The sequence below is a fragment of the Muntiacus reevesi genome, chromosome 16, assembly GCF_963930625.1.
Source record: "Muntiacus reevesi chromosome 16, mMunRee1.1, whole genome shotgun sequence".
NCBI lineage: Eukaryota > Metazoa > Chordata > Mammalia > Artiodactyla > Cervidae > Muntiacus > Muntiacus reevesi.
In genome coordinates, this window is record NC_089264.1 from 4,737,548 (window position 1) to 4,809,636 (window position 72,089).

Genomic DNA, 72,089 nt, shown 5'->3' on the forward strand with positions numbered 1-72,089 from the left:
TGGCTCCTCCATCCATGGGATTCTCCAGGCAAGAACACTGGAGTGGGTTGCCATTTGCTTCTCCAGAGGAGCCTCCCAGCCCAGGAATCAAACCTGGGTCTCCTGCATTGCAGGCAGATTCTTTGCCAACTAGTGGGTGGTAAGAACTAAAGTTTCAGTCCAGGAGGAAATATAAGGATGGAGAGAAGTCACAGCTTTGAAGAGAGTGGGAAAGTGGAATTAAAGATAACAGTATCAATTTTCACTTTTTCTCCATGAAAGAAAGACCTCTGCTTTCCTTTATTCTATCTGCCAAGGTTAGTGGGAGAGTTCTAGTCATAATTCACCAGTGATTCAGGATGCTAAGCTGCCATGACAGTTCTATTCTTCATCATCTGGCCCATCTAGGCTGAAGCAGAGGAGATTGTTGACTTTAAAAATAAAACAGCCTGCTATTCTACCAGCAAAGTGTGTTTATTCAGGGAAAGTAGAGGAACTGCATTTTGGGATAGGCAGGCTATGGCAAAACCACAGGCAAAGAGGAAGGTTACTTTATATAGGAAAGGAGGAAGTTGGGAGGAAATGCTTCCAACAGAAGTCCGTTGGAAGAAAGTGAGAGTTCAAGGTGGTGACAGTCCCTCACTGGCTGGGGCTGCTGCTGATCAAGGAGCAAATTTTCCCTCCTCTTGTTGGAGTTGCAGGTCTCTTCCCACTTGCCCTCTTCGAATGGCAATGATGGGTAGTGCCTGGGAGATCCCCTTTCGAGACCCCATCTTAAATGAGGTTTCCTTTCATTCGTTTTCACAGGGCCAACTGAACAGCAGAGTGCTATTAGTATTAAAACTTGTTTTGACTCCCCAGATCTATTTTTTCTGTAACTCCTTCCAATCTGGCTTTCCCCTCGGCTTCCCAACAAAATAGCTCGTGTCACGGACACCAAAATGAACTTTCGAGAATCCAGTGGGAAACGTTGAGGCAGTTCACTTGTCAGGTCCTCTCTCCTCCTGGATACATTCTCTTCACTTGCCTTCCAGGGCACCACACACTCTAATCCTCTCCTCCTTGCGCCAAGTAGTGCTTCCTTCCAGTTTTTTCCCTGACTCCTCCTCTTTCTCATTCTTTCCACACAGGGCTCAGTCTCTGGACTTTTTTTCTTCTACACTCACTATGTTGGTAATATTTCATCTAGTCCCAGGGCTTTAAGTACTTTCTATAAACGAATGCTTCCTTAATTAATATATCTGACCTGGACATCTCTCCTTAACTCCCAGCTAATATATACAACCACCTATTAATAGAAATAGTCTCAAAATCAGATTATGTTGCTCCCCTCTTCAAAACTATTCAGTGTCTTTCAGTGTCTTCCAGAGTAAAAGCTAACAACTTTTCAAAGGCCAAGAAGTCCTACACAATCTGCTCCTCATACCTGTCTGACCTCCTCTCTCCCTCCAGCCCACACCCTCCCAAGACGTTTGCTCTTGCCGTTCCATCTTCTTGGAGAACTCCACTCCTGAGAGCCACGTGCTCACCTCCCTCACCTCCTCTGTGTCTTGGCTTGAATACCACATTGTCAGTGGATCATTTATCACCATCTGACATATTCTATGTGTTACTTGCCTGTTCTGTCTCTCCAGTTAATGCTCTGTCTCTCCAATTAATTTTGTGTTCCACCAAGGCATCTAATTTTGTTCTGTTATCTTCTGGTCCCCACCTAGAACAAGGTCTGGCACAGAGTAGGTGCCGATGGAGACTAGTTGAATGAATGAATGAATGACAAAAATAGATTGCTATTTCTATTGCATGACCTTCCTCCTTCCTCCAAAGGGAAAAATTCAATTAATAATGTTACTCTGTGTAGGCAGTTTTAAAGACACATTTTCTCCCCACTCATTTGTATGCATCATGGTTTTATCATGTATGTTTAAAGACATTTAAGTGCTTAAAATAAATGAAGCTGATAAGGAAGAAATTCGATGAGAGCTAAGTTTCCAGGAGACTAAATTTAAGCAAAAATTTAAATGTACAATGATTATAAAAGATTTGGGGGAAAAATCACATTGAGGGGATATAAAACGAAAGCAAGTATTTAAAGAATTAAACAAATAGATACAGATATGTTTTTAAAAATTGAGGTCAGATGACAATTTTTTATTCCTATTGTTGATCTGCTATCAAATCTTTAGATTATGGATAAAACAGTAATTGGAGCCAAAATAGGTTTTGCTTAAATCAAGAAAAGCTCTACATCATCCACATAATGCCAATTGGAAGAGCCCTGAAACCATTACATTCAACAGCCTCTGACCAACTTTAACAAAGGGTGATGATATGTCTAAGACACCATTTTCCTGCTAAAGCATTAATGATATCTATGCCAAGGCATTGAGTGAAGGAAAAGTTCAATGTTAAATGGGGAAATTCCACTGAAGTATCACTTTAATCACTGGAGACAAGAAATTTCCTTTGTTAAATTAAAATCAGGTTAGGGAATAGCTACCTAGAAATGAATTAAATTTGAGATTTTTTCAAATAGATTTTTGTAAAATATATTCTAGAGCCTTTTTTTCTTTCACAAAGGGAATATTTAAGATTATCCTCAAGGGACTGGTTTTCGATAATATGAGCTTAATGCCAGGAATCCAAGAGACTGAGATGGCGGAACACAGGTTTAAATTTGATAATAATGAGGAGGAACACTGAGGGGAAGATGACAGATAAACCAAAGGATAAATCTGTAAATGTCTGGCTTCCTTTCTACTGCCAAATCCATTGCATAATATTTGTTTCTACCAACCCGAGGCATCCAAGAACTAAAAATATCCACGGAATCCGTGAGGCAGGGCCCTTCTTCCCCTGCTTACCTCCTTTCTCCCAACCTTGGCCTACACTCCTGGCATCTTCTCCTATCTCACTGGAATCAACTTCCAAAAGCACTCTTAGTTAAATAGATGCAAGCATGTTATGCATACACAAGCCCTTCCTTCACACGCACATGCATACACACACAGACACATCTTATCCTGTGCGTATACATTTTATACTACAATATATGATGCTTCTATAGACAACAGTACCAATAAACTAGTTTATAGACCTTAGGACCAACACTAAAGAATGAAACTTTATTTAAAATTTTTTGCAAAATTTTATGTATTCATTTATTTTTGACTGTGCTGGATCTTCGTTGCTGTGCAGGCTTTTCTCGAGTTGCTGTGAGCAAGCTTCTTATTGTGTTGACTTCTCCCATTGCAGAGCAGGGGCTTTAGGGCATGCAGACTTAGTAGTTAGCACATGGCCTAGCTGCTCCATGGCATTTGGGATTGTCCTGGATCAGGGACAGAACCCATGTGTCCTGCATTGGCATGTAGATTCTTTACCGCTGAGTCACCAAGGAAGCTGAAAAATGAAATATTAAATCCACATCTATTACCATTTTGTCAGTTATACCTCAATAAAGCTGTGAAAAGTAAAATACTTAATTTCAGATTGAAAAATAAACATTTAATAGGATTGTTAATTATATGTAATTCACTGATGTCAAATCATTGAAGAAATGTTATATGTGAAGATACAAAGACAAGTGATAGGCTATAATTTGCTTGAGAATATTATTTGTTGAAGTTATTTGAAGCTTCCCTGGTGGCTCAGATAGTAAAGAATCTGCCTACAATGCAGGGGACCCAGGTTTGATCCCTGGGTCCTGAGGATCCCCTGGAGAAGGAAATGGCAACCCATTCCAGTGTTCTTGCCTGGAGAACTTCATGGACAGAGGCTATAGTCCATTGGGTCACAAAGTGACTAACACTTTCTATATTTTCCTTATTATTCTAGTTGATGGGATTTCACCCCCACCCCCCACCCCTGCTTTTTCCTTTGAATGTATCCCTTGTCTCCTGGAGATTGTAGACATGGATGTTTTATTCAGTCTACAGCCCACGTGGTCACAAAGAGTCGGACACCACTGAGCGAGAAAACAACAACAAATGTGTAAATATAGTAGGAACAGTCCCTGGAATTCTCCAGGCCAGAATACTGGAGTGGGTAGCCTTTTCCTTCTCCAGGGGATCTTCCCAACCCAGGGATCGAACCCAAGTCTCCCACTTTGTAGGCTCTTTACCAGCTGAGCTGTCAGGGAACTTTTTAGCAAATAGTTTGTGAGAGAAAGGAGAGAATCCCACGAGAATGCTTATTTCTCTAAGGCAAAGGATAAGTTCTAACCACAGCACAATTTGAAGTTCCCTCTGTCCCTGGCCCTGGGCTATAAGAACTATACCCCAGTGAACATCCTCACCCTTCAGAGAGAATGCAGACAGATTATTTTCACATCTAACGACCAGGCTCTTTTCTCATTTCAGGTTTCTGTAAAATCCCCTTTATTTTAATTGCCCACATTAAAGGGCTAGAGGCTTCCCAGATGAAGCAATGGTAAAGAATTCATCTTCTGATATAAGAGACACAAGATGCAAGTTTGATCCCGGGTTCCTGAAGATCGCCTAGAGGAGGAAATGGCAACCCACTCCAGTACTGTTGCCTGAAAAATTCAGAGTCAGACACAGCGCGCGCACGCATGCACACATACAAGTTAGGAAAGCAGTCATAAAAAAAAAGTTTCCCACAAAATCATCATTCATTCTTAATTTTTTCATCAAGTCTCCTAAGTTCTAGCACTCTCTTTGATACATGAATTAGTTAATACACAGCCGAAGTGGACTGTGTATGTTAATTTTTGTCAACTAAATGTCTTTTTATTTTTTTAAAAACTCTTTGTAAACTCCTTTGAGTCTTTCACACACAGTGGCCATTTTTGAAAGACCTTTTCTAAAAAGAAAACTACTTTTTAGAGGAAGCTAAATGAAATAGCCATCAAAATTCTCTGTGCCCCTGCAAAGGGTTGAATTCAGTGACCTAAGTACTTCATCCAGAAAGTGTCGCTATGATGTGGATGAAATGAAATGAAAGTAATCTTTATATGAGAAAAAAATCTAGTCCCCTAGAAATCTTATAAATGCTTACTAGTTCAGTCTTTATGAGTCATGAGCCACGATTAGTGAAGTATTCCTCCTCAGTTTTCAGTAACCATGAAGGTAGTTTTTATAAAAGTAGTTTTTACTCTACCCGTAGTGATAGCTAGAAAAGATAAACTCCTACACGAAGCAGTGGTGGGGGCAGCGTGGGAGGAGGTTCCGATCTCTGTGGGAAGCTGTGGGTGGTTGGGGACTCCTCAAAGTCCAAGAGGGTACCCTTCTCATCTATTTTAGCAGTTCCCAGTTGAATTCAGTTGCTTGACTGGTCTGTTCTGTCTCTGCGTGTCCCTCGAATTCAACACAGACGTTCACGAAACAGCTAACGGTTCTCACTAAAGCACTTGGTTTGTATCAACCTGCATCAGCAAGTGGAATAAATTATTAAGAGCTCATTCACACACACTTTATCATCCAAGCCACGTGTTCCTGTAAATTTCTTATTGAGTTGTTCCATTGAAAAATAAAGAAATAAAGATGCTGTGTCATTCAACATATTAAACTCAGCATTTCATCTGAGATTCTCCAAGGTCTTGGGTCATAGCATTCACATTGTTTGTTTTTTTGTTTGTTTGTTTGTTTTTTGCCAAGAACATAATGTCTATCTTTTGCATCGTCCTATTTAAGATTGTGGCTCAAATTTACCTTGGTAGAGAATGCACTCTTCCACAGAAATGCTTATCGAGCAGGAATTGATATGCTGAATGTTAATTTTTACATCTTAAAATAGGAAATTCTCCAAGGTCTTGGGTCAAAATTTAAAAGAAGTAATTTTTAAATCTTGATTTAAAATGTAAGTTAGGTTTTATTCTATCAAAAACCAATCTTAAAAAAAAAAAAAAACCAATCTTAAACTTTTGTATTATGTGCTTTATGTAAATGTATTTATATGTGTAAATTTCTATGGCTTTACATGTATTCTGCTATTCTGCATATGTAAACACACACACAGAGAGAAAGAGAAAGGTAAATGAAATAAAAAATAAAACAGAAGCCAAATTAGAACATTACAGTCTCACAACTTTTCTGTCATTTTTGCAATCCTACCACTCCCAGAAAAGGTCACTGGTAGGCATGGAGAACCGAGAAGATGGAGATGACTGCATGCACCCACAGTTTCCGCAGAGCTTTGAAATGATGGTGAGGCCATGCCCCTCGGGCATTCAAGGAGCCATCTTGCTCCTCATTAATACAGAGCATTTCAACTGGATACACGCTTACTTCCTCGATGTGTCACCACAACCTGAGGAGGTAAGGAGGTGCTCCCTATTTGTCCACAATTATGGCACAAATCTCTTTGGCCTAATTTCCAGAAATTAGCTCCAATTACCAGTCCAGTTATATCTGAGAGTCCTAGGGAATGATGTCACATGCCCTCCACAATGAGAACCTCGGGTTTTCAGACTCCGACAGAGTTGACCTGCAGCGTGACTCTTCTGGTGCGCCCTCCTCAGCCTTGGAAGGGTGCTCTTCTCCCTAACTTTGAGCACACAACTAAGACCAAGATGTGATTTTTGCAAGAATTTCCCGAAGAATTAAAGATAACAGACACATAACTCCACAAATATTTCACACCTGCCACTAGAGACCTCAGAGATGCCTTTATAACTCTGAGGTGCCTGCCCTTGAGGGCAGTGTAACCCCTGACTTACAGGAAGCTTCAAACACTGGGCACTCCAGGCTCCAGCCCTGATGAAGGGAGGTGCTCTCTCTGGTACAGGCTGGCTGACAGAATGCTTGGTGTGTTCTGATTACTTTTTATGCTCCATTTTCAATCCTCACAGCAACCATGTGATAATGACAATAATGATAACCACTACCATAACAATCCACTTTATCACGGAGGAAAATCAGGTCCAAAGGGGTTAAAAGTCATCTTGCTCAAGATTACAAAGCCAGGATTTGAAATCCGGAAGTGTCTAACTCCCTCACTTCAGGAATCTAGAGGCAACTACAATTCTGGCAGTGTTCAGAGATCTAACCTCAAACATGACTTATTGAAATTTTGACAGACTATTGGGTAAAGGGGATGAGGGGGGCACTTGGCCACGAGGAGGGAGCCAGGAGAGGGGGAGAGGAACACCCTGCATTCTGGATGGGCTAGGAGGAAGCAGTGACTCTGAAATAGCACCTACTATTTCAGCCCTCCACTCTTTGCAGTGTTAAAGTATGCACTCTGAATCCAGAGGAAAAGACGTTCCTCCAGCCCCACAACTGAGCCCCACCTGCCTCACCTGGTGACAAAAATCACAACCTATGCTAATATTCCACTCCCAATGTCATGAGTATCAGGGAGGAAAGAGAGAGATGACGGGTTATTTCTGTCCTCCTTAAGAAAGCTTCCTTCTTGTTCAAAAGAACAGAAAGATACCTATAGGTAAGCATCAGCTAAGCCATGATCCATCTTCTGTCTTGGACTATGAAGGTGAATATATGTGTACATCAGAAGTTACAGTGCTATTATAAACAGCAACCTAGATGTCCACCGGCAGATGAATGGATAAGAAAGCTGTGGTACATATACACAATGGAATATTACTCAGCCATTAAAAAATACATTTGAATCAGTTCTAATGAGATGGATAAAACTGGAGCCTGTTATACAGAGTGAAGTAAGCCAGAAAGAAAAACACCAATACAGTATACTAATGCATATATATGAAATTTGGAAAGATGCTAATGATGACCCTATATGCGAGACAGCATAAGAGACACAGATGTATAGAACAGTCTTTTGGACTCCATGGGAGAGGGCGACGGTGGGATGATTTGAGAGAATTGCATTGAAACGTGTATATTATCATATGTGAAACAGATCGCTAGTCCAGGTTTGATGCATGAGACAGGGCGCCCAGGGCCAGTGCACTGGGATGACCCAGAGGGATGGGATGGGGGGGGAGATTGGAGGGAGGGTCAGGATGGGGAACACATGTATACCCATGGCTGATTCATGTCAATGTATGGCAAAAAGCACTACAATATTGTAAAGTAATTAGCTTCCAATTAAAATTAAAAGAAAAAAATTAAAAAAAAAAAAAGAAGTTACAGTGCTATCTCGCAGAGACATGGAAAGTGATGTGGATGCTATAGAGCCAAAAACCAGATCCTGGGGACCCAAAGGCAAAGGCTGAGGATATAGTGTGTTAACTCCACAAGAGGATGTTCACCCCTGGAGAGAACAGAGGCCAGAGGTGAACAAGAAACAGTAGATATAGGCCTGGTGGACAGTCGGGAGTCAAGCAATAAGATCAATGCAAAATATTCATCAGTGAAAGCAAGAACGCACATTCCTTCTCATAGATATGAGTAGCAATTTGTAGTTACACCCATTTGGCATAGTTAAACTCACTGGAGATGGTATTCATTGTATTGTCATACACAGCATATGACTACTCTGAAAATACAGCCTTTTTAATGGTTCATTGCTTCAGTTCCTCTGCTCTCTCAAATTACTTGATGCAACAGCTTTCAAGCCACAGCACTGTTACCTTCAAGATTTTGCAAGCACTGAGTATCAACTATAGTAACAACAATTACTGTAGAATTTAAGGAGTGTGTGCTCAAGCTAAAATCTGAGCTGAGAAAGTAGAATATTTCATGAGATTTTATTGCAGAAATCTATCCTAACAACATAATATTTACTGTCTTCAAGATGATTAAAATAGGAACAAAATAGCACACTTCTTCCCCAGACAGGCTATATAGATGGTTACTAACGATATACAGATATTCCTGAACAACATATTTTAGCTCTACCCTCTAAGTATAACTAAACTTGACTACAAATCCAAATTCTCAGACTAACAGTCGAAGAGCATCTTTCAAACAGCTAGGCAACAATCCTGCCTAAAGAAAAGTGTCCATGTCCTAACCCTAGAATCTACCCTCCCTAAAATGACCTTCCCCTGGAAGTTGTTTTAATAAACTTTCCAGACTCTGACTCAATACAATTTAGTGCTTCTGTTCAATTAGCCACATGCATTATCTTGAGTCATCCTTTCACTGGTCAAGATTACTAAAAAATGGCAAATGAATGAAATCATACTGAGAGAATTTCTCCAAGTCAGCGATAGACTGTGATTCTCATTTCATATATGTATGTATGCTTTCTGTGCATGCATGCTCAGTCATGTCCAGCTCTTTGAGACCCCATGGACTTTGTAACCCACCATGCTCCTCTATCCATGGGATTTCTGAGGCAAGAATACTGCAGTGGTTTGCCATTTTCTTCTCCAGGAGGTCTTCCTGACCAAGGGATGGAACCAGCATCTCTTGCATCTCCTGCCTTGACAGGCAGACTCTTTGGGGGGACGCATATATATGTTATATATAATTGTTAGAAAATATATATACATATATAACACATAAATATAATTTCTAAAAAGTACATATATATGATTTCTAATAATTAAACAGTTATTTCATTGATCCCTTCCACATATTTTCAACTCTATTTAACTGCTTCATTTATGTTTACCTTTATTCTTCATCAGTTTTGGCCAACTTAGTTTTGCCATGTACTTATAACCATCAAATAAAGAGTCAGAAAAAGAATTCAGTCCAGGATAAGACCTTTAATCTCCAGCACTTCTGTTCCATGACTATGATGAGGTGGACCCAAAGAAAGGACCTGGGAATTGGATGATTTCACTTGAGGCTTTGACCTTTTCCACCTTCCGCTGCTCATGCCCAGCAAGCTTAAATCTTCACCTTAGTCTCCCCCTGGGGCTTTCCTAACAGTGGGCAGGAACATTCGTTTAGCTCTGCACAACTTTCCACTCACAGATACAGACCCATTTGAGGAAGGAAAGAACCAAGTAAGAAAGTTTAGCGTCTCATCTCAATGAGGTTTGGATCGCAATAGTTTTTCTTACTCTTGGCCTTCATGGCTGATTCCAACCTGTGATAACGGACTCTGACCCAGTTCCCTATCTGAATACTTTGGCTTGTTTATCCCTTGGTTCTTGTTCCTGAATTTCTCCAGTAACTTAATATCCTGCTTCATTGTGTTGACTGGGTTTTTTCCTGTACTAATTGGCAAGTCAGACCTCCCAGGCTACCACGGAAACCCCCAACTCCCCCAGCTCACCTGTACAGCACTCCAGTAGTACCAGTACTACATGGTGGTATTAATACTGTCTAGCAATGCTAGCAGCTAAAGGTGAATCTACACTGAGTCATTTCCATTAAAGTTCTGGCAATTACTATAACCACTGCTTTCTAATTTCAACTTGTTTGGGAGATACTTACCCATTTGAAGACATTATGCATTTTTTAATGCATTTTTTTTTGCATTTTTATTTAAAAGTGAAGTTGTTCAGTCGAGTTCGACTCTTTGTGACCCCATGGACTGTAGCCTACCAGGCTCCTCCGTCCATGGAATTTTCCAGGCAAGAATACTGGAGTGGGTTACCATTTCCTTCTCCAGGGCATCTTCCCGACCCAGGGACAGAACTCAGGTCTCTGGCGTTGCAGCCAGACACTTTACCATCTGAGCCACCTTAAAAAGCTATCTTCTATTTGCAAATTCTGTTTGCTCATAGCCTCACCTCCCCCTTTTTTCCCCAATCAAGTTCTTAGTCTGAGTATGCTCTTGAGGGACAAGCGTGGCCATATGTCCAGCAGAGAGTCTAACCAGCCCCCACGTGAAGGTGTGGATGAGATTCCCACTCCCAGGCTCCTTCCACACATCATCTCCAAATGTGGAGATATGGTGGTTTTTTGGAAAGATTTTAAAGAGGTTCTCTGTAAGAAAAGCCGTCAGAGTGAGGAAGGAGCCCAGCTTTTCCAGGAAGCCTGGTCCACAGCTGTCTCTGGGAGCAGGCAAGGATGGGGGGCAGGCTGCTGGGCCTGGGGCGCCGCTGAGCAGGCCCGGCAGGTCCACAGTCACCCCCCACACTCATGAAGGGTGATTTTTTGAGAGACAGGAAGTGAGGAGCGTGCGTGGGCAGGACCTTCGACAGAATTTTGAGGAGTGGTTTCAGAATGAGGCAAGAGGGGCTCCAGCTCAGCTTGAGGGATTAGAGAGCGAAGGATAGGGGACGGTTTGTGCTATTTTGTTTATTTTTCTCAGAAGTGGGGCTGTGAGTTGTGAGTTGGATAACGTTTCATGTTTCTCAAAAGACAAAAGTAAAACCAGAATTAAATTTTCATGTTAGTGTTCATTCTTTAGTACCTCGTAGGCCAGTCTATCACTTAGTTTTTGCTGTGAAGCAAGTTACTCTAAAACTTAGTGATGGAATAAAATGGCTAATTGTTTAACTCACATTTCTGTGCATTGTCCTGGGCTCAGACAGGCAATTTTTGTGTCAGTGGGACTCGTGTATGTTGGTGGTCAGCAGCCAGTCGGGGAAGGCAGTCAGGCTTCGGGGGGCTGCTGGTCTCAATGACGCAGGAGATGGGGCATCTAGGATACATGTCCCTCCTCTTGTTAGGAGAAACTGAAAAGTCACCTTTCTTCTCCCAACAGTAGGGTAGAGTCTATTTCTCTGCACCCTCCATCTGGACTGTGTAGCTTGCTTTGCTGATTTAACAGATACGAAGCAAGTTGTATCATTTCTAAGCCTGTTTGCTCTCCGTTTTGTAGAACTTTGATTACAAGTCACACAAGTCACAGGGGGACCTAGTTCCCACCGGGCTCCTCTGCCCTTGGGATTCTCCAGGCAAGAATGCTGGAGTGGGTTGCCATTTTCTCCTCCAGGGTTATTCCCAACCCAGGGATTGAACCCACGTCTCCTGCATCTCCTGCATTGGCAAGCAAATTCTTTACCACTGAGTCACCTGGGAAGCCAATGAAATACTAATGAGATGATATTGAAATCGGAATTGCAATAAGCAGATAAATGCACAGTTCAAAATTGGCTCCGTCAGATAGAGAATAAAATTTACGTGATATTGTGTTGCTTCAATAACTTAAGGAAAACTCAATATTTCTCTTATGAAATTGTCGAGCTGTCATCACTTTTCACCCAACATCCATGAAGTTCTGTTTCCTGAGAAGTGACATACGCCTATGTGGGTATGCTTCTTGATTTGATGATTGCAGACCTGTTGCTCTGTTTCACTAATCGATCCCAGATTCTTTATGGAGGTGGCTATTACCATGTGACTTGTAATCAAGCAAGGTTTGAATTATGGGCATAAGGTATTTCACCATAAACCGGAGAAATTCAGAGAGTATGTATCTCTAAGAGCCTAAGGAGAAGACTGAGTCTTGTTAGACTTTATCAGTGACACAAGACAGTATGGATGTCTCAGAGAATGAGAAAAACCGAGAGCTGAGAGATTGCTGTGGTGGCTCATGATCCGAGACATGAACACCGTGTAGAATGACCTCAACTCCCAGAAACAAGTGATTCAGAGTACAGTGACTAGGATTCTCATGGCTTCAACTTCCCATTAAAATTGGAGGGGATTCACGATAGAAAAAACAGGACAGTGTCCTGAGATGGCTGAGGTGCACATCAAAGGAAAGATTTCAGACAGCCCAGGCTCTTGCATCTTCCCATACATGTGTGTGTGCTTAGTTGTTCAGGCTCCTCTCCCCATGGGATTTCCCAGGCAAGAATACTGGGGGTGGGGAGGGGTTGTCATTTTCTTCTCCAGGTTATCTTCTTGAACCAGGAATTGAACCAGGTTTTCCTGTATCTAGGGTGGATTCTTTACCACTGAGCCATCAGGGAAGCCAACAGGGGGCTAGTTACTGAAAAGAATAAATGAGATAACGTGTTGTTTTTCAGACTTTCAGTTCAGTTCAGTTGCTCAGTCATGTCTGACTCTTTGCAAACCCATGGACTGCAGCACACCAGGCCTCCCTGTCCATCACCAACTCCCAGAACTTGCTCAAACTCAGGTTCAACGAGTCAATGACGACATCCAACCATCTCATCCTCTGTCATCGGCTTCTCCTCCTGCCTTCAGTCTTTCCCAGCATCAGAATCTTTTCCAGTGAGTCAGTTCTTCATATCAGGTGGCCAAAGTATTGGAGTTTCTGCTTCAGCATCAATCCTTCCAATAAATATTCAGAACTGATTTCCTTTAAGATGGACTGGTTGGATCTCCTTGCTGTCCAAGGGACTCTCGAGAGTCTTGTCCAACACCACAGTTCTAAAGCATCAATTCTTTGATGCTCAGCTTTTTTTATAGTCCAACTCTCACTCACATCCATACATGACTACTGGAAAAACCATAGTTTTGCTGAGACAGACCTTTGTTGGCAAAGTAATGTCTCTGCTTTTTAATATGCTGTCTATTTTTCATCCAAGGAGCAAGCATCTTTTAATTTTATGGATGCAGTCACCATCTGCAGTGATTTTTGGAGCCTAAACAAATAAAGTCTCTCACTGTTCCCATTGTTTCCCCATCTGTTTACCATGAAATGATGGGACTGGATACCATAATCTTCATTTTCTGAATGTTGACTTTTAAGCCAACTTTTTCACTCTCGTCTTTCACTTTCATCATCTCAGATTTTACCATTCATTAATAAGATTCCCTCTCATCCCTACCCGGATATCTTGTTAAAATGCAGATTTTAATTTAGTAAGTTTGGAATGGAGTCTGAGATTTTGCCTTTCTTACAAGCTTTTTGATGGTCCAAAGACCTCACGTTAAATGTTTGTAAAGTATGTGGGACGTAACTGATGATCTGAAATTACTACTAGTCATTATCCCAATTATCCTCATCGAACTCATAACTGTAAACTGCTTCCATTTATATTTAATTATCATACAACACAACAAAGATAAGTTATCAAATTATCCGAGATAATTTTTCTAATAAACTTGTCTTAATCTCAGTAATGTTCTCTGTCTCTATGTGTTTATTTTCATATTACATGGCTCATTATGCACAATTTTAAAAACCAGAGAGAATGACCATGAAAATATCTTTAATTTATAATTTTGTTAATTATCTATGTCCATTTTAGTATATAAAGAAGAAAATATAATTCATTGAACTGCAGAAAGTTCAATTCTTACTTTACCCAATCAAAAAATATTATTGTCAATAGTAATACTGGTTGATTTCATTCAATAACAAAATATTATGCTCAATAATGACACCAACTGTTACATGTACCAAGAAGAAAAAAATTGGAGAACATGGCCTATATTATCTAAAAACGCAGTTATATTTGGAAATCACAGCCTTGTATCAGGAGTTACCTCTCCATTTTTTTCTTTCTTTAATGTAGTTTTATACTCTTAAACTTTGCATAAGTCATATGTTTGACATTTGTAATTTAAAAATTAAAGGAAAAATTATTATTTTGGGCCCTTGTTTACTCTTGACTTTCTCAAATTAGCGTCTTTGTAAAACAGAGAAAATATCTTTCAAAGTGAAGTGCTTTCCTTTACTGTTAAACATTTTTACAGAACAATGAAGGATATGTTAAGTTTTTCCCAAGGCCTAGTTACTTCTTGGCAGTAGGTTATGCATTCCAGTATATAGCTTTTTAATTGTGCTGGGGGTTCAACTCTTCTGTCTTTGATACTTTGGTTTAAGAGCTGAAAGAGTTAATATAATTCCATGAGTAGAATCAACTCAGAGAAGACACATTGCACAACAATAGGAGGGTTAAATTTTTGTAATTTTTTTCCTCAACTATACAAAAGAATTTAAGAAGCATAAAATGGAAGTGTAAAAAATGTATTGTTTACTATTTAGGGTGATATCAAATTATAGTGTCTTTGACCTGAGTGGAATTTTCAGGCATCATCTGGTTCAATCTCATTTTTAGGTAAAGGAACTGAGATCTCCAGGGGTTAAATGAGTGCAATTTGTAGTGAGGTTGTTAGGATGAATGCCACAGAATAATGCATTGACTTAAATTAAACTTCTGTCTATAAACAGATCTTAACATTTCGTTCTTTTGTGTACAAATTTATTTCCAATACAAGATTCAAAATTAGTTTGTGAGTTTCAAAGTACTGAAGGTAAAGTCTTACATTTGTTATATAACCTTCTGAGTCCTATGGGATGAAACACTTATGGTCCCTCCCAAACTTTAGCAAAGTAAATGACTTTTCCTTGAAATATCTGTTTTAGGAACTGTTTCTACAACTTTAAAAGTTCCTGTCTATTCCCAAGTGTGTGAACCCCATGACACTACAGATTTGGAGTTAAGATCTGAAGATCACATGAAAACAATTGGCTTTAAATGAGGGTCATAGAAGAAATCAGAGCTTATGATCAGAAATTATTTTTCTGTTTTAGATTTTCAATTAAAAACAAGAAACTGCTATAAGAAAAATGTCTCTTCAATAGGATATGTAGTCCTTCCAATACCCAAACTCAACTTTTGCACAGATGGAGAATGTATATTCACTGTTGGTCTTATAAAATCTGGTCCAAAATGCCAGACTGCTAAGTGAATGCTCTTTGGGTGGTAATTCCTGTTAAGATAGGAATGATCAAAGCAAGTTTAATGTTGAAAACAGGTATGATTCCTGAATTTGGATGAGAAATTTTATTCATCAGTATCAAAAACAGAAGGGATACAGTTTTGCTGAGGGTGAAAATCTAAGGGGTTGAGTGTCAATGAGTTCCCTTGAGATGTCTCTGCACTGTCAACACCTGGGGTTGCTCTTTAAAGATCATCACATCTTTAGGCCTGGCATAGAGCAATAAGGAGACTTAGGTTCCAAACAGCTGCATTTCTGATTTATCTAGATCCATGATTCATATCCATTCTTTCTTTCTCTTTAGAAATGAGATTTATGTCTCTTCTCCCACCCAATTGTTTGCCTGATATATCTTCTTTTTGGCAGATTTTTTTTTTTTAAGTTGAATCTCATCCTTATGAAAAAGTAGATCTGTGATATTTTAATGATTTACATTATTTGCTGTTCGACCCTTTGTTATCTATACTGGAGTTTTTTTGGGTTTTTTAACAGCATGCAAACACACACACACACCCATGCACATGGTAATGCGGAAGAACTCAGTGAAAATATATGGAACTACTCAGTTTCTTAAAATGATAGTTTTATTGGGAAAAAAAGAATGTACAAAACCCAAATTTTACCACTATACCATGAGTATAACTGTTCCTAGAGGTTTATGGACAAGTATTCAATTTTACCAAGTGATGACAAAAATTGTTTGTTTCTGTGTCAGTTTTTACCCAAGTGAAATTTTATCAAATAGAGAAGTCAGCTCTAATCCTGGTTGTTATGGGAATTTGAGAGGAAAAAAATGCCATCTTGTACGAAGTAGAAAGCTGTAGGGAGAGAACAAATCAGCAAAGATGGCATGTTCAGGCTCTCTCCCCACCCCCGCCCACGTCTTGTAAATAATTGTGTAACAGCTGAGATCGCTTATAGCACTATGGTTAGGAGCTGCCTTGGGTGATATTGACATATGAGCTCCACCCATAAAATGGCGGGAGTTACTGCTGCCTCACGGCTGCGTCCCTTCGAGCAGCCATGAGAGGAAAGAATATGGCGTGTTTACTGCTGGGGCTGCGGCGTCAGCCAGGAGGGAATACTGCTGTGGCTGCTGCGCCAGTCAGGAGAGAGGTTGTGTTGCGGCTGTTGCCAAGTGAGAAGAAACGAGTCTGCTGGTCCTACAGCTCCTCTAGTCTCCTTCCAGCCTCTTAGCTCACGCCTTGCCTACCCGGGGCTCCGTGAACAGTGCGAAGAGTGTAAACAGTGAGACAGTTGGCATCGGGAAAAGAATGAACAGAGATACAAAAGCCCAAATTAATACTAATGTTTATTCGTCATAAACTACGCTAGGAGTCAGTAGAGCAGAAGTCATGATACTACTCTTTTGGTTTGACAGCCATCCAGCTGAGGCTCCTGGCACAACCGTCCCCATCCTGTAAGTAATATCGCAGGTGACGTCCTGAAGCTGTAATGGAAATACACTTTCTGGTTTGAATCTCTAAGGGAAACGATGACCAGAGTTTGGCAAGAGGCCATGGCCTCCCTCCTGAAGGACTCTGGAGGACTATCAAAAGTCTCCAACCTGCAGAAAGCTCTCACCCAACAGACAGAATCTAGTTTGAACAACTCCCACGGACACTGTATTTTAATGGGACAAACATTGCTGGGTTGGTTTTACCACATTTCTTAAAAACCTTATGACAAAGAAGCCTTCAGAAGTGTTTCTCAACGGTGGTACCTTCATGAATTGTCTCCATTCAATCGCCAATCTTACGATTAAGAATCTGAGAAATTAAGAAGTTGAGAGGAAAAGGAACCCGAGTAAGTGGTAGAGAGGGAAAGAAGTCTGGAATCACGCCAGAGAGCAAGCATGTGGAAACACTTTGTCTTCCTGAGGACGCCTGTGGACGGCTGCACAGGAGGCGCAGCTGAGGTCCATGGGAGCCTGAGTATTGAGTGACACATGCAGCTCATCTTTAAAGACAGATTGGCCTTGCCCTTTCTCAAACCTAAAGCTGGGAAACTTCCTTTCCTTAGCCTCTTTAATACTCTTCATATTACTTTTGGACAAAGGATGAAATATTGAATGTGACTTTTCTTTTCCCAAACTCAATTCTCAATGACCTTGTCTTTCTTAACCAAGTCTCATCATTATCTCCATTTCTCCCCTTTTCCCTCAGACACTTGTGCCCGCAAACCATGTGAAATTAATTTTGGATCAATCACTTTTGGTACTAGTCTAGCTCATTTCCTTATTTTTCCCCGAAGGTAAATCTCTAAACAAAATGCTCTTTTGTGAACAATAAAAATCATTTGGTCGGCAGATCGCCAGCTTTTGCTTGCAGTTGTTGTTAACTGACTTAGATGTGTACCAGAAGCAATACAGTGCTTTATGAACCAGTAATACCTTTACTTCAGGACCGGATTCTAGGGAGCATCCAGCTTCCCTTTTACAGTCAGAGTGGTGGGAGGTCAAGGTAAGAAGATCTGTCCTTGTGTTTTAGAGATTCTCCCTTCTCCAACATTTTCATGAAGTAAATGAAAATGATGTCTACTCCATCTTCCATTGACTAGCACCACCACCGCCATTGTCTATCTCATAGTTTTGTGTGTTTTTTTTTTAATTTAAAAAAAAATTTATTTAGTTTTGGCACTCAGGCACAGTTGCAGCTTATGTGCTTAGTTGCCCTGAGGCATGTGGAATCTTCCTACACTAGAGATCAAATCCATGTCCCCTGCATTGGCAGGAAGATTCTTAAACACGAGACCACCAGGGAAGTCCTCTAGACCATAGATTTAATTGGAAATAATCTTGCTTAATCTTCAATAAATTCTGAAAGAAACTGCTATGCTCTGTCCAGATACTTTAATTTATAGAATCATCCCAAGGTTTGTCCTGAGACTCATTCCGGGAACACTTCAAAGTTTTAATAGCAGCAATTGTGTATGCATTTGTATAGCACTCTGTAGTTTTAAATTTCAGAAAATGAAAATATCAGTTAGACCTAAAACTTCCAGTCTATAAGAATAACTTGACTTTCCACCTTATTGCTGTCAGCTGATAAATGTCTCCTTACTGTTTTGGTATTACACTAATTTGGCATGCTCTTGTGAAATACTAAGTAATTATTTTTCTCACATGGAAAGAAACTGACTGGGAAAATGTAATTTTGGGTTAATTCAAAAGATCTCTTAGAAGACATGTTATAAAGAATTTAGGAGATCTTAACAATGTTGGTATTTTCATAACAAATATGTTTACTTTAGTAACTCAGATTAAAGACAGATTGCCTACTTCTTAGTTTCTGTTTAGATTTTTTTTAAGTTGATGGTATATGCAATCTACATTGCATTATAGATTTTTTTCTTCTGAAATTTTTTTAAAATACAGGGGAAAAGAGCAAAAAAAAAAAAAACAATGAACACTCATGATTTTGCCACTCAAAATTGATATTTTTACCATTTTTGTCATAAAATAAAAGTCAAAGTCCTCTTTGGAATTCATTGACTTTCTAAAGTGTGTTTGTAGAAGTGAAATTGTAGAAATGGGATCTTCTCATAATGTCAGTCTCTTTTTCTGAAGTATAATACCTGTTGTGATAAAAGCTGAAATATACCAACAGTCAAACTCTGATACAATCTGACTTCTCAAGTGTGTTGCCTACATGCTATTGGCTGTTACTTACTCTCACCATGACTACCAGATAAATTAATACATCAACATAATCAAATGATATAAATAACCACAAATGATGCCTGTTGGGTATTTTATCCACAATGATTTCATTTCTGAACTCATACAAATTTTTTATTACTTTGGAGAGATTAGCCACTGCTAATAATAATATAAACTATTTTCTTGTTTGATGAGAAAAAATATGCATAATTCCTATCCTGTAATGCCAGTGAAGCAACATAGAGGCCATAAATACAATTTCCCCTCTAAGAAAACACTCAGCAACTCCTTTTTTTAAAAAGGGAGTGGGTTTATTTCTAAATTACTTTAAAGAATGAGTATTTAAATGTTAACCTGGGTGCTAGCTGTCTCAGGGAAAGAAATAGGAAGATGAAACAGAGGAACATTCCTAGAAATGAGTGTGTGACCTATGTGGTCCTTACAGTAAATTATACTAATTCTGCATTGGTGTTTATGTGTTGTGGCCCTATTAAGCTGATATAACTTTTCCATTAAGTGGGCAGGTGGATTTCCTGTAGTACCCCAGTGCCTGAAGAGGTGTATTGTTTTCTTGTGTTTCCATTACAACATACCGACTCAGAGGGAATCCTCTGTGGTATTTTCACATAGGTTGTGAATCTTTTATCTGTAGGTTGTGTTTGTATCTGAGAGGTGAATATTAATAGCCTCTTGGCAGCAGAGTGACTTTCTTAAAACAGGGGTTTCCCTGTGTATGGGTGGATTAACCTTTCAAAATATATGTTTCTACTTAAACCACTTGGTTACTGTTTGATTCAAAGGCTGTCATAAAGACACCCTCTCCACGTCTCTGTTAGACCTTGTAGTACACTCACCTAGACCTGAGAGGAACTTTCAGTATAGAACAAGGTAAGTAACGTAGCCTCCTGCCTTTACTTTCATTTCGCTTACTTATCCAAGTTTGCTGTAACTTAATTTCTTTTTAAAATGCCCAGAGCTTTCATGTTAAAATGATTGATTGATTTTTGAGTTTGGTAATATTAGCAGTTAAGATCTGGTTTCGTGTATTCCAGTGGGAAGTGAGATAGAATTTATAAAATGTAACATTGTGTGATGTTCTCCTTTAAAATTTTTACAGCTTTCACCCGTTAGTCCTTCGGTGCCTGTCAGATAAGAGAAGCTTCTGAAATGACACATTTAACTAAGTGATGGTATCCTATTTACTATTTCTAACAAATCTTTAAATAATAACTAAATTTAGGCACTCATGGTTAGTTTTACTACGTTTGTCCTCTTAGGTGATATTGCAGGGTTCAGCAATCTTGAGTATGCTGTAATCAGTGCAAGGATCCAGGCAGTGTATGTCACTGTGGTGGATAGCCTTCATTATACGTTTCATGTATGATTCATGTAGCATCATGTTGATGGAAAGCATAAAAAGTTCTAAATATAAAGTTATTGGGTTGATTTATTTAGTCAAATTTTCCAAAGGAGATTGGAAAACAGACTTTCATAGGTATAATTTTAATGTCAGCAATCAGATTGACATCCCAGGAACATTCATTCTAAAAGCTAACAGTGAACAAATGTACTCAAGATGACTACGACAGAGTGATGATTTTTTCACTGATCTAGCAGTGTCTGGTTTAGTCACAGAATTTTTTACTGTGAAATACTACAGGACTTCATTCTTGGGAATCTCAGGCAATGCCCTGTTGCAGAAACTTGGAAAGACCTTTTTTAAATGGCAAAGCATCCAAGGACTTGCTCTCACAGCCAAAGGCCTGCACAGGATCTTAACATTATGAGTGACAAGCAAGTATTTGTAAAATGAATCAGTGTTAACACAGGCTATTTTCAGAAATATTCTCCTCAAATTTTGGAATCTGCTTTTTCTTTTAAATAAGAATTGTAATACATTTTAAAAATCCAGAAAATGAAGAGAAACAAATCCTCTCATTTTCTCCTTTCTTTTTCACTTTCTTTACATCTCTCTCTGATTCTTCCCATCTTTTGATCTCTCTCTCCTCTCTGCCGGTTTCCCTCACTCTTCACTAAGTTTACATTGTAATTAGTACATCATTGGCTTCCCGTATAATTTGTCCGTTGAAATTTTTAGCCACTGAATAATTTCCCAATTTTAATGAGACAAATGAGGCATGAATAGGAAAGAAATAGTATTTCTTAAACATAGGAAATTTAGTATTAAACTCAGTTCCTCCTGCTAAAGGAACCCAAAACACAGATGTCAGAGGGACCTGAGGATCATTGAAGAGACAGGCACCATCCTAGATGCCTCATGAGCAAGGTCCTGACTCCTCGACCACCTTCTTCCACTGGGGTTAAGTGTCTTTACCTACATAGTGAGAGTGTAGGGGGAGGAGGGGATGAAGATGCTTACTAAGTTCTTTGTCAACTGAATACTTCCTGCCAAGGATAAAGCCTGAGGCCTTATTTTAACTGTTAGCTTTTAAAAATTGCTTTTTAGTGTTTTACTCTTAAGTGCTTTAGCTATCAATTTGTAAACATTGCCTCCTCATTAACATTAGATAATGAAGAAATCTCAGAGGAAAACCTGTTAGTCAGTTGTTCTGCCATCTGTTTGGAGTTGCGACAGTTTAGGTATTTCAAATATTGTTTTCATGAAGGAAGAAGGATTTAAAATAAAAGAAAACATATTTTACACACATATGTCCTCAAGTCTTTAAGCAAGAGGAGAGAATTTTAAAAATGTCTTTCTACTGAAATTGCCCAGAGAATGAGTAAAAAATCAGTTTTATTTGAAAACACTGCCAACATGAAGCATTTCCAGGTTTTAAAATAAAAACAGCATATGAGTGAAAATTATTCTAGTGACTGCAAAGCACAGTTCCAACAAATGGATCCCTTGATTGATCTAAGAATGTAAAAAACCTTGGGGGACAGATAAAGAGTCACAGTGGGGCAGTTAGTCCACAGTTAGTAGATTATTATGGTATGTAATCAAAGTTAATTGTTCTATGCTTTTGCTAATCTGACGCAGTAAATTCTGCAAGAAGAGAGATATTAAGTGGAGTAATTCATAAAATACATTTGAAAGTAAATTACTTTTTTCACAGTTTTAAAATATATCTTAAATTACAAAGATGGTGAAATGTTTCCTTTTAATGTGAATAAATATTGATAAATAGTTATGTCCAGATGACAGATTGGATGCTTACAAGATTTATCAATAGATTCTCAGTAGTTTGCCATATTCGCTGTTTTTTCCTTCAGTTTTAAGGAATACATTATCACTTTTTAACCAACTCTTTACTAGGAGAAAAGGGTTCAAAAGTATTCTGGGAAGAAAGCTTACTTTTTTTTTAACTACAAAAGGCAAACAACTGTAGTTATTAAAACATGCAAAAAACTGTTCAGTCTAAACTATTGGAAAATATGCTCCCCTTTTGAATTTTTCTTGTAGAGAGGAACATAAAATATTGGAAGAATATTAAAAAAATCAAATTTGATTTATAATTGAAAAATGTGAGTAGGAAGATTCTTAATCTCAAAATGTTTCATGTAGACAAACTTAATCCTACTTAAATGTGTGTTAAAAATAGCATAGCTTTCTAATTAGAGATTATTCTGTTGCATATTTAAAAATGAGAAAGAATATCAAAAAATAAAACCATTAACATTAACATTAGATAAGGCTATAACAGAGACTGTATATTACTCTGAAAGGATCTTGAATTTCATAGTGAAAATGAAAGGATAGATTCTCTATTTGAAATCCTGTGTCCAGGGGTCAGGTTTCATCTCAGCTTCTTATTAAATAAGAAAGTATTTATTAAAATCTCAGTACTGAGCTTAGTGATTATTAATTTTTATTATACATGCATTTTTGTTAAACAGTAATTTATTTTCATTTGAGTCATATTGAGATAGCCTAGTTCTTTATATATACATTTGTTAATCTGGTGATAATTACCTGGACTTTAAAATTCCAAGGTAATTTATATGTAGTCATGGATATTTAGATTTATCACAATTCCTTGATGTTAATAATAGTGATAATAATAACATGTTATTATTATTCTTTTTAAAGTATAGTCACTGATATGACTTCTATTGCTAAAAATTTGATGCATATTGCCATAAAACAATACATCTTTAATCTCCCAGTTTCAAGATTGTCAACAAAAAAATCAGCCTTCATAAATAGTATTGCTTTAGAATCACTTTCTCTACCAGTTTTCTAGTGAGTTTTGAATGTTAAAGCATATTTAAATTCTACAATATTTATTTAGAACTTACTATTCACCAGACAAGTCAGGGCAAATCTTGTAGTGGAGGCAAACTGGCAATGCTTTCAAGAGTAACCTCTTGCCTAACCTTTATGTTTTTCCACTTGAAGATAGGAAGTATTACTGTTACTTCACAGATGAGGATACTGGGGCTCAGAGTTTAATTTGCCAAGAGTCACAAAGTTTGTTGAGTGTTAGAGATAGACTGGAACTCACATCTTTTGACACTTACTTAATCCAATATTTTTTGTAATAGGCTCAGATGGTAAAGAATATACGTGTTAAGAAAGGTGAATTTATAAATTAGGGGATCTCAATGAAGTTCAACAGAAATCCAAAGTTTGAGAATAATTCCTCCAACAGAACTGGATAAAGACCCAGAGTAAGCACATGTTTGTCTTGCTGTAGAATGAATGGTCATTCTGTGGACAACACATTCCTCTCTGTGGGGTAAGAATTGACCATTAGTCACATTTCAGCAAGCCTTTAAGAATTATGTGTCACAAGTGATATTGTAATACATGTCATTCTAGGATGACCAACTTCACAGCTCTAAGTGTTGGAAAAGCTTTTAGCCATTATGCTATCCAATCTCTTCAAATTTGAGGGACCAACTTATGTAGGGATGAGCGAGTTTAGTGACAGCCTTGGTGACAGAATCTTGGTCTCTTGACTTCTGATTCAAGAACTTTTCCAATTTCAGTCTGCAAATGTTAGTTTTTCATATAGAAGTAGTGTAGGTACCCTGAAGTGCTTAAACAGTAGAGAATCTGTGGTTGTGAAGAATTTTACTTTACTGCCATAAAACAAAAAAGGCTTCTTAGAAGGAAATAGATGATAAAAGTCCCCTGATTTGGCACCTTTCTCAGAAATATGAAGTGGAAAAAAAAACAACACAGCCCTTCTTTTAAGTTGCTTTTTTTTTTTTTTTTGGTTTAGCCAAACAATGGGTACCCCAAAATCTCTTTCTTATTTTTAATTTCCCTCATTACTGTAAATGAGAGTAATGTGTAATTTTCCTCTCTTCCAATTTCTTCCATATCTACCATCAAAGGGCCTTAAATACTTGTTTAGATACGGGAATCTTTCTTACCGGAGAAAACAAATGAATGAAAACCTAGAACAAATGCTTATTTTTTTTGAATGGCATTATTGTATTCTTTAAAAGCCTTAAGCATATGTCTTACTTAGCATAGAAATTTTGTGAAATATTTCAGTGAAATCTTAGCTGTTTGCTTATAAATTTAGGTTGGTTTTTTAAACACCTGATATGCTTTATAGTCCCTTTTCCAGGTTAAGGGAATTCCTTTTCCTTTTTCAATATAAAATTGTTTTAATAGCTCTGGGGATAAAACTTCTTGAACAGAAAAAGTTTTCAAGAGAGAGTTAGACTAAACTAAGGTTGTACTCTTGCCTGGAGAACCTCTTGGACAGAGGAGCCTGGTGGGCTACAGTCCATGGAATTGCAGAGTCAGACATGACTGAGTGACTCACACACACACACTCACACACAAGATATTATTAGGAAATCTTGTTCAAGATTTTGTATTAAAAATGTTACAGTTCCATGTACAACTAATTGCTGGCATAATTAATATTCTTCATTCAGTAGTGTGGTGCATTTAACATATTACTGACACTGTACCAGACACTGGGAATTCAGGGTATGCAAAACAGATGAAAAAATACAGAATTTATAGCCTAGTGGAGAAGAATGGCCTTAAATAGGTACTCGCTCACATACCAAAACAGTGAAATTGAAATTATGATAAATGCTCCAAAGGAGAGATGCATACAGCTGTAAGAATCATGTTAAAGGAGTTTGTGCAGTAGAAGTCAGGATAGATTTACTTGGAGGGGAAGAGTCATCTAAAAGGAAGCAACAGCAGCTTCAAAGTTTATAGCAGAAGGGAGAACGGCACCATCAAGGAACTGACGAAAAGTCTAGTGGGTGATAAGAAAACTGGTTGGAAGGTGCTTCTGGGTCAATAGGGGAGAGGGGAGCATTTTCAGATATCATAATGACTGGGTGCCAGTGATGTCAAACATCTTGCAAACCTGGGAGATTTGCCCCACAAGAAAGAACCATCTCTTCCTATATCCACTAGTGACCAGTTTGAGACAAACAGAGTCTTCTAGTGACAATAGGGACTTTGGTCACTGTAGTGGAAAGCCATGAAGGTGGTTTATTTTAGGGGTGGAGAGAAGGGAGATGACAAGCTCAAATATGTGTTTTGGAAAGATCACTAGGTCTACAACTGAGAGAGCAGACTGAAGGGAGCCGAAACTTGGATGAAGCAAACTAGTTAGGATGCACCTTTAGTGGTGCAGGTGAAATATTATCAGTGATTTGCAAACATTGGTAAGAAGCTATAAAATACTTGAAATAATTTCTTACCAGCCAATGTAATAGAATAGTAAGCATAAAGAGAAGTTTATTTGGCCCCTTTTCCCCCAGTTTTTTCTTGAGTTTTGTACAAGTCACTTAATTCTCTTTTAAAGAGAACCAAACACAGAAGACTGGCTTCCCAGTTGCCGCCGTGGTAAAGAGTCTACCTGTCAATGCAGGGTTCAGTCCTGGGCTGGGGAGATGCCCTGGAGAAGGAGATGGCGACCCACTCTAGGATTCTTGCCTGGGAGATCCCAAGGACGGAGGAGACTGGAGGGCTATCATCCCTGGGGTCACAGAGCTGAACACGCCTGGGTGGCTGAGTGCACACACAGAAGAGCAGCGCCCGTGTCTCCTTCCCACGGAGGCCGACCCAGCAGTGTTTCTGGTCGCCGTCCCCAGTGCTGGCAGCACGTATTTGGCAGTGATCATCACAGAATTTTAGAATTCAAGGGACATTAGAGGTAATCCAGTTGGGCCCTGATTCTGCAGAAGAAGGCTGAAATCTAGACAAAGTAATTAAAATGCTTAAAATTTTACATCTAGTTAACTTAGGAATTGGGGACAGAAAAAAATAATAAAAAATTCCTTCAAATTCTGCTTTCTAATCTAATGTTTTTCATATGTTTCTTTCTTACTAATAATTGCAAGGATCTCAAAAAGTATGCATGATTATCTGCATATTGGGAACAAATAAACTGATGCTTTGAAAATTATAAATGGCTATGAAAAGTAGACCTAACAGTTGCTGAAATTCAACAGAAATATTTTCTAAGAGCATTGTTTTTTGTTTGTTCACTTTGCTTTTGTGTGTGTGTGTGTGTGTGTGTGTGTGTGTGTTTTAATGAATTTTAAAGCCTTTAGGCAGGACATTCATTTGCTTGTTCTCCACAGGCCCTTCCGCCACCTAACGTCACCAATTTATCTTAGCTTCCTAACCCTGCAGGCATTTTCCCACTCCTGACTGAAGCCATTGCTCTTTTTCCGGATTCTGCTTAGCCAGCTCGGCATGGACTCACTACGCTGTCTGTTCTCTCTAAAATGTAGACTGGCACTCAAGGCATACTGCCTGCTCAAAGCTAAGGACATTCACTTATTTCTGCCTCTAAAAGTTGAGTGGCACATTTACCAAGAGTGGTCTTATTTGTTCCCTCAAGCAATGTGTGACCAGTTCTTTTTTGTAATTACATAATTTAAATAAAATTTGTATAAATTGATGATTCATGAGTACAAAAAAAGATAAAAGAATTGTTCAGAGCAAACTAATTTGAGTACCTTGGAAACATCCAATGAAGGTAACTTGCCAAATTTAAATTAAATGTGGGTGAGGCAAATTTAAAAGATTGGAAAAAGATCATAAAGATCTAAAAGCACCCTATTTTCAGATAGCATTGAAATAGCTTACAAGTCTAGTTCCCCTGTAAAGAAACTAAAACTAGAATTCACGGAGGGTTTGTTGTGGGCCTGAATGTCCATGTGGAATACCATCAGTAGACCCCTTCTGAGAAAAGGCTTGGCAACTCATGCACACTTGTGTATCTTAAGTGACAATAAATGAATATGATATTAATGTATTATTCTTCATGAGTCTCAGTTTTAACCAAATTTTTGATCTACTGAGTACCTGTAAGTCTCTTAGGTGATGATAAGAAAGCATTTATGTATATTAGACTAAACTATAGCATTTCTTTTAAAATCAGTATAACTGATTTAATATATGTAAGTATGAGTGTACATATGTATATGTATGTTTTTCAGCATACTGTCATAAAATATTATTTATCAGATATAGATATAAGGATAATAATTTTCATGATGGTTTAGCACTTGCCTAGGACATTTCATCCTAAATGTATTGAATCTAGTTAACATTTAATTTTGAATTTAGTTAAGGTGGCCTCTGGAATGAAACAGATTTTCTGGTTAAGTATTATGAGTTCTAAATTGTATACCCCAGAGGGCAGAGTGTTTTATGTTGATAAAAATCACTTGTCAACTTCAGATTCTGTTTTAAGTAAAACTTTCATGCCTTTAATTGCACATTTATTTTGACACATTTCAATGCTATAGCACAGTCTTGATCAACAAAACAAGCTTATACAATGGTAGAAGAATTCTTTGGCAATTTTTTAATGTGATATTTTCAAGGTCTGTAAAACCCATTTCTGCATAGTTGACTATGACTAGTAATGCTCACACCCTAGTCCTTGAACCTGACTTTAAAAAAGCCAAGTGTATTAAAAGCTGTCACCACAAATGGCAAAACATTCATAAAATTTGGTTTACTTCCAAAAGTAAGTTTATCCTCTAAAGTTGGGTTATTTTGGAACTGTGAATTCTGTAAACTTCTGCTTAAACAATCAAACAGTTTATGATCTTCACTGAGGTACTGAAATCCATCCAAGAATTCAAGACATCTTTTGGTTTACTTAAACAGAAAGCAGCAGCTGTTTCTTGAGCAGTAAGAAACTCCTCGAAAAGAGGAAAAACTGGTAGAGGAAGAGAAGAGGAAGAAGAAATTAACCAGATGATGTAAACAAATGTTTTTGGTTTTAGCCGAGGGGATGCTGTCAGCCAGTTAGGCTCTAACTTCCATGGTCTTTAATTGTAAATCTTTTGGTTTCCAGAAATTATTTGTGCCTTATACTAATTTTCCCCCTGGAAAACAAAAGTATAAAACAACTTTAAGTAAAAATTTAAGTTCTTTTGTTTTCAAATTTCTTTCATGCAAATGGTAAAAATAAATACAAATAATCCACCAAAAACATCTCATCAACTGCTGTTGGCCATAGTAAAACCTATTATCCTTAAACTTTTACTTGTCAATATCGGTTATTTTTTATTTTCACATCTCTGTCACATTTTCACATTTCACACATCTTTTATACAATTAGGTATCCTTAATTCTACCATTAAAATATTTGATCCTCACTGTGATATAAGTACCAGGTAGGATCCTGGGGATATGAAAATAAGAAACACCTAGATTTGGGCCTCTAAGATTTAGCATCCTTTTTTCTCAACAGGATGATGAATTCTTTGAAAGCAAACACCTATTTACTTGGAATCTTAGAAAAGAGAATCTTAGAGTCAAAATGAACCTTAGAAGATATCATCTATACCAATCCCCATACCCAAAGTCTCCCAATATGAGATCCTTCTACCCACCATGAGTCAAGATGGTGAAATGATCACAATTATTTGCCTCCTTCCTCCTAAGACTCCGTTATAATGACACCCATACAAGTATAGTGCGCTAGCTACACAGCAGGCACTACTGTATAAATATTACATGTATCAACATATTTTAGCCTCATTACAACCCTAGTGAGGCAGATACTATTATTATCCCCACCTTACCTAAGAGGAAACAGAGACATACAAAAGTGGTAACGTCTCGGTCAACTAGTCATCAGAGGGGAAAGGATTGCACTTGGGCAATCTCGTTTCCGAGTGTGTTCTTCACTATGCTATAGTCTGTTTCTGTAGATGCAAAAAAAAAAAAGTTTGTAAAATTTTAAAAGTTAAAAAAAGTTTACAAACTATTATTTTTCTCCCTGTGTATTTAAACTACTGATATTACTTAGTTTTACTGTCTTCACCTTATTTACCTAACTTTAAAAGGCCAAAATAATTTAGGCCTTTTTCAAAAATTTCCAAAAGAATGTGCCATGTATTCTAGAAGTAATTTCAGAAGAGCAGTCTTAGTATTTAATGCATAGTAGCTTTGTTGGCAGGGAGCAGTCATATTATGGTTACACTTCTCATCAAGAATGATAGTGTACAAAGGTTCTGTGTCTCATGGACCACATACATCAACATATCTGGGAGAAACCCTGGGTTCTCAGATGTCCCTGCAGGGTAGAGACAAATGTCACAGGTATGAAAGAAAGGAAAGATCTGTTCATTTCTACCTGAAAGTTAACAGAAATAAGAGTATAGCAAGCAGATATCATAATCAGCAACATAAACTTGACTGGCTTGTATTTTAAGTACTTCAGGACAAGCTATCTGAGAAATTCACCTTGAATGGACCAAGACCAAGGTTAAGAGGTATCCTATCTTTTCTTTATCTTTTCACTATTTGAAAGGTACAATTCTCTTTAATGAAAGCTCACCATGCTCTATGTCTGATTTAGTTATCCCAATTAGGATCTGCCTCAAATGTTGAACATGTTTAGCAAAGCAAAAAGTTTGAGTTACACATTTTACAAGAATGAATGAACCTCCGTTGAGCTGCAGTAGGATGAGGTATGCTGCTCTAGAATGGGGAGTTCTGAAGACAGTGTCTCCTAGTTCTATGTAACAGATGCCTTGTTCCTGCCTGTTCTCATGTCTCCACATTAGCCAGTTCAAATCCAGGAAGTCCATGCCCTCCCTTCCAGGCTGATTTTGTGAAAAATTAAAGGAGCAAGAACGTCAGTAGAATTCCTTATCTTATGGTGTAACGCCACCGTAACTTGTAATTAGTGAAGTGCAGAGAGGCACACTCATGTTTGCTAAGTCTTGTGAGACTTTCTCAAGTGGTTCATTTTCTCTACAACTGAAAAAAAGGGAGGCACTGATACTGAAAAAGACCCTGTTTCTTCAGGGTTGACTTGGTTAATTTGTTTCCACTCGAAAGAGAATCCGTTTAATTGCTGAGTGTCTTTCTCTGATTGTCTGTTTTTGTTCCAATAGAAGAATACCCCCCATGGGAGAAATGGATAAATTATTGGAAATTATTATTATTCCCATAATTGACTTTTCTGATTATCACTCTTTGATATTTTGACTTCCTGGGTAGAAGCATAAGAAGTGTAAAATTCCAGCCTGTGATAAGGCTCTTTAGAAAAAAATACAGTGGTCAGTAAATCACACATTTGAGACTATCTGTTTCATCTGTTTCTAGTACCTTGGAAGTATTATCTGTGAGTTTTAAACTATAACATTTTAAGTCTGGAAATTGCCTCTCTACAGGCTGTTTTGGGGTTTTCTTTTTTTACTATCAGAGTTCAAATAATACAATGTCCTTGCCTAAGAAATGTTTTTTAACGAGGTTTCATATATATATATATATATATATATGTCTTTTTAAATATTTTAACATTAACACTAGATCTCACATATCTCAAACTTAAATAACATGTGGCTTATACCTGTGTAATGTTCAGTTGTGGGACAACAATAGAAATTCGTGGACTAGGGGTTGAATGGTTTAACATCTAATCCTAGGTCAGTCATTAATTAGCCAGATTATTTGTCCTCGTTGAGCTACTCTTTCCTCTGTAAAAAATGATGGTGTCATAATTCTCAGTATTCTCCAATGTCTCAAATTCTATGATTCTCTAATACGTGGACTCCATGTGCCATTTCAGCTCTGCTGGGAAATTAACATTTTTTAAAAAGTAATTTTAGAAATAATGAAACCATCAAGGATGTTTTTTAAATCTTAGTTCAATTGTAATTTATTAATGAATTAACTTTTAAAAACCTCCTCTTCCAGAAATTACAGAGTGCACCTTTTTTTTTCTAACTTAGCTTTTATTTATTTATTTATTTTATTTTTTGCCAGTCACGCTTTATCAGGCAGCGTATCACTTCCTTGCCTTTTCAAGCATTTGCAGAATTGTATGGCATTTCCAGAATGCCACATGAGGAAACAGGGCAATTTCACAATTTTATATAGATAAAAGATAGCTGTACTATCCTACAGCAGTCCTGAAAGGCATTTGCTTTCATCTAGTAACTGGCTACCATGGTGGTAATGGATGACTTTTAAACAGCTGTCATGAGCTGAAAACAAAACAAAATTCAAAGCCACCCTCCCACACTATGTAAAGACAGCTTGCCAATACCTAAAACAAATCCTTCTTGGAGCATTTTAACAAACAAGCTTTTTTTTGGTTGTTGTTACACTTAAATAGAAACTCATAAAACTCAAACAAAGGGGCTTCATGTTTCCCACAGACCTAAACTGCCTAACTTTTCTAATGGGATCACAGCAATTAGTGGTTTCCAGATGCATTTCAAATGTGTTAAGTGCCTGCAGGAACTGGCTTTTAAAACATACACAAATCTTCCAATGCTTCAGTCTCAAGAAACTACTTTAATCCCCACAAGGGACTATGATGTCTGTATAATGTTTGGCCAGTTTGGTGCTTAAGTTACAATTAATATTAAATAAGAAAAAAAAAAAGTGGAAAATGGAAAAAACTTTGTGCCTTACATGCATCTCTAAATTTCCTACTTCTTTTTTAACAATCACATTACTAATTCTTTGTACCCTGAAAATCATGGAAATAATCACTAACTCCTATGGGAGAAAAAGTTGGAATGAATGTGGTTCTGAGAAGAAAGCTCTTGGTGTCATTGGGTCATTAGGCAATCCTGGAAAACTCATTCGTAGACTGTGGCTAATTGAAGTACAAACATGTCAGTCTGACAACATTAACAGTTTATGACTTGTGCATTGGAATGTTCAGCTTTCTTCATTTGCTCCTGGACAATTTCTCCCTGTCATGAGATTCTTCCTTAACTGGGAGACTGGGTCCTTATGTTTACACCCAGTGTTTTACCTCTGATGGAAACTAGACAGAAGGCAAGTTCAGTCTGTCTTCTCATAACTGGCAGTGCTGAAAACAAGACATGAGAATAAAAACGTGGCTTTTGGGAAATATGCATTTAATAGGTGGTGTCTCCTCCATCGACGGATATATTTATCTTCCCTTGAGATACGGGCAAGTCTCAAGTCCTTCATTTTTTTTTCTTTTAGATTCCATGTGGACCACTCTTAAATAAAAACGAGAAACACGAAGAGAAACTGGTCATGTTTACCAATCAGTCAGAAGATTCTGAAAGGTAATTGCAGATACTTTATTTAAAGAATGTATGCCTCTAATAGAAATATTCTAGTTGGAGCACTTCAGCTTTCAGACTAAAGGTTTGAGTCTACTAAGAGTAGATGAGAACTTGTCTGGTGTTAGTCACTCAGTCATGTCCGACTCTTTCCGACCCCCATGAACTTTAGACTGCCAGGCTTCTCTGTCCACGGGATATCCCAGGCAAGAACACTGGAGTGGGTTGCCATTCCCTTCTGCAGGGGATCTTCCCAACCCAGGTATTGAATTGGGGTCTCCTGAATTGCAGGCTGATTCTTTACCATCTGAGCCACCAAGGAAGCCCTGGAACTTATCTGGATACAGATATCCAGATACAGGTATCAACTCTTTAGTTGATAAGAAAGCTGACATTGTGGATAACAGCATGGAGCATTTGAACACATTTGATATTTTTTAACATGTTTGGTAAATTTCCCTTGACAAGTTTGGATCTTAAGATAACTTCTCTTGAAGAGCACACATTTTCTCCTAGGAAGCAACCTATTTCGTTAATAAAATGAAGAGTAGCTATATCTTCTCTCCTGAGTTGTTAAATCCTTAACTCAGGTATAGGGTGAGAAATTTACTAATCCCCTTACCAAAAAACTCCTTCTTCAGTCACTTGCTATATTCTATGATCATTTCTGGCTTTTCTCAAGCTTCATTCTGTTCATTGACTCATATAGTTATTTCTTCGACTTCTTATTTGGCACAAGATGTTGTGCCAGCTGCTTCTAGAGGTGAATTGGATCCAGTCCTTTTCCTCTAGCTGTCTGCAATTTAGAAGTAAAAAACCACGCATACACACACACCCCTAAGTATAATGAATGTTGAATGTTTTGTCTCATAAAAGAGGCACAGATAATCTGCCCTGAGATATGACAGGAAAGTAAGAATCCTATTAATGAGCATTAAGATATATGTGAAGGATTTATTTGACCGAAGTTCTGGCAAAAAAAAAAAAAAAAAAAATAGGGGGATAGATGGAAAAAGAGAAAAATGAAAGAATATTCCAGGCTGAAGGCAGAAAGTATACAAAAAAGTCGTGTAGGTAAATTAAGGACTTGTATTGGACCAGTGAGCACTTCAGTTTGACTTCCACATCCAGTATGGAATACAAGCTACATCTTGAGTGAGAGACTGAATAGCTGAGGGTTAATTATACCGGCCAGTATTTCTCTGTCTGTGAAGACAACTTCTTTCAAGTGAAGGGTAATTTGAAGAAATAATTACCCTCAGGTTCTCAAGTCAGGGGTACTCAAACTTGGATTCTTATAACCTGTGGATCTGGAGACATAGTCTCAGGATTCTTAGATTATGAAATTTTTTCATTAGAAGAAGCTCATACATACTTCCACTGTGAAAACACAACTGTGCACAAGGGTAGCCATTAACATTTCTGAACAAGGGTTCACAATCAGCTAATCTGGTCACAGTGTCTGAAATTGACAGAGGGACGACCAGAAGTTTGAATATATGTAGAAATGCTGATTTCTCCATTCCTCTCTACCAATTGTATTCAGTATCAATAACAAGCATTTTAGCCTTTAATTATATAACAAACATTTCACTATGTGCTACTCTTTATTATTCTATAATTTGTGCTGTATGTATAAGTCTTGTCTTCTTAATAAGATGTATCTACCTCAAGGAAAAGAAATTGGCATACAATAATATAACCCACTTTAGCAGTAGGTCTACAATAAGCATTGATCAATTTCATATAAGTTGTTATAGAATGTGTAAGTAAAATAGGAATTCCCTTCACAGAAGTAGTTTGAGGATTAACTGATTTTATTGACAACCTCTAAGATACTGTAGATATTACAGAAGCGTAGAAGACAAAATATGACATTGAATGATTTCTAGGAAAGATGATACCCCATTCTTCTTTGGTAGCAAAGGTCAATATTTGGCAAATTTTACCAGTTTAAAAGAAAATGAGTGAAGGAAAGGAAAGGAAAAAAGAAGAGAGGATAAAAGGAAGGAAGGAAGGCAGACAAATCTATTGTTTCTGTGTTTTGAAGATACGTATATCCTAGGTATCTTTATACACCCTACGAAGCTTTTCCTTCTGTATAACCATGATGCAAAAATGTAGGGATTACCCCCCTCTCCCCCTCTCCCACACACACACCATTTTCTTCCATGTGGAGAATTATAAAGACTGTAAGCTCCGGAGTCCCATTCTGTTGTCTCCTCTCCTCAGCAACCCAAATTAATGTTTAGATTCTCTCCATTTACCTATGATGAAAATTACTCAGAATTTAGTAGTTAACATATTTTTTTCCCTACAGTAGTAAAATTTTTGTTTTTCTAAGAGAATGAGAAAGATAGGTCCTTTGACTGTAATTTAAAATGCTCAGGAGATGGTTTTCAGGTTAATGTTTTTAGTGTATGTGACTTGGGGTCCAGAAGAAGGATAGGTGGATGAAGGCTGCAGTCCATGCCTTCATCTTAGGGTGAGAAAGACAGAAGAAAGGAGGGCTGTGAGTGACCACAGGGTGGGAACCAAATAGTGAGTGCTGGCCATCTTCCCCAACTTCTCTCCTAAACCATGTTAGGTTCTGCAAGGTTGATTTGCCACCTCATGAAGGTGATACACCAGTATCATGGTTGTCATACCAAGCTTCTTTTGAAAGTAAAGGAGCAGCGGAAATAACTTTGATCCCAGTGAGAAACTATCACAGTAAATTAATATTTTGTGGTTTTTATATTTTCCTGTTAACAGAATCTTAAGTCACATTATTTAAATAGCAACCCAGGGGACTTCCCTGGTGGTCCAGTGGTTAACACTTCATCTTCCAATGCAAGGAGTACAGGTTTGATCCCTGGTCAGAGAACTAAGGTCCCACATGCCTCAAGGCCAAAAAACTAAAACATAAATCAGAAGCAGTACTGTAACAAACTCAATAAAGACTTGGAAAGAAATGGTCCACGTCAAAAAAACAAAAAAATCCCACTCAATGTATGATGATCCTGGGGTCATCCTGGTTTTGATGTTCTAAGACCAGCTCCTGTTTGAATTTTTCTAAAGCAGATTTTTTTCCCCTTGTTCTAATGTTCATTTTAAGAAATGTAAGTATTTTTTTAAATAATGTATTCAGAAAATTATAATTATTACCTAGCAAGAAAAACTATTATGATTCATTATAGACTCAAGTAGAGGTAATCTCAGTAGAGTAAAATGAATGTTAAATTCCCATGACGTACGCCCTTTTAACTGGCATGAAACCCATTCATGTTAGCACTTGTTCATCCTATGTATTGAACACGGTCAACTACAATCTCTGTTTTTCATTGTCTTCTGGGAACAATGTACTGGTTTTGAACACTATACTGGTTAAGGACCTCCTGCGTCTTCCCCATTCGAAGCATTTAAATGTCTTTATGTAAAACACTGGTGGGCTTAAAGAAAACTAAACAGGCTTTTTTGCCACATGAATAGTATACTCCCCTCCAGATGTAGTATTTGGCAGCCAAACAGCTGCTGACTATTAAAGGTCCCTTAAAAGCTTCATTTTTGCTTATAAAGGGAAGAGTAGTGTAGGGACGTTTATGGGGTGATAGGCAGATGTTTTGGTTGGAGCAAGACTATGTGGTAAGCAAGAGCTAACACGATCATTTTTATGATATTATCAGCATTTTTACAGTTCTTTTGGCCTCTGTTTTTAACCTACTTCTTACCTGACTCTAAATTAAACTGTTCTGGAAGGGCAGAATAAAAGCCCAGTTATACAGTTGCTATCCACATGGTGAAGAGAGAAGTTAATGGTATCATCTGCTTGCTCAGACACACAAATTTCCTATCCATTCAAACTGGTTCGTCAGATAAAAGAGAAATTAATTTTGAAGTGCTGAGTAAGTATTTTAAAGACTCAGTGAACCTCACAGATCACCATCTATTTTTTTCTCATAAATTTTGCTAACTCTTAGTCATACTTTAATTTAAATAGTTTCAGTATTAAAATTCATGAGACAAATCTGTCAGTTTTTCAGAAATTATATTTCTTCAAACTAATAAACATCAAAGTTACATTGTGCTTCTAGACAACAGTCTAATTTAATTAAATCTCTTCTCTTTCCAAAATGAGAAAGTGGCATCTTGAGCATGTGTTTATGTGTAATATATTGCATAAAATTAACTTTTATTGGATGGATACATTCACAGTGGCTTAAGACAGGGGGCTTTTAGAAAACTTGTGTTTTCAGTCAGACTCTGTAAAGCATATTTCGGAAAAGGTTTTTTTTTCCGTGCAAACAGCACCCATGGGATGAACATAGACCTTCCACTTACTAAGGCCTGGCTTAAACAAAATGCCCAAGAAGATATCCACAGTATATCTTTTGTTCTGAATGTTTTTAATACTTCATGCCTACATAACTTGTTTGATTCAGTGCAACAATCACCCCTAAAGTTCTTGCTATATGCTAGGAGGTGTTTGGGGAAATACTGTTCGAAAAAACACCAAGTTAGAATTCTGCAAAGAGCTACTTGTCAGTTATCTAGGAAGAACCTTCAGCTTGAAATTTTCTCTCTGGAGATTGAATCTGCCAGAATTTACCTCAGCAGAAACATTTTTGGTATTAATTGTGGAGGCATAGAGCTCTCTTGGAAGTCAAACTAGGGCCCAGTCAGGCCACAAAAAACATACAGCCAGCTGAATGAGTTAAAAGTCTGTACTTTCTGTGTGTGGCAGCTCTTAAGAGTTGCCCTTTTTTTGCGGAAGGCTTCAGAGTTTAAGCTAATGGCTTGTCCTCCTATGTGGTTATTAAATACCTGGACCCTTCTAAGGCAGTACATTTAGTTTTCATGGCTTGAATTTGACACAGTTCAAAGGCAAGCAACAGGACGGAAGATATTGTGTTAGCAAAATTCCAGTTTTCAGGGCAATTTAGAAGCAACAAATTGACAACTCTCTTTATGCTGCCCTGACAGGGAGTTGTATCAAAACACCAAGTGAGGAAAGAACACAGAAAAATGAAGACCCTGAGTTTGGAAAATTTGATTTGGTTTTGGTTTGGGTCTTTCTCTTTTATTCCTTCATATAAATGAAAATTTAAGTTTAATGAAATGAAAGTTGCTCAGTCGTGTCCAACTCTTTGCAATCCCAGGGACTGTAACCCGCCAGGTTCTTCTGTCCAGTAAGTTTAACACCCTTAGTGAATTGGGTTTTTTCATTCCTGGTAGGCTTCTATTAAAATTTCAAATACTACATACATCCCTGTTCAAACCTAGGTTTACTTTAGAAAGTAGAGAAGTTATGTTCAGAATTTGTTTGAAATAAAATTTTTTTCCCTGCTCTTAGTCATTTATGTCATTTGCTAATTTTTATATTGAAATGCTATTCTCACTTTATATTCTGAATACATTGCTTTGTTAAGGAAAGATTGTATTTACTTAAGTTGCATCACCTCACTTTCCAAGGCAACTGCAGTATAGAATCAATTTTCCATTTTACATCTAGGATATATTTCTAAGCTAGAGATATCTGCTTTCCAAATCCAATTACTTACATTGTTCTAACCATGTAAGTTCCATTATTTTCCTTACATTACCAGCTCAGTGTTTTCAATTATTGCAGAAAAAATTAAAGTGAAATAATATTTAAGACTCCAATCATTTGGATTATTTGTCTTTTAAAAATTTTTTATTTTACTCTGTACACTTTGTTTTAGAATATAAACAGGAAAGGAAATGTAAATAATAGCAAAAAAAAAAACTTAGATGAGTTTCCTACTCTACACTGTTCTTGTTATCAATATTTGAATATGACACTCTTGGGGTGCTCTTATTCATAATCAAATTTATACTACTTAGTATTTTATGCAGCTTGGATGGTCCTTTCACTCTTTTATCTAAATTTAAAGTAGATCATAAACTACACAGAAATATTAACTTCAGCATATGATTCTTGGTTATTTCCAGTAGCTTCTAAGAGCTGATCATCATGAGTAAATGTGGTAAATGCCCTGAAATATTTATTGAATGACTGAGTGAGTGGAGACTAATTTAGCCTGAAAGATTACTCCTCTGCTAAGCAGAAAATTTCTCTGATCGTTAGAAATTAACCTGCTGCCATGCCATCTTCTTATTCTTCTTGTCTCTCTCTTTCTTTTTGAAAATACTTTCTATTTTCTAATTATAACATTAAAACATGAGTTATAAATCAGTTCTTTCTGTGTGTGTCAACTTTAAAAGCTGCTGCAGTTATGCAGACAGCTTTAGTGTTTGCAAATACAGATGAAAAGAAAGAAAAGAAAACTCAGGTTTAGTACTAACTCTCAAAATGTCTACTAATTCAAGTTTTCAGATCTCTCTCTACGTCTTTTTTTATCTTTTTTCATTAAAAATGAGACTATAGAGAAAAAGTTGCTTATGAAAAATTTTAAGTAGGTATATCTTCCTGAGTAAATATTCATCTCTACAGTATCCAATTATTAAGCCATATCGCTACTGATTTAACTGATTTCCTATTTGAAACATTCCGGTTGTATTTAATCTTTTACTATCAGGAACAGCGCTGCAACAGACAGGCTTATATTTAAATCTTTGGACACATTCACTTTTTTTTCTTAGGGTAAATTCCTAAAAGTGGAATATTGAGTGAAAGTACAGAAAAATTTAAAACTTTTGATATGCACTCAAACGAAATAACACTTTCCCTCCAGTAATAGAGTAATTTTTCTACATTGTTATTATCCTCCAGCTATTATTCACTGTTGAACCAAGTACTTCACTCCAGTCAAACTGTCTTTCCTAAGAATACCATCCCTTACTGGAGTTAAAGCTGCTCCGCCACTTCAGTTGGTCGTCTTTCTAGAAGCCTCTCTCACAAGCCGAGAAAACCTACCCATAGTAGGCTTTTGCTCTACAGTCAATGCCATTAGTTACTTTCTACCTAACATCCTCACGTCTTGAGTTCTCTGTCCTTCTCTCCAGTCTGGATTGCCACTCTTTGACCAAACGTAGAGTCTTTTTCCTAGAACCTTCTTTACTACCTCAGAACTTCTAATCCTTGGTCTTTCCTGGCTGTTCAGTTTTTCTAGTAAGGGTTTTTTCAACTAGTAGTCTTGAAATATACCAATGGCTGTACTATTTAGAGCAAAAGGAAGGGAACAGCTCTCAGACTATTTACAGTTCATTTACTATGTAGATTTTCATGCAACCCTTCGTCCCCACCCCAGACTTCTTCTGGGCTTCTTGTCCCTGAATCCAGATACTTTGGGTTTCATCTTCCCGAAAGAATCAGCCTCTGGCCATGCGTGGGTATTAAGATAGTTGCCTAGCTGCACAGGTTCTCCTGAAAACAGACCTCAGGGATTCAAGTGCTCCAAAATCAGAGAGCTAATCAGTTCCCTTGTTTCAACACTTTTTTTCACTCCTTTCAAATGCTCAGCCTCTCAGAGATTCTATGGCAGCACATTTGTCTCACTTCTTGGCGGTGTCTCTGTCTAAAGACGTTGGTTTTAACTTCCTCTGCTCCAGTCGTTTACTTACAACTTCTGCTTTTCTTTTACCAAAAACTGATCGAAAAAAAATTTATCTAAGTTGTCTTCTCTCCCAGTTCTCTGTGTTCTGTGGATTAATGATGGTTTAAAGAGTTTGTTTCTTGGTATTTTAACAGGGATTTAAGAAAAAAAGTGAAATTCATATGTGCTATATACCTATATAGGTATACCTATATAGCCCATTACTGAAAGAGAGTAAGTCAAGATCAATTTTGAGAATAATTCCATAAGTGAGTCTTGGTGTTTAGATACTGAGGCTTAATGTTTTCTGACATCTTCAATTCAATGGCCAGAGACTTGTTATGTCATCAAGTGTATTTATATCAGTATTAATTTGTCTCTTTTAATGATTGGCACCCAAATTCTACCTTGCTGAAATCAACCCCAGTACTCTACTGTTGTTTTTATTTGTCTCTTAGCCCAAACCCTTACTGTGAGCCTCTCAGGATCATTTGGTTTTGGAGTGTCTTTTCTACTCAGCACAGAGATGGGTTTTGCTTTGTAAGCCGTGATCAAAACCTCGTTGATGAAACAGCCGAGTTAAACCCATTGACCTTTGTCGTATGTTTGTTCTCAGTTCTGCCTTATTACTTAGTAGTGATATTAACTTTAGATACTGTGTTTCTTTCCCAACTTGATCTGTCTTCTTTGCTTATTTTTAGTATTACTTTTGCATTTAGAAAAGTTTGTATTTTGATTCTAGTAGGTGCCTAACTCTTTGCTAATAACTCTTAAAATTCTCGTGATCTCTTTTCCCCCTTAGTTAGGTTCCTCCTCCCTGGTTTGTTAGATTTAAATGATATTCTTTGACTCCTATCTATAGTCTATGCAGCAATGAACTTATCCTAATTTTTACTTTTTTCCTTCTCCTGTAACTTTTAAAATTACTTTTATTTTGTCAGAACCCATATTTAGATAATACTTTTCCACACTTGTTCTCACTTTTGTTTTAGTTTTGAGTATATTCTTAGATCTACCATTTTAATATTCATCAGCAGTTCTTTTGCCAGATTTTCCTTTAGTTTTGATACATGTAAAACAGCTTAGTTGGATATACGATTCTTTACTCATATTTTCCTTATTGTTTTTTAAATGCTGTGTCATTTTTGTCTTGCTTCTTTTGTTTCAGTCAAGAAACTAGTTTCTTGGTATTTCCTTTTTCCCCCAGAGGACTGATTCTTAAAAACTGAATAGTCTTACTAGACTCTTATCTTGTAATTTCGAAGGTATACGGTGGTGGGGGGAACCTTTCAACAATAAGATTAAGACTTCATTTTTTTACTTTGATTATAGATTCAATGCTAATTTTATTTCATTGTTTTATTTTTCTTGTTCAGAAAAATCAAATACATACTGATTTTTTTTTCACTGTTCTATATCGAGCACTTTCTTTTGGATACTACTTATTTCATTATATTTTTGTCCCTCTACTTAAAATCTCTTATGAGACTTGTAGTCAGATTCATCCCTCCTGGGATACCATGAAATTTGGCCTTTACCTATGAGATAATTTTTATCATTTGTTTTCCAATTTTCTTTCCTGAATTTGGTCATATCTCACCTTACATTGTGATTTTGCTCACTTCTGTTCTGGGTTTTCTTGAATTAATGATTTAAGGTCCCCTTTTATATCTAAAAGAAGAAAGTGAAAGTGAAGTCACTCAGTTGTGTCCGACTCTTTGCGACCCCATGGACTGTAGCCCACCAGTCTCCTCCATCTATGGGATTCTCTGGGCAAGAATACTTGAGTGGGTTGCCATTTCCTGGTGGCTCAGACAGAAAAGCGCCTGCCTACAATTCAGGAGACTGGGGTTCAATCCCTGGGTCAGGAAGATCTCCTGGAGAAGGAAACGGCAACCCACTCCAGTATTCTTGCCTGGAAAATCCCATGGGCGGAGAAACCTGGTAGACTGCAGTCCATGGGGTCGCAAAAAGTCGGACACAACTGAGCGACTTCACTCACTTTATATCTAAAAATGCTTATTTAGAGATGTTTAATGCTTGTTGGAATAGCTGTTTTATTACAGTTTTCCTGAACTTCATGTTTGACTTTTTACAGAATATTTTGATCAGCTAAAATCTGTTGATTCTTACTTTCTGTTTTTCTTCTTGTAGTTTTTAGTGGTTGTCAACTGCTATTTTATAATCATTTCATGGACTGGGAATAATAGTTGTCTATATATAGACTTGCTGAGAATGTCTTACTAGGTTTCTTAGCTCAAGGGGACCCTTTGCTGATAAGATAAATACTTTTTTTTTTTTTGCTAGTTTATGTTGTCAAAGTTGATGTATCTTCTGGTTTTGTTTTTATAGGGTTGAATTACACAGCTTTCTTTCTTATATTCCTTCATCACTAGACTCCACAGAATGCTTCCCTCTTCCAAGTCTCAGCCTCTTCACAATGGTGCCTTCTAAAGGCCGTCACTGCCAGGAGACAATTCTCCATGAGGCTCCTACATTCATGCATGTCTTACAAGCAGAGGCACTGGCTGCCTTTGTTCTGGGCTACCTTTCCAAGCTTTTCATTTTAAAAAATTCTTAGAAGACCAAAGCAATGTCTTCTCTGAACTAAAGGGCACAATTGCTTACAGTTTTAGATTATAGTGTCTGTCTTAATAGCAGAGACAGGCATATTTACTGTCCAGTATAAAATATTCACTTTTCTAAGATCAGGGCTCCTCCTCTGAGGTGCAATAAACTTGGTCACAAGTCCACCTCTGCATCTCACTCTGAGAACTGGGCTCGAGGGATTAGCCCAATTTATCAAAAGCACTGATACTCTGTGAGTGAATATTTCTGTGAGCACTCAAGTCTTTTGTTCCCGAAATAGAAGTCTCATTGCTTCCATATCCATGTAACACTGAAAGGCTAAACTGTTAGCCTGCAAGTAGAAAGCGTCAGCCTCTTCACACTTCTTGATGGTGAACTTTTGATCTTTAGGTGCCCAGAAACCAGTTCTCAGACACATTCTGAGTATTTTCTCATTTGGAATAGGACTTTCCCCTCCTGTTTTTTTCTCTCAAAATTCTGATACATTCCTTTTAAAAATATATTATGAATATTTCCTAATATATAAAAAAGCAGAGAAAGCATTATATTGAAGCCCTTAATCATCATAGCAGTTTTTATAATATTCAATACATGGGGAATCTTATTTCAAATTCTATCCATGCCTAACCCCCAACTTTGGATTATTTTGAAGAGAATTGAAGATGTCATTTCATCTGTGAATTTCTGAAAAATAAGACTTCTTTTAAAAAAGACACCCAAAATCTCTTTATTCAGTTCAGTCACTCAGTCATGTCTGACTCTTTGCAACCCCATGTACTGTAGCAGACCAGGCTTCCCTGTCCATCACCAATCTCAGAGCTTGCTCAAGCTCATGTTCATTGAGTTGATAATGCCATCCAACCATCTCATCCTCTGTCATCCCCTTCTCCTCCTGCCCTCAATCTTTCCCAACATCAGGGTCTTTTCTAATGAGTCAGTTGCTCGCATCAGGCAGCCAAAGTACTGGAGCTTCAGCTTCAGCATCTGTCCTTCCAATGAATATTCAGGACTGATTGCCTTTAGGATTGAGTGGTTTGATTTCCTTTCAGTTCCAAGATGCTCAAGAGTCTTCTCCAACACCACAGTTCAAAAGCATCAATTCTTTGGCACCCAACTTTCTTTATACTCCAACTCTCATATCCATACATGACTACTGGAAAAACCATAGCTTTGACTAGATGGACCTTTATTGGCAAAGTAGTCTTTGCTTTTTAATATGCTATCTAGGTTGGTCATTGCTTTTCTCCCAAGGAGCAAGCATCTTTTAATTTCATGGCTGCAGTTACCATCTTCAGTGATTTTGGAGAGAGAAAATCAAGTCTGTCACTGTTTCCATTGTTTCCCCATCTGTTTGCCATGAAGTGATGGGACCAGATGCCATGATCTTAGTTTTCTGAATGTTGAGCTTTAAGCCAACTTTTTCACTCTCCTCTTTCACTTTCATCAAGAGGCTCTTTAGTTCTTCTTTGCTTTCTGCCATAAGGGTGGTGTCATCTGCATATCTGAGGTTATTGATATTTCTCCTGGCAATCTTGATTTCAGCTTGTGCTTCATCCAGCCCAGTGTTTCTCATTATGTACTCTGCATATAAGTTAAATAAGCAGGATGACAATATACAGCCTTGATCTACTCCTTTTCCTATTTGGAACTAGTCTGTTGTTCCATTTCCAGTTCGAACTGTTGGCTTTTGACCTGCATACAGATTTCTCAGGAGGCAGGTCATGTGATCTGGTATTCCCATCTCTTGAAGAATTTTCCACAGTTTGTTGTGATCCACACAGTCAAAGGCTTTGGCATAGTCAATAAAGCAGAAATAGATGTTTTTCTGGAACTCTCTTGCTTTTTCAATGATCCAACGGATGTTGGCAACCTGACCTCTGATTTCTCTGCCTTTTCTAAATCCAGCTTGAACATCTGGAAGTTCATGGTTTATGTACTGTTGAAGCCTGGCTTGGAGAATTTTGAGCATTACTTTACTAGCGTGTGAGATGAGTGCAATTGGGCGGTAGTTTGAGCATTCTTTGGCATTGCCTTTCTTTGGTATGGAATGAGAACTGACCTTTTCCAGTCCTGTCACCATGGCTGAGTTTTCCAAATTTGCGGGCATATTGAGTGCAGCACTTTCACAGCATCATCTTTCAGGATTTGAAATAGCTCAACTGGAATTTCATCACCTCCACTAGCTTTGTTCATAGTGATGCTTCCTAAGGCCCACTTGACTTCACATTCCAGGATGTCTGGCTCTAGCTGAGTGATTATCATGGTTATCTGGGTCATGAAGGTCTTTTTTTTGTGTGTAGTTCTTCTGTGTATTCTTGCCACCTCTTCTTAGTAGCTTCTGCTTCTGTTAGGTCCATACCATTTCTGTCCTTTATCGAGCCCATCTTTGCAGGAAGTGTTCCTTTGGTATCTAATTTTCTTAAAGAGATCTCTAGTCTTTCTCATTCTATTGTTTTCCTCTATTTCTTTGCATTGATCACTGAGGAAGGCTTTCTTATCTCTCCTTGCTATTCTTTGGAACTCTGCATTCAAATGGGTATTTAACAATATTAACAACTTCTTAACATCACAAAATATCCAGTGTTAAGATTTTTTTCCCAATTAACTTGTTTCTATTTACAGTTTATTGAACTAGGCTCAACTGTTTAATTTGCTTTTTATAGTTCTTAATTATCTTTTGGTCTATAGCTTCCTCTATCTTTCTCTTCTTTAATTTTCCTTGCAGTTTTGTTGTTTTGTTTTACTGTTGTTGTCTCTTGAAGGAACTGGGTCATTTGTACCATTTGCCAGTAGCAATCATGTTGATTGTATAATAGATGTTCCTCTGTCCACTGTATTTACAGATGTTCCTCTGGCCAATGTATATAAATTGCTCTGTAGCTCTAAAGGCTTGGTCAGAATCAGATTTTATTTATTCATTTGACTCAGATGGTAAAGAAACTGCCTGTAGTGCAGTAGACCTGGATTCAATCCCTGAGTTGGGAAGATCCCCTGCAGTAGGGAATGGCAGCCCACTCCAATATTCTTGCCTGAAAATTCCCATTGATAGAGGGGCCCGGTGGGTTACAGTCTATGAGGTTGCAAAGAGTTGGACACGAGTGAGCAACTAACAATTCCATTTGGCAAGATTACTTTACTTTATAGGTGACATCACACACTTCTACCAGAAAATAATTACTTGCTCATCTCTTGTTTGGATTACTACCAACCTCTGATACTTGTCTAGATCCTTCACTTATCATTATGATTTTAAAATAGCCATAGAACATTCTACCATTTCTTCTTGATTTTGTAGAGTAATTCTATTTAAAAAGTTTCCCCAAAAACTATATGACTATTCTGAAATTCAGATCATATAGGAGAGGCAATATAAATAAATTGATGCTGTCATGTACTTGTTTTCTAAATAATGAGGACTTTTTTCATTGGGAAGATTTTATTGATGTTCACCACCACTAGACCCCAGTGCTCCTCTTTTCAACCCATCCTTCACCAGATCCTGTTCTGGCATGGTTCCCAAACCTAGCTCCGTTTGTTTGAGGCTAAAATTTGTAGTATTCTCTGACCCCTATTGCTATGGACTGAATTGTGTTTTCCCCAAGTTCCTATGTTGAATCCCTAAACCAGTGTGACTGTATTTGGAGATAGGGCCCTTAGGGAATAATTAAGGTTAAATGAAGTCATAAGGGGCTTCCCAGGTGGCACTAGTGGTAGTGTACCTGCCTGCCGATGCAGGAGATGTAAAAGATGCAGGTTCGATCCCTAGGTCGGGAAGATCCCCTGGAGGAGGGCATGGCAACCCACTCCAGTATTCTTGCCTGGAGAATCCCACAGACAGAGGAGCCTGGCAGGCTATAGTCCATAGGGTTGCACAGAGTCAGACACAACCAAAGCAACTCAGCACACAGCACACATGAAGTCATAAGGGTGGAATACTAGTGCAATAGGATTAGTGTCCTTAGGGGAAGAGACATCAGAGAACTGGCTTGAGTTCTCTCTCTCTCCACACACACACACAAAGAAGAGATCAGTGAGCACCCAGCAATATGGCACAATCTGCAAGTCAAGAGAAGAGGCCTCCGAATTAAACTTACTTCACTGGCACCTTGATTTTGAACTTTCCAACCTCCAGAACTGTGAGAAAAAACATTTCTGTTGTTGAAGCCACCTCGTATGCAGCATTTTCTTAGGAAAGTTCGAGCAGGCTGAGACACTTATTTGTGCTACAGATACCTATCATGGGTTTTACTTGCCCTTCTTGTCAATCTGTGAGAACTTTGGAGGAGGCATGAAAGAATTGGGATTGGGCAACTGCTAAAATATAACAGGAAGCTAGAATTCCAGGCAATGTATTGACAAATAATGCCCTAAAGAAACACATGGACTTTTATCATAAAAAATATGATTACCAAACCTGGTTCAGTTTAAGACTATTAGAAATATTCTAGAGTACAAGGATTTAGTTCATCTCTATATAGTGGCGATCTTTTAAAATTTATTTTTAATTGGAGTGTAATTGCTTTACAGTGTTGTTTAGTTTCTGCTGTAGAGCAACATGAATAAGTATACATACACCCCCTCTCTCTCGAGCCTCCCTCACCCCCCGTCTCACCTCTCCAGGCCATCATAGAGCACCCAACTCAGCAACCTGTGTTACACAGCAGATTCCCGTTAGTGATATGTTTTACACACAGTACTGTGTATGTGTCAATACTGCTGTCTCAGCTTTCCCCACACTCTCCATACAGTAGTAATCCTTCTTTATTATATGGTGTAATTTATTAGAGGATGAGGAGACACCTCATCAATGGCTCAGGGAAACTCCTACCTATCCTTTTGAGCTCAGCATCCACTATCTCACTGACACCTTTTAAAGGCAGGTTTGTGGTTAAGAGTGTGGTTTCTTGAGTTAGACTGCTTGAGTTCAAATCACATTTTTTAGGTAAGTTACTTATCTCTCTAAAAATCTTCATTTTCTCATCTTTCTGATGGGGATAATAACTGTTGTGAGGATTAAATAAGATAATACATATAGAGCTTCTGACACATAGTAAACATTCAGTCATCCTTCAGATGTGTTTAAACAACCAACTTAGGTTTGTTACGTAAAATGTTTTGCCTTAAAAATATTTTAAATGTCAATAATTTTCTCTATTCTTAGAAGCAGTCATGTAAAATTAGGTATAAGTCTATCTAATATTCCCAAATGTGTCACTGACATTTTTCTTACAATAAGAAATATAAGAAGCATTGAGGGCAGTACTTGAATAAGTATTTGTTGAGTGAGTGAATTAAAATCACATAATAAATTATGTAAGTGATCTTTATCTCACCCCATTTGGGATCAAAGTACAGAGGACCCTGATTCTCCTGCAATTATTTTATAGAGTTTCAGAGCCACACATGAGTACAGGTAAGACTTTGCATACTTTCCTTTCCCCAGCGGCTCACTGGCTAAAGAATCTGTCTGCAACACAGAAGACAAAGGAGACAGGAGTTGGAACGCTGGGTCAGGAGGATCCCCTGGAGGAGGAAATGGGAACCCACTCGTGTATTCTTGCTTGAAAAATCTCAGGGACAGAGGAGCTTGGCAGGCTATAGTCCAAAGGGTCGCAGAGGCAAACCTGATTGAGCACCAGCACGTCCCATAACTTTCCTGATCTGAACTTACAAGGTGAATTTGGAGCTTTGCTATTTTCTCTGGACTCAGTATTCCTTCTGGGTGTAACACTGCTTGTGTTTATATAAGCAGAACTTATGCCCCTTTAGTGACACTGTTTTCTGACACCAAATGAATGACTTTTTCCATAACCAATTCTCCAACACCAACTGAGTGTCCAACAATTCAAATCAATCTGACCCGAGATACCTGGAGTTGGAACTGACCCCACAGGAGAAGGGCTCAGTCTCACAAGGCTGGTCCCACTTTGAATTCCAGTCACAGGGGCCAGCTATACTTCTGACTGACTGGTTTTCAGTTTGGGTGCAGAGGGGGTGTCCCATAACCCTCTCCTCAGGTTCTGTAATTTGCTAGAATATTGAAATTTTAACTCAGTGTTAGAGTAGTTACATAGAACATTTAAAAATAACTAGACTTTTGAAGTAGGGTAGAGAGATTTAAAGAAATATAGCATCTACATAGAATTAGTTGCTTAATTAATTGACATTTAATAAATCATGCACAGAGGTCTCCAACTTATGATGATTTAATTTATAATTTAATTTATGATGATGCAAGAGCAATATGCACGCAGTAGAAACTGTACATTGAATTTTGAGTTTTGATCTTTTCCTTGCCTAACAACATGTGGTGGAGAAGGAAATGGCAACCCACTCCAATGTTCTTGCCTGGAGAATCCCAGGGATGGGGGGCCTGATGGGCTGCTATTTATGGGGTCACACAGAGTCGGACACAACTGAAGTGACTTAGCAGCAGCAGCAGGAACAATATGTGGTACCACATAGTCTTGTGAGGCTGGGTAGTGGCGTTAAGTGCAGCTCCCAGTCAGCAATGTGATCATGAGGATAAGCAACCAATTCCCCATACAATCATTCTGTGTTTCACTTCAAGTATTCATTAAAATAAGCTTTGTGTTAGATGTTAGATGATATGATTCAACTGTAGAGTAATATATGTGTTCTGAGCACCTTTAAGGTAGGTGGTTTGGTATATTAAATGTATTTTCAGCCCTTTTTTATGAAGGGTTTATTGACATGAAGTCCCACTGTAAATCAAGGCAGATCTGTATTAGTATACGCTAATTGGTTTCTACAAATTTGAATAAATTTAATGTCAATAAATCTTTTATTTTCCGAAGACTTGTAAATTAATTTATCTTTGTGATTGATTTAGATGTTCCTGCTATCAAAGCTTAATGTCTTCTTTATGTTCTCAGTCATATACCATTGATTTTTTTTAACTGATCTTAAGAATGTTTTACTCTGCTCTTATGAATAATTCTCTGAAATTCCATGATCTCTTCATCTTTTCAGTTGTGGGTATTTAATAACACCAACAAACAAACAGCAAAAAAATTTAAACAAAACAAAACAAAACTCCAGTCTCACTAATGTGGCTCTCCATTTTTCCAGTGAGAAGATTTTCCTCTACCTAACCACTTTTCCTGCTCTTAGCCCTTTGCCCTTCGTCAATGCTTAAATTTATTTCTATTTTGAAGTAAAATGTTAAGAAGCAACCCGCATATATATAAAATTAGTTAGCTCTGTTCAGTTCGGTCACTCAGTCTGACTCTTTGCAACCCCGTGGACTGCAGCATGCCAGGCCTTCCTGTCCATCACCAACTCCCGGAGTTTACTCAAACTCATGTCCATTGAGTCAGTGATGCCATCCAACCATCTCATCCTCTATCGTCCCCTTCTCCTCCTCCAGCCTTCAATCTCTCCCAGCATCAAGGTCTTTTCTAGTGAGTCAGTTCTTCGCATCAGGTGGTCAAAGTATTGGAGCTTCAACTTCAGCATCAGTCCTTCCAATGAACACCCAGGACTGATCTCCTTTAGGTAGGACTGGTTGGATCTCCTTGCAGTCCAAGGGACTCTCAAGAGTCGTCTCCAACACCACAGTTCAAAAGCATCAATTCTTCGGTGCTCAACTTTCTTTATAGTCCAACTCAGGGACTTAATACAAGAAAAAATATCCAGATCATATCCAAGTCTATCATTTCAACACCTCTAAGTAAATTTGTATTTAAACACTCAGAACACTAAGTAATGTGACTATGATATAGTGCCTCTGACAAAAGTGAATAATTTGTAGACTTCTCATTTCTCAAACTACCCAAATTTGCTCCTCGGTCAGTCTTCTGTCTCAGTAAAGAGGAACTGTTAACGCCATCTCTGCTAGATGCCGACTAGCTTTCTTAGTCTCCATGCATTTATCCTTGCCTCCCTGCTGGCAACTCTAAACCCAGCAACCAGTGATCTTTCCAAAATATAAGTCACATCCTATTACTCCTTTGCTCAAAATCCTCATATCCTTGGAGTAAAACTCGAGGTTTTGTTCATACCCACACATCTCCACGAGCTGCGCTAATATTATTGACTGCCACTCCCCCTTCAAGCTCCCTCTACTCCAGGCATGCCTTCCTCCTTGGTGTTCATTGTACACCCCAGGCAAGCTCTAGCCTCAGAGTTTTTGCAATAGTTACCTCAATAGAGAACGAAATATTGCTTCCCAAGTAAACCACATCATGGCTCACTATTATACTTCCTGCAAGGCTTGCTCAAATGTCACCTTCTCAATAAGTCCTGCCTTTGATTAATCTATATAAAGTTGCAATTCCTACCTTCCCAGGCCAACACTCCATAGTTCTGACCCCACTTACTTTGATTTGTACTATTTTCTATAAAACTTCTTGATGATGTTAGACTAGACAAAGTCTAATCTTAAATGATGACTAGACAAAGAAATACAACATATGGGAAAGTGAAAAGATACCCACAACGAAAAGTCAGTCAAGAAACAAGACTAACAATTAAGAAGAGAACAAGCAAATAAAAACAAATATATTGAAATATGATCAACATCATTGATAATTAGGAAAATACAAATTAAAATAACAATGGAACACTCATTGTTGGCAAAGATATTAATATATCTAGAGCCAATGTCAGTAGTAGAAAAATAAGAATTCTTATCTATAGCTGATAGAAATGAAAATTGCTATAACCAATTTGGAAATAATCTAGAAGCTTTATTAGAAGTTTAAACTTTTATACTCAACAATCTAACCTTGATAAGTCTATTCTGTGTAAATAAAGTACCAGTGTGTAAGAATGTATCTAGACAAGTATTTCTTTTACTGCACTGACTATTGTGACACTTAAAAGAAACAACCATTAGAAACCACTTGATATTCCATCATAGAGAAATAAATAAATTTGGCCCCTTTATAATTTTCAATATTAATTGGCTATAAAAATATGTATGAACCTGGAGAAATGTTCAGAAAAATACAAAATAACCAAATAATTGACAGAGTAATGTGTGACTTTATTTTTATTTTTTTTTAAAAGGGAAAGAAATATCATTATGTATAATTAGGAAATAATTAAGTTAATCAAATATAATTAAATATAATTCATATTAGCAGCATATACATATTTACATGAGCATAGAGAAAAATGTGAAATATTGGTGCTAATACTAATTATCACAGTAAAGTGGAACTGGGGGAAGAGTAAGATTATTATTTTTTAATCTTCTCCGTTGTTGGCTTGTTAAAGTGAACATACTTTTAGAGTATGAAAATAGCCAATAAAGAAAATGGGCTATTATTTGAAAATACATAGGCTAAAACTTTGATAAATGCAGAATAAGTGTATGTACCATATCAGAGGACGTAGATTTTTATCACAGTTCTCCAAAAAAGGTGACATTTAAAATTAACTATATGATCCCAATGCTGAATTGATCTAGGGTAGTTCCTTTAATTTGCATATGAAGAAAATGAGATTATCATGCACAAGGTAGGTTCACAGTATAAGGCACTGAATAAATGAGTGGGTCACAGTATAAGGCACTGAATAAATGAGTGGGTCACTGTATAAGGCACTGAATAAATGAGTGGGTCACTAGATATAGCACGAGCTAAGTGCTTGCCTAAATCCCAGCTAGTTATTGGCAGAGGTACATCTAGAATACAGATCTCCAGATTCCAGTTGCAGGGCTCTTTCCCTGGGGACATAGACTTGGGAAAGCAACTCGGAGAAAGTTGTGTGTGTGTTGCCTAAGGCAGTGATAAACTCTGGCTCTAAATTTTCCAAGGAAAAAATCATGATGCACATAGTAAAAATCGTTGACTATCTTTTCCTCTTAGAAAGCTTCTTGCTCTTTGTTTCGGGCTTTTTGTTTCTACTTCTGTGTTTTGCTCTTTGAAGCATATGAGCAATGCTTTAGAAACTCCTTTCAGACACAGGAGGCACCAGCAACGCCTGACAGCCAGATGTGGTGCCCCGGAGCCTGCCGCTCTGAGAAGCGGCCGGCAGCACGGCCTCATGGTTTCTGTGCTGAGTACTCCTCTGATCCCTCCAAGCACTAAATAAAGAAAGCATCAGTGTGGCTACCCAACTGCTCCCTTTTGTGGAACATTTGATTAGCGTGTTTTCTGGACTTTCCTCACACCCCAAAACTTCCTCTCTTGCCCTCTATTCAGTCAAGCTTGTCAGAAGTGGCCACTGACGTAGCTTGGAGTCCATTCATAAATTAACCCTAGTTATTGCAGCCACCAAATTTCCCCCTTGACCTTCAACTCCTACTCTTTTCCCCAGCACATAGTTCTGCTTTTACTAACATTCAGAGCCTCTTACCAAAAAGTGACCTTTACTTTCACTCTCACATTGCAGATCCAAAGAACTAGTTTCACTTTGTATTACTTCCCTCTGGGTTTAGTTCCACCTAAAGGTACGCTATTTTCCAGTGCTGTTGTTTTGTTTTGTTTTGTTTCTCTAAATGGAGTCTGAGCAGAGGTCTTAAAATGGCCAGCTGGGCAGGGGGTTCCAGAAATCTGCTGGATGAAAAGGAACAAAAGGCTCTCCGAGGGAATAACAACAAAAACAAACAAATACAAATTTGTTGAGAGAAAAAAGGTAGACAACAGGCTTGCTGACTGGCAGTAATGCCCTGATCATTAAATCAACCACACAGTCAGTGTCAGCCACAGCCCTCTTTGAACTGGATTGTTCAGTCATAGGAAAAGGATTTTTTTAATCAGCAGTTGGTGGTGGTTACTACAGCACCACAGGAGCTGGGAGCTTACTGGTCAGGGCGTGTGTGTTCAGGGATCCCCTTTGGCATCCAGAGACTGCCGGCAATCCGGTAGCTGCCAACTGCCAGAACTCTGTGTAAAGATGAAAAACGTGGCTCAGAAGTCTGGAAACCCCCCTGAGTCTAGCAAGTTCTAACTAGGTACAGTTTTGAGAAACTGGGTCTATATAAAGACAGTTGAGGCCCCTACTGTGAGGTTTTTGAGAAATCTTGGACTCTAAAGTGTCTTCTTTTTTTTTCATTTATTTTTATTAGTTGGAGGCTAATTACTTTACAGTATTGTAGTGGGTTTTGTCATACATTGACATGAATCAGCCCTGGATTTACATGTATTCCCCATCCCGATCCCCCCTCCCACCTCCCTCTCCACCCGATCCCTCTGGACTTTTGGACTCTGTGGGAGAAGTGTCCTCTTCTTAATTTGAGATTATGCAGAGGGAATTCATAATTGGTATAGCATCCCCTTCATCGGAACCCTGCTCTGCATTGTCCCGGTAAACCAGTTGTTTAATACTCTCAGGTGTGGTTCTTGTTGTTCTCCAATCACTCAGCTGTGCTCAGTTCTTTGCCAGCCCGTGGACTGCAGCATGTCAGGCTTCCCTGGCCTTCAGCATCTCCCGGAGTTTGCTCAAACTCATGTCCATTGAGTCGGTGATGCCACCCAACCATCTCATCCTCTGTCGTGCCCTTCTCCCGCCTTCAATCTTCCCCAGCATCAGGGTCTTTTCCAATGAGTTGGCTCTTTGCATCAGGTGGCCAAAGGACTGGAGCTTCAGCTTCAGCATCAGTCCTTCCAATGAATATTCAGGGCTGATTTCCTTTAGGATGGGCTGGTTCGATCTCCTTGCTGTCCAAGGTGTCACCTATTTGGGTGAGAACAAAGGCAAGAGGAGTGTCCTTTAGTGTGTCTGTCCATTAGGGGCCAGTAAAGAAACCGACTCCAAGTGGTTGCCATGTCTCGACACACAGACAGAAGAAATGCCAAGTTCCAGCCGATTGCCAGGTAAGGGCTTGGCCTGTGACGATGGTTTAGGAGGAGGCAGGGTTAGCAGGGCACCGCTAGTCCGGAGGGCGCCTCTGTGTGGTTGAGAAGCAGGGGCTCTCCCTTCTGAGTGTGTGCAGCCCCACACTGGGTGCCCAGCTTGGCAGGGGGAGGACGGATCCTCACCCCCGCCCTCCTGTACCTGCCCAGTGCCCTGACCCAGCCACCCACACGGCTTCTGTCACTGAGCTGCCCTGCAAAGTACCTGCTCTGTCACCTCACGAGAATGAAGCAAGCTTCCTGTCTCATCTGAGGCTGCCAGAAGGACGTTTCCCCTCCAGATGCTGTGACTTGGGGTTGACAAGATCCGCTCCTCTTCTCAGGACGTTCTTCCCCAGCCACTGCAGCTTGGTACACCCAAGGAGTTCCAGTTCAGCGTAGGGGAATTTGAAAGATAAAAATCAGTTCAGTTATTAGTGTAGTCTCACATCTCTCCGCTTGTCATGGTTGAAATCTTCAATCAGTGGTTCCCAGTTGCCACTTCCTTCTCTAATCCATTGACCTTGACTTGTGGCCCCGGCACCTGGACGCCTTGTTTTCCTTGCCCACTGACTTCTACCAGGCAGGGGTATTTCCAGGCGACGCAAATAGCACCACTCCTTTCTTGTAGGCCCCATGCCTGACTTCTTTTACTTTTCAGTGAAAACTGCTGTCATAGTAACAATGAGCTTCTTCTATGTATCTCTGAGCTCAGTATCCTAGGGATGTTACAAAGATTTTATTACTCTTTTCTGGCTTTTGCATTCATCACTTACTGGGTCCTTAAGGTTGTACCAATGTTCACCTCCTTGATTGCTTCTCAGGTTTCATTTTCTCTGGATTGTCTCTAGATTTTCTTCTTCTTTTTTGTTGTTTCGAGTTTGAACCATCTCCTCCCCCTGGTCCTTGCACAGTGCTCTCAACCGGGCCTGTTGTATGGCATCTGGATTCCCTCAAGTTTTTTATTTGTTTTCGAGTTTCACTGAACTTTCTAACTTTTTTCCAACTTTGTATCTCTAGCCATCATAGAAGGTCTGTACCCTTTTCAAAAGACCTCTTTAAAAATATTACATGTTAAAGATAAACTCCTTCTTAGTATACTCCATAATTCTTTTTTGTTGTTGTTGTTTCAGTACCTCAGATCTGTATGAGTTCTTTTATGAGGAAAAACTCTAGGATCACAGAGCTGATGTCACTTTTGAGAGGATGGGTTCTTATAGCATATTCCACGATTTTGTTAACACTCTCTCTGGACCTTCTCATGTTTTTTAAGCAGATGTGGTGGTGGCGGTTTAGTCGTTAAGTTGTGTCTGACTCTTATGATCCCATGGACTATAGTCCCCCAGGCCCCTCTGTTCATGGGATTCTCCAGGCAAGAATACTGGAGTGGGTTGCCATTTCCTTCTCCAGGGGATCCTCCCACTCCAGGGATCCAGCCTCATTCTCCTTCACTGCAGGCAGATTCTTTACCAACTGAGGTACCCTGGAAACTCATGTTTTTTAAGCAGGTATACTGAACTCTTGATAATCTTTAGGCAATTAATCTTCTTGATCCATATATTTGGCCCTCACTGGGTCTTCTAAGCCATGTTTATTAATGAACTTGATAGCAAATTCTCTACAGTTGGTTTGGAGGCAGGAAAAATTGCCATTTTAAAGAAATCCTAGAATCTAAGCTCCACAAGTGTGGGCATTTTTTTTTCTTTTCTGCTCTTGTACATCCTGTGCCAACCACTAGAGTGTCTGGCATATAACAGATGTTCAGTAGTTACTTGTTGAATGGATAAATGATAAAGTCACATCATTTTTATTTCACTTTTTTACCTCTGTAGCATTGTGAGGATGATTTTATAGGCAAAAAATCATCAATGCTTTTGATACCATGTAAACCTCTTTGTAACTAAAAATTTAGGCCACAGATAAATTCTTGGGGCTTCCCTGGTGGCTCAGATGGTAAAGAATCTTCCTGCAATTCAGGAGCCCAGGTTCTATCCCTGGGTTGGGAAGATACCCTGGAGAAGGGAATGGTTATCCACTCCAGTATTCTTGCCTGGAAAATCCCATGGACAGAGGAGCCTGGCAGTTTACAGTCCATGGGGTCAGAAAGAGTCGGACACGACTAAGCGACTAACACAAACACTTCAAATTCCTATGTTTTGGGTTATAGTTTCTCTGAATGTGATTCTCTACAATGAAGGTGATGTACTACTTTTCAGCCTATTCTCTTAAATTTCTATCTCTTTCCCATAGTTCATTCCTTTTGTTTTAGCATTTTGGTTTGAAAAGGCTCCTGTACTGTCATTGTTATTGTTTATCTTTTCTTTCCTATAGTTTACAAGAAAACCCCAATGAAATCTTTCTTAGCCCAGATCCTAAGAGAAACCAGATCCCTATGCTTACCCAGAATGTCTATAATCTTACATCATTTAGTTCTTTTCTAGAATCTATTTTTTAAAACATGACAAAACATTTTTACATGTACTCAATTTTTAAAATGGCCTTTGCATATAATCTTAGTGAAGAGATTTTATGTGTGTATTTAATCAATCAAGCAAGAGCTGTCCTTAACAGAAACTTTTCTTTCCATAGCTTGTTACTTTCATGTTATTGAAACTATATTATAAATTATACTACTTACTGACAAGGTCTTTGAAATTCTTATATGGCTATTCTTATTAAAATAGTATTAGCAATCCTTGTGTCTCTGGTGGCTAACATATATTGAGGGAAAAGCCTAAATTTGCCCCATATTCCTTCAGAATTCTTGGGTGAGTCCCACTATCATAGCTAGGCTTAAAATAGATCCTATGTATACTTAAGCTTGGACCTAGATGTTAAAGAAGATTCAAAATCTTTAACAGTTAAGTCAAAAATCAAGTTTCTTAACTCAGAACAGCCATCTACTTGATGAGTCAGTCAGTCAGTCAGTTCAGTCGCTCAGTCGTGTCCAAATCTTTGCGACCCCATGAACCGCAGCACGCCAGGCCTCCCTGTCCATCACCAACTCCCGGAGTTCACCCAAACCCATGTCCATCAAGTCAGTGATACCATCCAACCATCTTATCCTCTGTTGTCCCCTTCTCCTCCTGCCCTCAATCTTTCCCAGCATCAGGATCTTTTCAAATGAGTCAGTTCTTTGCATCAGGTGGCCAAAGTATTGGAGTTTCAGCTTCAGCATCAGTCCTTCCAATGAACACCCAGGACTGATTTCCTTTAGGATGGACTGGTTGGATCTCCTTGCAGTCCAAGGGGCTCTCAAGAGTCTTCTCCAACACCACAGTTCAAAAGCATCAATTCTTCCATGCTCAGCTTTCTTCACAGTCCAACTCTCACATCCACACATGACCACTGGAAAAACCATAGCTTTGACTAGATGGACCTTTGTTGGCAAAGTAATGTTTCTGCTTTTTAATATTCTATCTAGGTTGGTCATAACTTTCCTTCCAAGGAGTAAGCATCTTTTAATTTCATGACTGCAGTCACCATCTGCAGTGATTTTGCAGCCCAGAAAAATAAAGTCAGCCACTGTTTCCCCATGTAGTTGACATGAAGTGATGGGACCAGATGCCATGATCTTAGTGTTCTAAATGTTGAGCTTCAAGCCAATTTTTTCACTTTCCTCTTTCACTTTCATCAAGAGGCTCTTTAGTTCTTCTTCAACTATTTTCATCATATATCAGTACAATGTACTGATAGGCCCACTACTTTCTAACTGTTTTTTTCCAGTATTTGATGTCCTTAAGTGCATTATATTTTATTAAAGTTCATTAAACCTAATACTTTGAGCCAAGTGTGTTCATGTTTGTTTTTGAATGTTTTACACTGAATTTCTATTCTACCCATGAATCTCTTAGTAAAGGAAAGGCCTTTAATATTCTGACTAGAAATATTAAAATATTTTAAAATAAAATAAAATATTTTATTACCCCTAGTCCCAATTTACAAAAATATATATGCGCATATAAAGGAAAAGGGTAAATTTACCAAGATTTTATCCTAAATTTTCTATATTAAAGCTGTGTTAGTATTATAATAATTATAAAAGTACTTATTTCAGAAAATTTTCCTAGATATGCATACTTATATTTGATATGAATGAATATTTAAGCAATTATTAATTACTAATTTTAACACCATTAATTATTAATTTTTCCATTTTCAGAACTAAATACTGACTATTTATAATCCCATCTCTAAAAAATAAATCTGACTAATGCTTTGGTTTTTCAAATTTCACTGGCATTCTGAATTTAATTGTGTTATGATCTCCATTACACTGTCAAGCACACACAATTACTTCCTGAACTAGTTCCTAATTTTTAGCTTTTAAAAACTGAACATTGTTCATGGCCCTTTTTCTCTTACTTTTTTAATAAGTCCTTATTAAAGAAAAAAAGAACTACTTATTTAAAAGATCTGTCTCTTCCAGTATTAGAACAGTTGATATGTTCTAGTTCTTTACTTTTGGCAATCTACACAAAAGCTCTGCTCAAAGAAATGCAGTGAGAAGGACTTGCCTTGAGCAGGTTACCTCATGCCTGTGAACCTCAGTTTTCTCGCCTGAAAGGCAGCAGAAGCAGTTCCCTGCTCAAGGAGGCTTCCTGTGAGGTGAATGGGATCCAGCATCTGCCGCGCTGAGCGCAGTGCCTGCCTCAGTACATACCCCATCACCATCAGGGCACTGCGTGTTTGGACGTATTTCAACACGTCAGCTGAGCACGGGTGAATGTCATTTTTTAGTAGCATGTCACTCTTTCCCATCTATTCTGTCATCACTTCTAAGAACAATGTCACCTCACCCACCTGCTGGTCTTATTTTCACTATAGAATGCTACCTGGCCCTTAGAGATGATTTTTTTTTTTTTCACTTGATCTTGGAAATGCCAGTTAAATGTGAGATTTGCTTCTTCTGTCAGATATTCCAACTTACCCAGTTTTGGGAATTCCTCCTCTAGTCTTTGTTTAGTTACATTTATACCAGCACCTGAGTTATTTTTATGTCAATCCTGTAAAGACTTTTGAAGAACAAAAAGCAATTTTATACCAAATAACTGTTTCACTTTGCTGGTTTCTCACATTGTCATGACCCTTGATAATTTCCACTGAATAAATGGTTTGATGTTTTGTAACAAAGAGAAGCCAGTGTTTCTTTTTCCATTTCACTCAAGGATAAATGATCCATTCTCTATAATCAGAAATAGACAAGGTCAACAGTAGTTTTATTTTATAGCTTTTGTAACTAAAAATAATGCTGTGATAAAAATCCATTTTAAATCCCTGTGATATTCTTCCATGCTCAAAGTCATATCATTGTGTTTTATAAAGGTAATTAATAAAAGAATAAAAATCTTTTATGCACATTCCTTTCTTTTGGAATCTCATTCAAAATCATGAGGACATAGGCTTTAAAAAGTTAGTGGACTTTATTACATAAAGAAAAAAGAAATATTTGTTGACTTAAATGAGAAAAAAGCCTCTCTGAGTTTGGGTTTTTGTTCTATTGTGCATGGTGCGAGTGCATGCTCAGTCATGTCCAACTCTTTGCGGCCCCATGAACTGTAGCTCACCAGGCTCTTCTGTCCGTGGGATTTCCCAGGCAAGATACTGGAGGAGGTTGGCATTTCCTCCTCTAGGGGATCTCCCCGACCCAGGGACTGAACTGCATCTCCTGCATTGGCAGTTGGATTCTTTATCACTGAGCCACCTGGTAATCAATTTTGGCACTAACATACCTCTCCAAAAGCAGTCTTCTACAATCTGAGTATTTGAACAATTTTCAATAAATTTACTATGAGAAGTCCACAGGGATATGAGATGTCAGATATTACAGAGTAAAGATGAAGACATTCAAGATTTGGGAGTTCTGTTAGTTTATGTTGTGTATTTTCCTATCTGGGCTTTAAATATTATAGTGAAAATAGCTCATTTAATTTTTGGAATCCTTGGGCTAGAAGAGAATATCAAAGTCATTTGATTCACACAAACTCTCTTCCACATTCTTTTAGAAAAGCAAAGCAAGACACTAAATCATCTTTGCTTTGTTCTGGTTTGCACTAATTTCGCAAATCTCAGAGAAGATTTTTTGGCCTGTGTCTTAGTTTCTTTACCATAATGAAATGCTAATTTCATTTTCATAGGATGATTTCTATATTGAATATAAGATAATTTGTGTCAAATCCGATTTCAAATTCTCTAGAATTTCTAAGTATAACAACATTTTATATTTTTACTGAATTACTCAGAAATAAATTACTACTAGATTGTTTAGTGTGCCTCTCCTATAACCAAGGACATTCTCCCATGTAAGCACAAGAAAGAAAAAACTGTCTTTACCCTCTCGGGTTCAGTGTCAGGGGGCCTGCTAATTTAGCTGACAAAGACTGATTAACAGAAGAAAAGGAATACACACATTAATATTTTTATTTGCATGGGAGTTCACAGAAAAGAAATGAAATTCAAAGAAACAGATTCAAGAACTTCTGTACCCTTCTTAGCAAATAGCATAAGGTTTGGCTTCAGGAGACAGTAAGTTGTAGGGCAGTAACTAGGAGATGAATGGCGTATTTTATATAAGGTTTATTTACACAGACTCATTGTGCCTGCTGGTGCTTCAGCTCCAGAGACGAGGTGTTCTTCTCATCCTGGTACAGAAAAAGGACCAAATTTATGCTACCTTCACAAAAGGAAATTGATGCCCTGCTTTCAGGGAGATCATAACAATCCTTGTATTAGCGTATTTTTAGGGTGGTGTATTCTGATCCCCTTCACATCAAAATCAGAAAATGAACACTGCTAAAATACTACCACCTAATACTCGGTCATTTAATTTTTTGCCAATTATTCTGTTCGTGTCCTTCCTAGAAAAAAGAAGGATCCAACCCAGGATCAGAGACTGCATGTAGTTTTCATGATTTTTAACCTCTTTGAATCTGGGACAGCTCCCCAGTCTTTGCTTAATTTTCATGACCTGACAGTTTACACATTTTCAGCAGGAATGCCACAGATGTGAAGCTATGTTTTTGAAGGCTTCTTATCAGATATCTAGACTTTTCTCATTACAGGTGATTTTAACCTTGATCATTTCATTAAGGTGGAATCTGCCAAGATTCTCCAATGTAAAGTTATTCAGTATTTCTTTTAGTATTCACTAAGCACTAGGGGAGGGAGATCCTGTGAAATTATGCAAAGATCCCATTCCTCGTCAAAATTTCAGGCACAAGTTTTAGCATCCATTGAGATTTCTATTTAAATTATTACTGTGCTGGCTGTCAAATAGTGGTTTTCTAATACCAGAATTTCTTCTACATTTATTAGTCACTATTCTAAAGTAAAGAAAAGATTTCTTCTGTTCCTATTTACATCTATTTCTAAATTTTTATCAGTATACATTAACCAATTCTATTTTATTTAATGAGTTACAATGCATTTTATTATTATTTATTTTGATGCTGAAATTGTCCCATATCTAACCAATTCTTTAAGTATTTCCTAATTCTGGTACAAAAAGAAATTTTAGGCTCATCATTTTCAACTGCATATGAACATTGTGAAAGAAAGAAAGAAATACAGGAAGGAAGGAAGGAATATAGACCACTGCAGTCTTTAACAAAATTTATGTACCACTATAGGAGGAAATCTATTTGGTGTAACTCTATTATATAAATGCTAAATAAACAATGACTGCAAATTTTAAAAACATATTAAAAATAATTTAAAATTATCTTTAAAATTTAAATTCCGTTTTAAAAAAAGGAAGCAAACTACAATTAGTACAAATGTGCACACCACACATTTCTCTTTCTTGAACTCAAAATTCAATCAACAGAAAATGTGAGCAACATCAGAAAACTAGTTTCGATCTGAACTGAATGCAGACTGCCCTCTAGAGGCACCATTTAATCAATGCAATCCAATGTTTTCAGGGGCAAGTGAACCTATTTATATCTCCGTGTAAAGTTTTCAGAAGCAGTTCTCTTTAAATATGTAGGCTTTACTCTACACATGAGCTTCCCTGGTGTCTCAGCGGTAAAGAAACCACCTGCCAATGCAGGAGATGTGGGTTCAATCCGTGGGTCGGAAGATCCCCTGGAGAAGGAAATGGCAACCCACTCCAGTAATCTTGCCTGGGAAATCTCATGGACAGAGGACCTGGCAGACTGGCAAAGGAATCGGACACAACTTAGCCACTAAACAACTACACATAGTAATAACTCATCATGATTTCCATGTATCGTGTGCCACCTCTAACAAAACTAACACAAGCGATACAACAAAAAAAAGTGGCTTCCATTTTATCAGCTAATCAAAAGAATTGAGACATGTGATCACAAGATAAGACATCAAAATTGTCATATGTTAGTGACTTTTGGTAAAGCTGTTAGTAAATTCAAAATCTCCCCAAACTTTCATGCAGAATAAATGTCTCCATAATTTATTCCATTATTTGCTCACCATCTATAGATGAATCAAGTTTGGATTCAACTTGGAAACTGCCTCACTTGGCAGGTTTCACTTGGCTCTGAACCTTCGTATGTGCTGCTGCAGACTTCAAAACTGCTGGTGAATTAAAATCAAGAACTGTAGTCACGTCTTGAAACTCCAACACAGGTGTAAAAAATTCACATTTAAACCGATATAATTTAAATAAGTATTACTTAATGAACAATTAAATAGAAAGGTAAACTATTTCTCCTATTATAAAAATTATATATAGCTCTCAAGAATATGGTGTCTAAATTATTCAATACTTCAGATATAGTTATTAGAAGTATCACTCACTTCCTTTGCAATAATTTAATATACTTTGAATAAAATTATTTTGCCAATGGCTGTTCCTTAAGAAAAAAAGTCCTTTCAAATATTTGTCCCAATGAAATTCAACTTTAACAATATAGATTTAAGAGAATAATTTTAAGATCATATTGCTTTATTTGATGATATTTTTACCTAAATCCACACATTCAATATTAAGTAGCAATGAGATACTGGGGAAACTATTATAATTATTGGACATGACTTAAAATTTAGTCTTCCAATCCTCCTAGATAATGTCATAACTTGGTATTATATAGAGATCAGAGCAATACATTTTGACAAATTAAAGGAAAACTATAGTTGACACCAAAATGTGGTTATATTCATGTGAATATAACCTGATCTAATTTTCTACTTTGCTTTTTTTTTAATATAGACACAATTATAAAATATATAATGTTCCTGCTGAAATGCTTATTTCCAAGAACAGTGTAGAGGAGGAAAATTTTTGTCTGGGCTCTGTAAGAAAAAATACCTTAATAAGAGACAAGCTCACAAATTTTCTGTGACATGGGAGCCCTCTTAGGAAATGAAGACCTGAAAAAGCGGCAAAATCTAAATACTTTTATACTAAACTGATCAGAGAAAGACAATTGTGGAAAAGTAACTGTAACATATGGCTAAAGGAAGATAAGAATTATTTTAGTGAGGTCTGTTCATATGGATTACTCTTCTTAATTTCCCATCCTTGATAATAAAAATGCTTCTTTCTTTCTAGTTTAGGGAGGGCATCTTTCACAAGTGAATTTTATCTCCTGTTTGCAGGAAGAAAGAGGGGAGATCAGAATGATTTTTTGTATCTGCTGTTTTTCAAGTATCTTTTATTCAAAATAAGCCTTATGCTGAAGTGACATATATTGGGGTGGCATACTCTGCCATTGTTCCACATTCACAATAAAATTTATAATTTTGCTCTGCATGTATAGCTAGTTCAATTTTGTTTTCAATAAATCAATATGAGCATATTTCCTCTGCAGACAGTGTGCAAAAGCATTAACCACATGATACAAATGTTAGAGTAAGTGCCAAGGTTTTCTTGACATAAAAACAAAGGTTTAACTTATTTATAATGCTGGTTGAGAATTATGTTTTCTATGACCTGAATGTTTAAGAGTATTCACTTTTTATACTCTCTGCTTCTTCAAAAGAATGGAATTTTATGTAAATTAAAAAAATCTTTGATGGTAGTATGCCATATTAAAACAACAATAATAACAAAAACACCAATGAATCTACTCCTATGGACCCATAAAATTCTCAAGCTATGTCCTTCCTGTAGCCCTATTAAAGGGTGTTATTTTGTGTATTTTTAACCCTGTAACAATTGGTAGTGTAGCAATGTTTGGATGACTTCTTTGCTCTTCTGCTGTCCCTACAGAGAAACTCACATTGTAACAAACCCTGGTATTCCAATGTCAGCCTTTCCAGCAGATCTAAGATCTAAAAATGGGGTCATTTTTCCTCTTAAAAACTCAGAGCTTATTAGCAGAGGAGAGAATCATGCTTACTACTTGCTCTTGGGCAAGATTTTATCCTTAAGTATACTTCTCAAGCATCTACCTGACGACAGGTTTGATTCCAGGGAATTGGGAAGGACCCCTCAACTCTGAATTCCCTCCAGGACCCTGCTTGCTGGGGGCTTCCCAGGCGGCACTGTGTGTGTATTAGCCGCTCAGCCCTGCCCCACTCTGTGCAGCCCCACAGACTGTAGCCCTCCAGGCTCCTCTGTCCATGGGATTCTCCAGGCAAGAATACTGGAGTGGGTTACCATTCCCTTCTCCAGGGGATGTTCTCAACCCAGGGATCAAACCAGAGTCTCCTTCTTTGCAGGTGGCTTTACAATCTGATCCACCAGGGAAGCCAAAATGAACCTGCCTGCCGGTACAGGAGATAGAAGACATGGGTTTGATCCCTGGATTGGAAAGATCCACTAGAGGAGGGCATGGCAACCCACTCCAGTACTCTTGCCTGGAGAATCCCATGGACAGAGCCTGGAAGGCTACAGTCCACAGGGTGGCAAAGAGTTGAACATGACTGAACCATGTTAGCATGCATGCACCCTGCTTGTTGATGCCTGAAACTCTCTGGCTTGCAGCAGAAAGGTCCCCTCTTATAGTCTTCATAGCTGTTAGAACTTCGTCAGCTCCTTCTCCCACAAGCAGAAGTACTGAGATGAGGAGGGAAGAAATCACATGGACTCCGTAGAGAGAAGGCATCTAGAGAGAATTGATGAGCACCTCCCCGTGATGTTGTAATACAAGTATCCCCACCTTCAGGATTCCTTGGTATCCTTGTTGACCTCAGTCCTAGTTGTTCCTGACTACTTGTTCTCTTGTCAAACATTTAGTGACCATTGTGAGGCTCCGGAGGCACAGTGATATCAGCAAGCTAAATGTGTGCCTGCCTTTAGGGGTTTCTAATCTAACAGAGCAAACACACAATTACAATCAAGTTTAATTAGCAGCCTAATGTAGCAAATACAGGTTGGTATGGAAATATATAGTTGGAACATTTTATGTCACCCTCCCATACTTAAGGTGAGAACTACAGTATGGCTAACATTTAGCCAGAAAAAAAGGCCAAGACTTGCATGTATCACAGTATCTCTTATTGAAACAGTGTATATTAATCGATGCTGTATCCTGCCTTAACCTGTCACTCTGCCTTTGTGAAGGAGAATGTTTCACTAGCTCAGAGCAGTCCCAAGAAGGAAACCAAACCTCATCGCCGCAGGATAGCTGTAAGAGGATGTGGTTGCTCCAGAACTGTGCTCACCTGTAACCTTTCGCGGTCTGAACAACACCTGCAGCCGCACTTTATCTCTGGTCCAATCTGACTCCCCTGCCCGCACGCTCCACCAGAGCACCGCCACAAGAGTTTTGGCAGAGGGCTGTGGCATCAGCTCAGCGACCTGGCACATCACAAAATCAGGGGTGCAATTGACAGGTTTCCAGCCAGAATGCAGACTGAGGGCAGTCCCAGAGTCCAGGTGTATAAGCAACAGTGCCATTCTCTGGGCTCACTTCCCAGACATGCAAAGACCACACACATTTAGACACTTTTTAAAATTATTAAGCCACATAGTGAAGTGAAGTCGCTCAGTCGTGTCTGACTCTTTGCGACCCCATGGACTGTAGCCTACCAGGCTCCTCCGTCCATGGGATTCTTCAGGCAAGAATACTGGAGTGGGTTACCATTTCCTTCTCCAGGGGATCTTCCCAACCCAGGGATCGAACCCGGGTCTCCCACATTGGAGGCAGATGCTTTAACCTCTGAGCTATAGCCTTGGGTTAAACTCTTGAAATATTCATTCTTGCCCGAGGTCAATGCTACTTTGAAAATTTTGTGAGCTACTTTTCTCTTCTATAACCTCCTTAAGCCACAACTGTTAGAGCTCCCAATTACTAAAATAACTTAGATACCATGCCGTATGAATCTAAAACACATTTACAGGGAGTAATTTCTTTATTGAGTAATTTGTTTCTCCCCCAAATAGCCAGGAGCACACTCGGACTACTAATCACAGTAACAAAAAGTAAAACCTAAAAGTCACTGCTTGACTGTAGTGTTTCAGACAACACTGCTCATTCTGTGTCTCCAGAGGTTGCAGTCTTGGTCTTTGAACATCTGGAAGCTTTTCCATTATAGAAGAATATGCTATTGATTTATCCTTGTCTTAGATTTGAAAATATGCTTTGTTCTCCAGAATCTTCCCTAAAAAGACTTGGCTTATGATTTAAGATCAAAGCATAACATGCGACCTTGGTGGCAGGCTGGGAGGAAATGTGGACATTTGAGGAAAAAAGAACACTGGTGTCCTTAATTCTCGCCTTGGCGTTGCTCTCTGCCACTTAACCCCTCTGAGTCTCATTTCTCTGTCTTCCAAATGCAGGAGAGAAATCAAATGATCTTCAGGTTTTTCCTAAGATTGTGGCTTCTGTTTTCTCTGTTGAGTGTAATCGTTTTCCTTAGGAGTTTATATTTCTTGTGAGTACTAATGAGGCAACTATAGCATGTAACCATAAAAACCAGGTCTGGGGCTTTGGGGTTGTGTGCTCACCAGGAGTCATTTTCAGGGACTGGGAATTCCATGGTTTAAAGTATAGATATCCAGTGCTGCTAACGTACGAGGCACAAAGAGTTAAAACCACGACTGTTCTACAAATATAAAATGAACATATGTCCACAGTTTTAATTCAACTCATTAATGAGATTTCCATTCAAAGGACATTTGAAGAGTTGGGTATTTACAGTCAATTTAATAAAGGAATGTTAGAATAAGATGCTAGACTAGATACAAAAATGGCAATACCCTAAGAGGCAGTAAGCCGCAAACTTTGAGATTCTTTTCTACCAGAGAGGATTCTACAAACTAACAATGTCTTGGCTCTAATCAAACAGTAGAATTTAAATAATAATCCTTGAAAAATAAATAAATAATCCTTGAATGAGCCCATTAAATAAAGACATAAAAAGACTTCACTTTATTGGATAATTTCTTTTGGAGGCATTTGCACTGAAGACCCTTGAATGTGTAATAAAAGCCTGAGGGCTCCAAATATACTTTCTCTGATACACCTCTTTCTCTGATCCCTCCAATTGCTGGGTTATTAGGCAGATTGTTACCTCTCAATGGTAGTCTAGGGGAAAAACAGTTCAGAAATCATACATAAATTAGGGAAAACTATTTGTAAAATAAGCTTCATAGTCAACATTGGCCTAACTTATTTTCCTATTGGTCAGTATAATTCATATTAAAATCATTTCTATTAACTTTCTAGGAGGATTTATTCTTTGAGTGAAGGGTAGGAAGGAGCAACAGTAACACAGGAAGTTTATATCCATGTAAGTTTAAAGCCAGCAACAAATAAGCCAAGGGTCTAACAGGGATTTACTAGACTTCTTAGAATTTTGTCACTGTCATCTTGGAAAGCTCTTAGCCCTAGAATATTGCCTCTATAATTCTCTTTTCTCTTGAAATGTCAGGAGGAGGCCACCTCAAATAAAGATTTACTTAATAGTATTTAATTCAATGAGTCATTTTTTAAAAATTTTCATAGTTTTTCCATGGTTAAAAAAAAAATAAAACCTTTTTTAAATCAAAGTATACTCTTAGACAAAGAAAGCCACAGTAAGATTTTAATTTAAAGTGGCCGCTCATGGCAATAACTTAAAATGGGTCAGTGATTATTACCTTTTTAGGAAGGTCAAAAAGATTTTGACTCTCTCTTCAGAAAAAGACATTGAGCATATAACAGATATAATACAGTTTTGTACTTAATTTGATTTGGGGTAACCCACAGACCCCTGCATCTCATCCTGGATTCTCATCTATAATTCCCAACTGAGAAAAACAAGGAGCCACCTACAAGGCCATCAGTGAACCACGTGGTCCTCATAGCTTGGCTCCCAAGCCTCTCCTGACAGCCGACTCTGTAAGTCAGCTAACTTTCAGTGCGGGCAATGATAGGTTGTTTTCTTTGGAACTGAAGCAGAAATGCTCCTCACAGTGGAAAACCTGAGCCCAATTATCTGGGAATAACACAGTCCTCTATGGTCCTGCTGTAGTGACAATTCACTAGCAACTCAAAGGTAGATTAAAAAGTCATGGGTTTCAGAACACATTCTTATCCTGCCCCTTATAAGTCAAGTGACCTTAAGAAAAGGTATTTAAATTCACTAGGGCTCAAGTTTAATTGAAAAATCAGGATGATTAAGGGGTAGGGGCCTGAGCAAAGACATCTGGAGCCATACCCCTGACCTAATCAGCTAAGTATTACAGAATCAGTGAACAGATTCCGGGATAGGATAATACATACCCAGTAAAACAAGTGCAAGGTTTTGAAGGCTTTTTTTTATTTGTGTTTAAAAGTTTGGTAGAGTGTTTTTCTTCTTTTTACTCTACTCCAAACCTTGGGTCATAATGATATATTAAGACTATAACTTTGTTGCATGCAATTATTTAGTGATCTATAGAGGAAAGCAGAGTTTTAAAGTTGCTATTAATGCTTCCTTTGTGTCCCAACTTATCAGCTCTTTGAATTTGATGTTATTTGCGTACATTTTAAATAAGCATCTAATTTACTGTTAGATTTGAGTTAATGTTTTGAATTAAACTTCATCACACAGTCATATTTATTCAACAACAAATATTTATGGAGGGAGGTCATACTATATGCCAAGAAACAGGGCAACAAATAAAAGCAGACAAATGCCCTTCTTTCATGGCACATATGTTAAACCTGTATGGGGGCTGGGGGGAGAACAGTAAACAAATAAGAAATCAAGATCATAAAAAATTCTAAGGAGAAAATTAGAATTAAAGGCCAGTAGTGATGGGTATGAGAAAGCCATTTTAAATAAGTTCATCAGCAGAGGTTTTCTTAATAAAGTAACATTTGAGACAGACTCTGAAGGGCATGGGGGAAGCACGACGTGTGCAAGAAAGTGCAGACGCCACGCTCCTGTGTGGGAAGCGTGCTGGCGTGTTCTGTGATGGGCTAAGTGTGCCTGGAAAGGCAAGGCGGAGGGGAGTGGGTGATGCGAGCTCAGAAATAACACAGGAGCTGCGTCATGTGGGGTCTTGGAGGTCACAGAGTGTCATATCAAAATGATCCCCTCTGGGGTTTGGGCTCAATAACATGTTTGTCACAAAGGAATGTAACACCAGAAAGTATTGTGACCTCTTGGCAGGCAAGTCTGGTTCAGAATAGGTCAGAAAAGCTGCCTCAGAGGCTTAACATTCAGTCTAGTCCAATTCCATTGGACTAATTAATTAATTGGTAATCTAATTAACCTGAAAGATTTGGGGCACTTATTAAAGGAATTTTGAAACTCTTCTCAGAGGATTGCAGGAAACCTTGGGGATAGGCTACCAAACTTGATACTACACATGTATAAGCTTTTGGGCCATGAAAGATTTACTGTACACCCAGTAGTTGTATATGGTGACATCACATGTGGGACATGAGGCACAGATATTCCATAGCCTGCGGAAAGTATAAATAGAAATATGAGGGTTGAGGTGTATTATTCTGAGATTTATTTCCTACTACAAATAACAGACACCAAAAAGCTAGCTTAAGAAAAGACAGATAATTCATTATAAAAGATATGGGGTAATTAGCAGAGTATAAGGGTAGGAAGGCAGTCATGCCTTAGGGTTGATTCAAGACCAGAAAATTGCAAAGACTCTCTCCATCTCACAGCTCTGCATTTCCCTACCCAGCTGCTTCATTCTTAGCTCCCTCTGCACACAGAAGAGAATCTCACGGGCCAAGCTGGAATCTGGTGTTTACTCTTGGTCCAATCAGCTATATCCAGGGGAATGAGGTCAAGTAGTATCAACAAGCATGGCTGTCAGAGCCGCTACCTGGGAACCACTCTCAAAGAAGGCAGAGTGTTGGACAGACAGCCCAAGTAACCTCTGCCACATCAACATGTGATTAGATCACCCACCTATTTATTTTACTTGGAGATAACTTTGAGAAGTATTCCTGAAAAAAATGCCTACCCCAATTCAAGGGGTTGTTTTCAGGGGATGAAAAATGATGAGGAAGGAAAAAAAAATGTAAAGAAAAATAACAGAATGAATACATTTTTCTCTTGAATTATGTTTTTAATGAGAAGATTTCTCCATCATGTCAGCATGATACAACAGAAAGAAAAATGGACTAGAGTCAGAGAATCTGATTTAAATTTTTACATTATCAGTTAATAGTCATGGGAATAGAAGCAATTCATTCTGGAGCTCAGATAAATGATGCAGGTTGAACTAGGTTCTTTTTAAGGTAACTTTCAGATACCCTTTGACTCTGATATGATATTTCTATTTGGTGGCAAATCCTAGGGATTTGTTGTCAGTTCATTGAAGACATAGAGCAAAAATGGCCAAGAGCAGGCTATAGAATCCTACACATCTGAGTGTGATCTTGGCTCTGCCACTGTTTTGGAGTTGGATCAGTAAGTTAGTTGCTAAATCCAAGTTTGCACATCAGTAAAATGCAGGTAAATGCTGACTACTGTAATGAATTGTACCAACTGAATAAGAGCATGAATGTAGAGCACCTGGCTTACAGGGAGTGTTTAGTTCTGGTCATTGTTATCCGCCAGTGAAAATCCCTCAACTCGTTTGTATCCTACTACATGACTTAGAATAAATGTGCGGGTAAGTGGAAATTAAACTCCAGTGCTCTTTAGAGTTCTCTAACGGCAGCAGCTAGTGAATATGAGATGAGAGCCCTGGAAATTGCAGGGGTGGGGCTATCACACGTGAATGACACCTCCCTGTCGTTCGCGAACATCACCATCTCTGATCGCCTTGTAAACTGCAGCTTTCCGTGTCCCCGGGGGCAGGTGTGAGAGCGCGGAGCTGGATAATAAGATCCTCGGTCTGATCGAGAGGAACACTTCCGATCCCAGGGGGGTCAGCCCGGCGGCCACGTCGAGTCATAGAAGTCCCTGTTCTGTGAAGGTAAGGAAAGCCTTCTGCTGCTTCTCAATACACCCTTCAGCAGCGTGGCCACCGAGGGGAACGCACCGGGACAGTCCCCACACCGTTTCCAGTAAGGCACTTCCTTGACGGCTGAGAGGACGAAGTGAACCCGTGCAAACTTCTCTTACACAGTCACTTCCTGTTACTAAAAAAAACCCTCCACAGAAGCTCCTTCCAGTTTAAAGTGTGATATCAGGGGACCGTCATTACAGGAAAGGGAGGAGGAGCTCACGCCGTTAGAAAGCGTGCTTAATGCAGCAATAGCTCTTCTATTGGGAGGAGCTAACCTAATGCATATAAACTCACACTGGGTTACTACAATGCGCACAATTCATCCCATTTTTTTAA